General features: G+C 32.7%; 3 protein-coding genes and 1 pseudogene across 4 annotated transcripts in view; 3 read left to right on the top strand and 1 right to left on the bottom strand.

Annotated features, from left to right (window-relative positions):
- The window catches only part of LOC118185218 (cuticle protein 10.9-like), a 5,564-nt pseudogene extending 3,148 nt beyond the window's left edge, over positions 1–2,416 (bottom strand). Inside the window, exon 1 of the transcript XR_015041031.1 lies at positions 2,346–2,416. The product of XR_015041031.1 is annotated as a cuticle protein 10.9-like (transcript). The remainder of the gene's footprint in view (positions 1–2,345) is intronic.
- An 8,120-nt stretch (positions 2,417–10,536) lies between these two features.
- Positions 10,537–19,569, top strand: LOC118185212 (cuticle protein 16.8-like). Its single transcript, XM_035355036.2, has 3 exons — positions 10,537–10,619; positions 13,931–13,984; positions 15,747–19,569. Exons 1-3 carry the CDS (start codon positions 10,608–10,610, stop codon positions 16,131–16,133), a joined length of 453 nt encoding a protein of 150 aa, XP_035210927.1. The 5' UTR covers positions 10,537–10,607; the 3' UTR covers positions 16,134–19,569.
- An 8,290-nt stretch (positions 19,570–27,859) lies between these two features.
- LOC118185217 (cuticle protein 10.9-like) lies at positions 27,860–37,762 on the top strand. The gene is made up of 3 exons (XM_035355041.2): positions 27,860–27,995; positions 31,764–31,826; positions 37,272–37,762. Exons 1-3 carry the CDS (start codon positions 27,984–27,986, stop codon positions 37,656–37,658), a joined length of 462 nt encoding a protein of 153 aa, XP_035210932.1. The 5' UTR covers positions 27,860–27,983; the 3' UTR covers positions 37,659–37,762.
- Positions 37,763–63,615: 25,853 nt separating this feature from the next.
- On the top strand, positions 63,616–71,359 carry LOC118188215 (cuticle protein 16.8-like). The gene is made up of 3 exons (XM_035358595.2): positions 63,616–63,702; positions 68,120–68,182; positions 70,109–71,359. Exons 2-3 carry the CDS (start codon positions 68,120–68,122, stop codon positions 70,601–70,603), a joined length of 558 nt encoding a protein of 185 aa, XP_035214486.1. The 5' UTR covers positions 63,616–63,702; the 3' UTR covers positions 70,604–71,359.
- The last annotated feature ends 730 nt before the right edge of the window (positions 71,360–72,089 follow it).

The following is a 72,089-nucleotide window of genomic DNA, read 5'->3' as shown; positions in this document are numbered from 1 at the left end:
AAAAGTTTTCTAATGATACATTATATAAATGTATACCTGATTTTTACATTTACAGTCTATTTTATTTCTCTGCTTTCATAATCTCATTATGCATATATCCATAACTTTAAGTTATCCATATAAACACCTTTATATTCATCACCTGCGTATCATTAAAATAGAAATTCATGAAAATAGAGATCTATGTCTAAATTTATCGGTTCCTTGGTAGCGTCAATGAAATTTTTTAATTCTGATTTGTTCTTATCGTTACAGAACTAAATATCTTTGTATATATAAGCGGCTAAAGTGTGTGTCGCCGATAGTTTATTGTTGCCACTCGGAAAAATAAGCGCGGAAATTAACGTTTCCGCAGTTTTTAATTAATATCTCAACCGATTAAAGTCATACGAAGATGAGAACGGTATCGATAGATTCGGAGAATTTTTTGGAATCCGAGGATACGCGTCTCGAGTTTCAACTCGGCGTCGTTCCGTAGATATTCGAGAAAAAAGAATTTGGCACGAAGCCAAATTACTCTAATAGGGAAAACCCAAGATAGAAAGTGGAAAATGTAGGGAAAACGTAAGGGAAAATTAGTTTTTAATTAATATCTCGGCTAATTGAAGTCCAAAGAAGACGCGAATGGTCAAAATGATGTGCCACGGACCTGCGGAATCCAACGGTGTGCTTCACTAAGCCCGGGAGCCAGCCGTTTCGGAGGAAATGATGTTAATTCTCCACATATATATACGCGGCTTAAGTGTCTGTTTGTCGCCGATAGTTTATTGGTTGCTTGCGTAACTGTACTAGCCAATGCGGGGAAGTTGCCACTGTACAGGGTTGCCGTTTCAATTGAGACGTAGACAATTTCCTGTAAAACTTGCCTATGCTATGACCATCCATAAGTCTAATTTTCCTTCATTGCACTCTACTTTAAGCAATTAAGCAAGTAGAAGGGGGAAGGCCCGTGGGGCAGTAAGCAAAGGGGCTTCCTCGCCGCCTGCCCTGGGTAATTCAGTTTAAATTAGCAGACACCTTTGCACAAATCATTTTAATTACAATTTATAATATCTAGAACAACGGTCATTTCGTATGACCGCCGGGCTTTCTAGTTTCTTTATATCTGTGCTTTGCTTATGATAGTTTGATACTAAGGGAAATTGTGAATTTTTTCAAATGTGTTTTGAGCTCATCAGCTTAAGCTTATAGGTTTCTAGTCACTAATTATGCAGTAGTTTTGCTTCAAATGAAAAAAGGTACTTACGTAATAAATAAGTTATCATTAAAATTCCAGGAAATCTTTTTTTCGAGGTTCAAAAAGTTTTTAGGGAAGTCTATCTGACTATTTCAGTCCACGATTAGCTATAGACTATTTCAATGTTATGGCTCCTTGATGTTACGGCTCCACCATGAGTATATCATTCACCTGTTGTGGCAATAAGTTTTACAATTCTAGCAAACCAAAAGGTCTTTAATTTATCTTCCAAGCGCCACGCGTATGATCTTGTTCTCAGGTTTACACCATTCCGCAAAATATAAATTATTTAATTTTTCTTTCGGATTTAATCTATCTTGAAAGATTGAGAGGATTAAATACGATTCTTTAAATTTCATTACTTCTTCCTTTTTTATAACATGCGTATTTACTTAATATATATTAAAATACATTATCTTAATCAATAAAAGATGTTTCTAACGACACAGATTATGTAAATGCTACAATATCATTTATATATAAAAATGTGTTGATATTTATTTTGTATTTTGAGCCCTCTTTTTTGAAAAACTATCTCATGAAGTTACTTTATTTGTTTTCATTTCAGTTTTAACAGGAAATGAAACTAACATTCCGATTCGCTTGATTAATTTGAAACTAATTTAGGTTATTTTGGTTTCGTAAACGAAACTAACTAACTTAGCCCCCCCCCAAACAATGAACTAGTTTTCCTAAATAAAAATAATACTTCAGTAATAAATGCAATACTTTAAAAATTAATATCAAATGGAATATACATACATCTTTAAGAAACTATGTCGAGATTAGTTTTATTTATATTTATAACTTTCATTTTTAAAAATACAGAAATATTGTCCTGACATGACAAAACAAGATATTAAGATAATATTTAATCAAATAACTGGTGAATTATCAAGTGCGAATTTAATGTAAAATGTAAAAGTTGAAGAATAGTAAGAACTTCAGTATCTTTGCAATCATGGCTTTAAGACGAAAGTTGAATTTCCTAAGACCTACAACAACTGTTTATTCCTAAAGATCAAATATCTCATCTATCAAGGGGTGGTGCTTCGAAATAATATATACTTAGAGTAATATATACTGATAAAATATACTTCAAAAGTACCTGGTTCAAACAGGAACGATGCAGGAATGTTCTGATAGTCGGCACCTTTGAGAGATTTTAGGTCACTTTCACTACTTTGAAACCTGCTAGAATTGTAAAACTTATTCAAGCAAAAAAAAAAAAAAAAAAAAAAAAAAAAAAGCTAAGAAATTGAATGAAACAAGTTCACATATTTACATACTTTAAATTACTGGTTAAATGAAGCAAGCTCACTGAACCTTATAAACATTCCAATTTGTTTAAATGGTTGTGGTAATGACTTTCGCTATGGTTCATTATTTCCTTTGTATCTTAAGATTCATTATTTAAAAATTTTTAGGATTTTATTTCATTTTTCCAATTTGAATTACGTGGAGTTTTCCCCTAAATGTGAACAATTAACATAAATTATTTAAAACATTATTCGAAACTGAAACTGTCCTAGTCTTAAGTCTTAATTGAGACCGAAATTGAGACTTTCTGAAACTGAGACTCTTAATTAGTTTTAGTCTTAGCCTGTAAACAATTTTAGCATATATCCTTTCAAATTTTAGTTTAAAAAGTGGTTTTGATAATTAAATTAAGAAGTCTATACTTCATTTTAGAGTTCCATCTTTTATCTCATTTTCTTCTCATAAACAACGAAAATACGGGTCTTTAACTGTTGGATTTTAGGTGATCGAAGCTGAAAACAGCTAGTAGCATTTATGATCTGTGAAAGTCCCTTACAATACTTAATAAAATTCCCTTACATTTTATGAAGGTTTTATGAAAGGAAGTAAAAATAAAAATAAAATAAAAAAAGAAATCTGAAAATTTTTAGATTTTCTATTACCCCCCCCCCGAACGGGCTTTTTTTTTAACGTTTTGTGTGTTACCTTTATTTATTAAATATCATGTGCATCGCCCTTAAACCACAAAATTCAATTCAACAGCAAGATCACAAAATAATTTTAAAAAGCATATTTTTAGAATTTCTGATACACAGTCTCGCGCGATGAAGATGAATTTTTATTTTCGCACATTTTTGCCATTGCACGCTTTGAAAAGGTTGAGTTTGTTAGTCAAAAATTCGTTAAAGCTTTACAAAATATGAAATAGATTATAAAACAAATTCCAAAGTCCAAATTTGGGCTTCCAGATGCTCATATTCGGGTGGAAACGTACGTTATTCAAAATTGGATGGCTCTGTATACCCATGTTTTATCACAATACGAGAAACATACATACATTTATGCACATTCTTCATTATTTAATTTCTTTAAATATAATGCAGGGCTCTAACATTTGGTGGCAACAATTTGAAAAGTGATACGCCGTTCTTATTGATTGTACCTAAAATACCAAAACGAAATTAAGAGCCTTTCTGGCTAACGCCGTTGGCAAAAAATTGCAACATGTGCAAAATAAACGTTAAGAACCAGTGCAATGAATACAGTGGTAAACTCCATATGGAATACTTTATATTGGCATAAAAACGGTTAGTAACTACAATGTTTCACAAATATGGATCTGTAAAAACATTTACGATTCTAAAAAAGCTTTTTTAAAAATATTTAAATTATGCCTTTGTGGCGTTAATGGGCTTTACCTTTTTGACAAAATTTGTTTTTAAAATATTCGAAGTTAACGAATTATTCATAGCTGCTATGGATTAGAACTGAAAACACACATAAAGAAAAACATATTTTAAGTTTCTCAAAGGTTTAAAAAACATTAATTCTCCATTCCAAGTAAAGCTCCACGTTTTCTATATTGTGAAATAAATATTACATACTTGAAGATATTTGAAAATTACATCATCAATTACTATTATAGATATCTTCTCGAAGGAAGCATAAAAATTTGAAAATAATTCGATCAAAGGAAATTTATGGTGGATATAAAAGGTACTAATTTCAAGCATTTCGAATTTTATTTTTTGTTATTTAAATTAATCAAGTAGTTACACTCTAATTTTCAAGCAAAGGAACTTTTAAATTAAACTGAAACATGGATAAAACGTATGTTAGAAACTATTTAATTTTGATTTCTTTCGTTAGAACGATGTCCCTGTGTAATTCTAAAATACTTACTGATATTTCTTTAAGTAACTTTATTTATTTAATGACTTAATAAAAGATAGAAAATAAAATAAAATAAAATTTACCGTGTTTTACTTAATCAAATTTTAATTAAAAGTCTTTTAAATATCGGATTTCACAAATTTATTATTTCCAAGAGTATACAAAATTTTTACAGATTCCACGGACTACAGATTTCACAAATTAATACGTTTTTGGTTTGCAAATTTCACGAATTTTGAATCGCTTTGAGATACATTTCCATTTTTATCGTTAAAAGCCTTTCAAATTAGATAAAATTGGATTTTTTAAGCCTGACATAATAACTGAACATTAACTTAAACATTAGAGAGTGCTTCGCTTTCTATCAAGTGGAGAACTCGGAACAACCTGTGTTTTAGCTACATATAACCAGTCATGAGGTAAATTAAACAGTTCTTATTTCATAACATGTCTGACACAGCAGTAAAAAATGAAATTATTTATTCAAGAAATAACTTCAAATACTTTTTAAAGTAATCATATATATATATATATTCAAGTAATAATATAATTTCAAATTAACTTCAATTATTTTCACAATATAACTTCACAATATTTTCACTATATAACTTTCGCAATTATAACTTAAAATTATTTTCACAGATTAGAAGATCCAAAATACCACTACTTTCTAGCTAAACGCAGTCATAATTCAGTCTAATTCTTGCAGTATTTTATGTTAATTGACTAGTTATTATTATTTGACTTTAACCTTTCTTTAGACAGTTCTCAATAGAATGCAAATTAGTTAATGTGTACTTAAGCCAAGGGTTTGAAGCTTTCAGTGTTAGAGCTTCTGGCTGCCTCGCGTTACAGTTACGTACTTACCGCCAGTTCTGATCGGGTAATACATCTTGTCAGCCGACGCTTAAAATGAGTACCGTCAATTATTTTGAGAGAGTTTAAGCAGTCTATTGCATGTGTAGTCTCAGATTATGTTACTTACATTTGAATTTATCTTAATGTTAGTTTAAATAGCCGCAGCAGCGGAAATTCTTCTGTATCACAAAGTAGTGCCTTCTTTTCATTTAAGAGACAGATAAAATGGCTACTTTAACCTTCTTGAGACTTCATCATTTGTTTCAGATTAAAGCGATAACTCGCTTTCCACGCTAAAAGCCAGCAGGAAATTGGATAACAGTTCTGCAACCTTAATGTGTATTCTTAATGTGTATGCTTTGGATTTACCTATTTGGGTTTACCTTCAAGAACACTCAAGTTTTGAAAAAGAATGCAATACGTAAGAATAGTTCCTAAAGCACCCAAAATAAAACTTCTGCCCAAAGGTAAGATTCCCCAAATAGTCAGAAAGGTGTCTTTATTTGCAATATGCAAGAAACGTACATGTGCTGTTACTGTGTTATTCTGAGACTCAGGAATTTTCTGCGCTGTAGAACTCAGACCTTTTGCTTCATCTGATACTCTAGAAGCTGAAACGCCCATGACGATGAATGCCAACAAACTGGATGCAAATACAAGACAAACTGCGGGGACATACGATGTTCTACCGAGAGTACTTGGGTATTGTATCAGACCAAGAGTCATGTAAATAACGGCACCATTATACAGAGTTGCAAAGAAGATCAAAGAGGATAAGTCGTTATCAACTGCAGTTATCGTATCAGTGATACCGATATAGCTCTGTATATAAATATTCAGATTTGTTGCGTTACCTAATTTCATGGATTCTTTAAATTTTACAATAGCACATTTAAGGTAACCACACACAGAACAGTAATACGAAAGAAAAATGTAGACTGGTATGCATTCAAATAATACAGTGTGGATAGTAATGACTATGCCAAGTATGTGGTTATAGATCTCATTTTCCAATTTCATGCCAAAAAGGACCATTGGGAGATTTAGATGATTTTTGTCATGCAAAGCTGCTTTTACAGAGAATACACAGGCAGTTGTAAGCATGAGAGCGGAACAGATTGTAGATATTTCCACCCACCTTTCACGATGCTGCTCTGTCTTGATTTCCATCTGAGAAATATTTTGGAGGATCACTTTCAGCCGAGGGAATTTACAACACAGAATGCATCGATGAATTAATGTTACAACATGTATAAGTAGTGATGCCACTTTCACTATTTCATGATTTCTTGTAATGTTTATTGCCATAGAAATACAAGTTATGGCATGTAATAATGAGATTAAGATGGACAAGCATGTCAGGATGGATTTAAACACTTTGCACATCAAGTTACCATCTTTCGTCTTCGTGATTTCAGTCACAGCACAGATGTTTAAAAACGTAAAAATTATCTTATAATATAATTGTTTACTAATGTCTTTCATTTTTATTTTATCCTTGCCAAATAAAAACAAGTCTTTATCAACTAAAAAGTTGGAATAAAAAAATGCTATAGCAAACCCCACGTTATACGTTGCCTCCGTTGCCTATCTAGCTGAAATCTACGTATCTGTATACAAAATTTTTTAAGATTAACTGCTTAGAAATGTATTCACAGTATTTTATTTTGAAAAAACTTCGATTAACTCTTAACCGGGATCGTGTAGAATAAGTTAGGTTTGTTAGCTATGAACTAAATCGAGGTTTTATCAGTTTAAAATTCTGATAGGTAAACATATATGTTTGTGTTCTCAAATTGCATACCCTTGTTGTTTAATCTGAATATATTTACTTACATGGAAATGATATCATCAACGAAGTCATAATTTCCTGTTTCCAAAGGCTAATGTTAGATAATTCAGGGACGGAAATTAATAGCAAATATTACTCTTTCAAGTAAGGCAACTTTGGAACAAAATTTATGCAAAGAATTAAGTTATAGAGACTTCTAAAGTTATAGATATTACCTTGTTTCAGATTAGACACATTGAAAAATATTAAAACATTTAAGAATTTTTAGCCCAAAGGGCAATTTGCCCTGAAGGACTAGTAATTTCGTTTTCGTATTTTGAGTTGAAAACTATAAACATCGAATTACTTTTTAAATTGTTGCCACCAAATATTATCGCCCTCCATTATATTTAAAGAAATTAAATAATGAAGAATCTGCATGAATGCATGTATATTTCTCGCACTGTAATAAACAACGGTACCTAGAGCCATAAAAATTTGAATAATGTAATCTTTTATAGAATATGGGCATGTGGAAGCCCTAATTTGAATGTGAAATTTGTTTTATTATAGAATTCCTATTTTGTAAAACTTCTGCCCAAAGGTAAGATTCCCTTTGATTCACTGGGTAAGATTCCCAGTGAGCGGGGAAATACAGTTTTATACAGAAAACAAAGGTGAAGCAAAGCGAAAACGAATGTAGCAATGATTTGTTGGGGCAAGAAGTCATTAAACTTAAATAAGCGAAATTTTGAAAGTGTTGGAAAGAGATAAATTTGGCAATTGATATCATTACCTAAATAAGAAAATATTTGTTTATGTGAAAGGGCAATGTTAGCAGATCCATAGTCGAAATTATTTAAATGTTCGATTATGATTAGCAATCAAAAATTTATTGATAGCATCCTTTTCGAACACACGTTTCACGTTCTCTGATGAGAAATTACAGCGCTATTTCAATTTATTTGACTTCAGTTATTAAATTTAAGCATCTATTGAAATTTACAACAATATTAATGCATTGACCTAAAATTAAAAAAAATAATGTAAATCGAATTTTGAAACAATCGCTTCATCACATTCCATTTTCATAGACAAATAATATGCGTTTACTGTCCGGTAAGCAAATGGCGCGGAAATTGAATAAAAAGTTTCAAACAAACAATAATTAAATATCTCAACAGAAACATCTAATCTTCTTACAAAGTTAAATCAAAAGTAAGTGTTAAAACAGTTATAGGTGAGCTACAGTCTAGCAACCGAATTCTATTAACAATGATTCCAAAGCGTGTTGCCAAATCTGGGCAAAGAATAGATATAAATTCGTTTCACAGCGGGATGAGAGGCGTGAAAGTAAGCAAAATGCGAATTTGATAACTTATTTGGAAGTGAGTTAAAAATCTATGAAAAACTTCCAACCATAGTTAAACATCATGAGTGAATATTAAAAATTTATATAATATCTCCTTAGAATTATAGTTCCAGTTGAGGAAAAAGTTTTATGCTTTCGCTAATTAAAAATAAAATGTTTCATACACTATATGTAAAATTTGTGAAAGTATTCAAGAACGAATAAAGAGACTTTGTGATCTGCTGCGGACTAAAGTTTATTTAAATAAAGGAGTTCTAATTTATAAAGATTAATTTGGAGTCAGAAGCCAATAGATTTTTTCATGCCTATTACCAACTTAAATTCAAACTATGGGTTTTGCAGTTTAAATTTCTTTTTTAAATAATTTTACTGTAATTTAAAATTTTAAAAATAAATAAAATCTGAAAGGTTTCAGATTTCATATAACGTCCAAAGGGGCGTTTTTTTAGCAATTTGTGTGTTACCTTTATTTATTAAATATCCTTTTTTAAACCATAAAATTAAGTTTAAGAGCAATATCGCAAAATAATTTTTAAGTGAGCATATCTTTAGAATTTCTGAAACACAATCTCGCGCGTTGGAGATAATTTTTTTCTGTACAACGTTGCAATGGCTCGCTTTGAAATCCTTGAGTTTGGGCATGTGGAAGCCCTAATTTGAATGTGAAATTTATTTTATCATCGAATTCCTATTTTGCAAAACTTCAACGAATTTTTGATTAAAAAAACTAATCGATTTCTAAGCGAGCAATACCAACACTGTTCGAAAACATTTTTGTCTACAAAATATGAAACTGATAATAAAACAAATTCCAAATTTAAAATTTGCGCTTTCAGATGCCCATATTCACAGGAGGATAACGTTAGTCAAAATTTGATGACTCTAGGTACCGTTGTTTTATCGCAATGCGAGAAACATACATACATTTATGAAGATTCTTCATTATTTAATTTCTTCAAATATAATACAGGGTGATAATATTTGGTGGCAACAATCTGAAAACTGAAACAAGGCTTGTAGTGAATCAACGCAAAAATGCCAAAATAAAATGAATAGTCCTTCTAGGCAATTTTCCCCTTCGACTAATTATAGTTTTTGAAATTTAAAACTTTATGTTTCGGTACAAAAGTTTGGAATTCCGTGTTTCATGAAAGTGTTCGTGAAGTATTATATTGATCAATTTTGCATGCGAAGATGAAGGATATTTTGTTTTTAAATAATGAAATCATAAAGAATATTCAATGGTTTGAAATTTTTAAACTACGCGAATTACAGGAAATGTTAGTAACTTTTACGGAATCCTCATTATTTACAATACTGGGACTTTTAAACAAAATTCTAAGTATTATTTATTAAGGCTCATATCGATAACATTCTAGTTAATTTTTATGAATTTATTTTCTGAAACATTTTGAACATTAGCAACTTTGCTATACTATGAACTTGAACTTGCTTTTTAAGAAATTTAAATATGACTTATATGTTTGAGAAAAATATTTGAACGGATACCTGGTCACTACGTTTTTCGAAAACCTGACATATTTTATTTAAAAAGTTCGTTTTGCACATTAAACAATCAAATAAAAAAACCTGGCTTTACTATTCTAAGATAAAGCGCAGTATATTTGATTGAAAACTATGTTACTGTCAATCATAGATAAATATAGTGTGTTTTTTACTCCTCTTTTTCAAAATTTAGAGAATAGACCTTTTTAACTATTATATACATTTTTAACTATATAATAACCTTCTATAATAGAACTCCAACATCAAAATTAAGAAAAGAGACAGTAATAGTATTCGGGGGCAATGCTGTAACAGTCTTTTGTCCAAGTTCACTCAAGTGAAAGGCAGTGAACTCCAAAATCAACTTTAAACTTTTTTTTAACTTCCCCAAACAAGTTCTGTTATATGTAAACAAAGAATGTTTTCCGCCTAAAAACATTTAACACTTTTTTTATTAAACTAATTCGTTGCGATCTTGACTAAATGGTTGACTAAATTTTCTATTTGTTTGCACATAGAACGGGTGTGGTAGTGACCTAAAATTCTTTCTGGTATTGATTTGAAGGTACGCTTATACACGACAATGTCGTACCTTGCAATACCAATGTATTTTCAGAGATATATAAATATGTGCAAAAGCAAACAGTCAATCAAACATAACACAAGGATTGGATTGTTTCCTTTGACTACTTTAGATTCGGATATTCACCATGGTCGCTAAGGTAATACTTTCTTGAGTAATATACAAAATATTAATTTTTTTCGGTGAATTTAAGTATTAAATTTATCGTTAATACTACTAATGCAGTTGACAATATAACTCGTAATTGTAAAATTTATTAAGGAATCTGTCTTAATACCTGGTTCCAAATAAATATAGGAAATCTCTAAACAAAACAATGTAAAAGAATTTTTAATTCTTAATACATATCATTTTCTAAAATAAGATAAAATGTAAAATTTGCATGTGCATAACATAACTGCGAAATTCCAAGATGCCTTGAAACAGTTTTACTGAAGTTCTTTATTTCAGCCCCTGAAACTGAAATTTTTGTTATTAATGAAATTTTAAACAAGAAGTACTTCTTAATTAAAAGTTTTTGAAGAAATTTCAATGGATTAATTTCTGTTTAATTCAGATGGTAATAATAGTGATAAGCAAATCTGCTAAGGAACAGCTTCTAAATTCTTCTTAAGCCCACCAGCGGCCGAGCGGTAAAGCCGCTGAACACTGGTAGTTCGGTCCAGAGGTACGAGTTCCTCGAACGGGTTCTGCATGGGAGTTCCTATGGTTTTCCTCATGTGTATCATGTATAGGAGCCACTTTTCCTTGAAGTTATCCCTCCCTTTCGGCAGATAGCCCTCGAGGCTTTGCCGTAACCACATAAACCAAACCAAACCAAAATGCTTCTTATATCGTAACTACCATACCCAAACAAGTGATTTACATTTTTCGCTTGTAATTTACATGTATTGTACCTTACCTTTAAAATCATTTTTCTGGAAACGCCGGTTTCCTGTATTCTGGTTTTTGGAGTGAAGCAGACCAAATTCCATTTCTGCTCACCTCAATATGTTACCAATCGGAACAGTGGTAGCATTTCAACACACAACTTATCTTGTTTGTCTCACATATCACGATAGCTCATTTTTAACTTTGAATTTAAATAGAAAAAGGCAAAAACTAAGCTGAAATATTTTTCCTGTTGCTTTTTAATACTTCACGTGAATTTAAATTTGCATTTTCCTCAATATAACTATCTGAAAGATTTGTCATAATTTATTGAAGTTCTTTTAACTACAATACGTTTTTGAAAAAGCAACATTCAGCTGACGGTGCATAAATGATTTGCCAATAGTCTTTTGCTATAGAAACTTATAAATTTAGAGAAATATGTAATACCTCTTTGGAAATGATATTTGGAAAACAAATGCACTTGGAAATGAATCGTGATCTGGCATGTTATTGCTGTGTGGAGTTTCTTAACTTTTTCTGATATTTTGAAGTATAAACTGGATTGTTTCTTTGTATAATTTCTTTAGCTCTAGTTTGACTATTTCCATTAGAGCAAACGATAACTATACTCCTTGTTATTACAGTCTGATTATCTTTAATAAAACTAGCAACAATATGAAGTTACTGTGATTCGAACCTCATTAATACTATTACTATGCGTTGAAAAAGTAAAATTACGTATCGACTGCAAGCTAAAGAAATTACCTAAAAAAGCTTATTTAGATATCCAATTGAATTTTCAATTATCTTCCTCTATTTTATTGCTTTCTTTCCCGTTTCTAGACATTTTTTCATTTGATGAATGAATCGCTATAGCTGAAAGCTGATTTTTGCCCAATTATTTTCATATTTAATTTTTAAAACTTAATTATTAAGCAATATCATGCTTTATTGCCATTAATACACACCAGAAACTCATAATAATACTGTTCTAGAGGTATTCTTTTACCAGCCTCCGTAGCTAAGTGGCCCACTAGCGGCTGAGTAGTAAAATCGCTGGACACTGGTAGTTTTCACACCTGGAGCCGCTCAACCGGTATAGTGGTTAGCGTATGCCGAAGCGACTGTGCTTAGCGACTGCCGTGCCGAAGGGCCCGGAGAAGGCATGTATCTTTGTAAATGTATAGTGTTGGTGCGGCATGGAGGCACTCTAAATATGCGGCGAGCCGAAGATCCTCTCGTGTGGTTGGTGGAAGAGGAGAGGGGTAGGAGACCCTCGGACCCATCCCCCCCGGGGTGCTCTCCATCAAAATTGGGGGCGGAGTGAGCTAAATCGCACTGTCACCTGAATGGGGCTCAAGGCTGTTGCCAACGGCAGGCATATTCCAGCGCTCCTTGCCACGAGGAATTTCGTGGGAACTTCGTGGCAACAACAACAACAACACTTCCAACCTGGGCTCGAATTAAGGCGAAACTGCTGGCCATTGGGGGTTTTTGTGTTTTTCCCCATGTCCAACGCGTATGCTAGCTGGTATCCCTTAGAAAGTAATCCACAAAAGCATCCCTCTTCTTAGGCAAATAGCACCATTGTGCTTTGCCATAATTCATTAAACCGTAGATTAAGAGGGTAGGGGGTTTACAGACGTAACTAATATAATGATTAGAAGATCAATGCAATACTCTGAACCTCACTGAAATAAATATATTGCAAAATTGTTCTTATGAATGATAACAACGAGATTATTTAGCATATGCAAAATGCTGTTGAAGTAAATCATGTTTGCAGTTCTGCATCGTTGTTAAAAATGGGTGAATAGCCATTTTGCAAACTTTGTAGAAAGTTGAACTAAATTTTCATTACGTGTTTGAGGTATGTATATAGAAATTAAAAAATACTTTTTTCCTCCTGTAATGAAATTGAGGATTTGGATGAGAATGATGCTATAATCTCAAATTTAATTACTTCGGACATTTACCTTTTACCTGTTAAGGTGAGGAATTATTTTAATTCCTCTTTATTCAATAACTGAAATTTGTAAATGCGTTTGCTTATTAATTTTATTTTAATCCACCTATTTTTAAAATTAATTAATATTATAAAATAAGATAAAGTATGTCTGAGTGCAAATTTTAAGTGTCTCATTGCATTGACAATTATGTAATAGATAAAATCAAGTTCGAAATTTTACCTAACGCTGGTTTTAATAGAGTTATGCTAATGAAGGTTTATTACGTCATTTTATTCAAATTTTGTAACTATTTGGACGGTTATGTGAAACTTCACAATTCGATTATATATGCGAACTTATTAATACTAAAGATAGGATTGAACTTTTGAATAGTATGATATTATAAATTCACTGTTCTAATTGTCTGAGTGTTTTTAATAGGGAAATATTCTGCTAATAAAATACGCTCCTTCGACATTTATAAAAGACTAAAAAATTAAATACCAGAACAAGCTACCCTAGAGTCTAATATCTTTTGTTTTTTAAAGTCGATGTGTTTGATTTTTAATTAAGAGACATAAATAGTTCACTCATATATTAAATATCTTATTATAAACTTTCTTTTCAGTTTCTTCTTATAGCTGCTCTCTGTGGCCTGGTTTTTACAAATCCTCATCATGGTGTAAGTTAAATTAACGTATTTTCTTAAACATTTACCTTCTCTTGGTGTAAAGTTATGTTTCTTGAACAATCTACTTTTGCTTTTTAGGAAAGGTAGATTGTTCAAAATAATCATAGCTAATAAATAGTGACACAATGATAGCTAATAAAACAAAAATAGTGTCCTAAAGAAAATAGTGGTGGCTTATAAATCTAAACAGAATTATTGGAAGTAAAAATATTACATTCAATATGATATTTTTGAGAACCAGGATGATAAATAACATTCTTCTTTGTAGATAAAAAGCAGCCGTGAAAAATATTAAAAGGTCATTGTATTTGAAATACAAAACACACAAAAATTAGATTTGACGTTTCAGTATAAGATCATTCAACTAAAATGCAATTTTTGTTCTTTGTAGCCGGTGGCCGTTCATATTAAAATCGATTTCGATTGCGTTTATTTACTATACCTCGAATTTAAAATGCAGAGTTTCGTATCATGCATTACCATTTCAAGGGTAAAAAATTAATTAAAGGGAGTCTTCCTGCATTTGTTAATTTTAACAAGCTCTGATTAGAATATATGATATTAACTCAAAAATTCAAAATTTAATATTAATCAAAAACTGCATTTAGTATGTGAGAGCTTATTTGTGAAGTTACGTTCCATACTTAATTTTAGATGACTTGTTATGTAAATGTAGAAATTAAAATCCCCGGTTTTGTATTAAAATGAAATTTCAACTAGTCATGATTTGTAAAGTAATGTAATATACGTGTGTGTTGCAACTTTCTTGGCCGATAGTAATCGGCCTCATGGTTAACGCAGCACATCCAACACAGGTTAAAACAAAAATGCATTTAAAAATATCAAATCAAAATTCCCAATATTGTTCTTTTGTCATTTATAAAGTTCATCAAATCCTTTTCAAATCAAAGCTCTTTCCTGCGGCAATAGAATTTCTTTATGCTACCATGTTTTTCCATAACCTGACGCAATAATACGCAGTCTTCAACGAAATGTAGTGCATTTTTTCAGCACTACAAAACTTTCAAAGACATTATCATTATCGTATTTTTAGAAACTTCAAAGTTCAACAAATATTCTTTCCTTTTTCTTAAAATATTCCATTTCTCTTTCCATCAGTCATAATAGAAATTCTTGATTTTACCAATAATAATTCTTTTTGATGCCTGAATATCGAACGCATCCCTAGCGTTACCCATAGCAGCCCTTTTGGCCAGTATGTCGGCTCTCTCATGTAGTTTGTAAAGTGTATTTTACTACTTCGCATGAGATTTTTACTCGAAAACCTACCCGGGTAAACATCATGCAACGCTATAAACTTTCAACTGTTTGCTTCGATAAAATAATTCATCACTTATATAGTGCAAAGTAAAAACTGGTAAATTCAAATTATAAAAAACTTAGGATAATTATAATCTAATTTATAACTGAAAAACAACGCTGAAATTATGCCATAGTAATAAAAATATGCCATAATATTAAGCTGCGGAGCTTAACACTAGTTTTGCCTGCTGATTCATTTAATTAATAATTAATAATTATTTGTGGACTTTATCTAAGCAATTTACTTCAGTGATTCTTCACTAGAAAAGCAGTAGTTAGACGAAAATGGTGGTGAAATAATAGAATTTAAATGCAAGACGAGGTCAGACGAGTCTGACGTTCTCGTAACATGTAACCTTAAGAGAAGGTTTAAAATATCTAAATCAATAAAAATACTTTAAAAACTTATTATTATTTTTTATTGTTTCAGCACCATGATCATCACCACCATCCCCATCCTTATCACTTTGGGTATGACATTAAAGACCATCATGGATCACAGTACAGAAAGGAGCACGGTAACGGCCATGGTCATGTAGAGGGAAGCTATGGATTCACAGACCACAGAGGAGTTCATCGCGAAGTTCACTACGTAGCTGATCATCATGGATTCCGAGCTCATGTCAAAACTAACGAACCAGGAACGGCTAGCCACGATCCCGCTCATGTTCATTTGCACTCTAGTGCTCATCATTATCACCATGACCATCATGGCCATCATCATCATGGTGACCATCATCACGGCCATCATCACCACGGTCATCATCACCATGGACATCATCATCATGGATACCATCATCATGGACATCATCATTAAACAATTACGAAAAAAGATTTCTATAATTACGTTTAAATGAAAACTAGGATTCATAGTTTCATTTTAAATTTTGAGTGCTGTTGTTTAATTGTGTGTTAGAAGTAACAAAATGCGCTTTGGGATACCGTGGGTTTTCTTGTTATTGTGTGAGTTGCTAAATTATTTCGTTTTATCAAAAAGAAATGAATTGCTACTAATTCTTGTCTCTTTTAAATGTTTATGGGATTTTTTAATGTGCTGGGGAATTTTTTGTTCTCCCAAAAATTTGGTTGCGATACAGTAATTGTATCAAGATCAAATAACATTTATTTATGTATGTACATAATTTTTGCGATTTACTCTGGTGTTGCAATTTCAGTTGTCTTCTCAGATACATTCTGTGATTCTGATGTTTAGATGCGAGCACTTTTATGCAGATTATGTAAGGATCAATGTATATTTTTATGCAGCTGACATCTTCTTTACTAATTTATAAATATGTTTTAACTGTGTATTTTCCGTAGTTTAATTCTGTATTGAACTTCTCATTTGAAAAGGGGACATACTTTGCTTTATCTAATTTTCAATTCTTTGATTCATTTAACCTCTTTGGGGTAGGGCATGACTTGAATGGTGAATGCTTTGGTCAACTCCTTTTTGACAACTGTTTTTGAGAAAACTTAATAACATTTGTATTGCTGGTTTCAGTCTGTGATATATTCAATAAATTTTTAAAAATATAAACTGATGCTTTTTCTGTATTTATTTCAAGTAAACTTTATTTACTTTATGAAGTCACTAATATATAACCGCATAAAATCTCAAGCTATAGTTGTATTTATTATTGATGTAAGATTTTCAGTACAATGTGAACATATAAATACCAAGCAAACATAAAATGCTGTAAATCCAAACTTACTTGATTACTAGAGAAGGTATTAACACATATTTACAACGATGTCAAAGACGTTTAATTGATGTTTAAACTGTAAATATATGCTATTTAAATGTTCCATTTGATGGCTTTTTCTTTCTGGATTGTCGTCACGCGTTCCACGATAAATGAGCATTTTGTAAAATTTTGTGACGTATTGCTTTTAATTGCTCTTTTAACTACTTACTAGTGTCTATCAGTTGTAATAAGTAAGCTATTGTCCTATTCTGAAAAATGCCTGGCAGTGGTGTGCACCAGAGGGGGGGGGGAGGGTGCAGTTCTCTAGATAGTTCGTATATGCGGTCTATACCATTTTTGTCAATGACGATGTCGGGGTGCCCCATATACTTGTTACTGTAACTGCGATAAGTAAGCACTTAGAAAAAAAAATTCTTTTCATTTATCCAAAAGCATAATAGCTTATAAAAAAGATATGCCTTTTGACTTTGCAGGAATATATTGAACATGTGTACATACAGTACCTGTAGCACGTTTTCTTTTATATTCAAGGAATGTTACTGTAGCTTCTGAAATATGGTTGCTAGCTTTGTCTTACTGCAAGTTTTACTATTTGAAAGTGGTTGAAATAAGTAAACGGGATTTTATATCCGATATAAAACATTTTTCTGATAGTAGGATGAGATGATTTTACCATTTTTTTAATTTTTATTTCCCACTGTAAGAGTGGTCTGAAACAATCATAAACACATCACAAGAAATTTTTTACCATTTTACAGAAGACTTATAAATACATTTCGTTTTCAATAAAAGCCGCAAGGTATTTTTTATTTATCCACTGCTAGATAGTGCTCACGCAAGTGCTAACAACATTTAATTTGCGCTAACCCATATGCCAAGACAAAAGCCGCTAAAATTTCTCTTTTTCAATTTTTTTTAAGATCCAGATTCTTTTTAATTATTTTGTTTATTGTTGCTATAGCTGTATTTAAAGACTTCATAAATTATTTTTGAATTTTAGGATTTTCTATTATCACCAAACTCACCAGCACTTTAGAAATACTACGTTATTTTTCAGGAATCGTTTGGAGATCAAGAAAAATTAAAATGTGAAGATTTAAACTTAGATTATAGAACAATAAGCAAATTAATTTTTAATTACAGTTTGAGAAAATTAGCCTTTAACTCCAATTAATAATCTTATCAAAGTTATTGCTCACAAAATCCCATTAATCACCTATATTATTACCACCAATGGAATAATCTTTTGTAATCGCATTAATCAATTTCTTCCATACAATTTCTTTTTTTATTTCATATCGAGTCTTATGATTGTTATTAGACCCACATTTTTAAAATGTAAAAAATTGTAGACGTGTACTCTATTTACATAAAATACATATTCTTTAAATGATTTTATTTTAGAATTTCATTTTAAATTGTTCTACAAATCATTGCCATCTACAGCATTGAAACAAAGAATAATTAAATTAAACCATTTTGATGCTTCCTAATGTTTTAAGATACTGAATTAGTATTTTTGATGTTATCAGTTTATAAATTTTGTGAATAAACATTCCAGCAAAGTTAAAAAAAAAAAAAAAAAAAAAATTGGAACTTTGTTTACAACTTTTAGCAGTACCAGTTTCTACACGTGAAGATATCTGGAGAGGAAGCATTTGGATACTTTCAGTAATTTACATTCTAAATATCACAGAGAATATAAAAAAATTGTACAGCTACATTTACCGCTCTGTAAACGCGAACATTTACTACATGACTGTGTCCACGGCACACATATTTGCCTTTTCTAATATAAGATATTGATTAGTATTAAATGCTGTACTTAGATAAATCTTTCAATCAGCACCTGTCCATGTGTAATAAATTTTCTTTGATTACTATGCATATTCTTTCTTCAGAACTATAAACGTTGTGAAAACTTTGTGATTTTATTGAAGCAAAATAAGAATACTCTGATACGATTTTTCGTTTAAGGTAAATAAAAGTATGTTGAAGTATATTTTAATGTTTAAATCTTTCTATATCTCAAATAAAAATTTCCAAATACTTCTGATAATGAGATCGTTTTTGATTTCGTTCGTACGCCACTGCTAAGAGCCGCCACTGACGGGAAAGTGGTTAATGACTCTCACTGCCGTACCGAAGCGCCCGTGTTCAAATCCTGAACAGACCATGGATGTAAAGTGTCTATCTCTTAACAGCAGAAGGTAACAGTGTCCGAATATTAGATTCCATCATAATAAAGTGATCACCGCTTTTGCACTTCGTGGTGGCGAAAGCTTGAAATGGCTGGTGCCCGCCATTAAAACAAAAACTTCTTTGCTCAGGCAAAATAATTTGCAGTTAACAATTTCCAGGTTTTGAATATTTTTCATTACTTTTTGCTAAATTTAGGATATACACAATGTAGACAAAGAAATAGAAAAAAAAAAACATATATTCTTTAGATAATAAGCTTGTAAAAAACACAATAAAATGAATCTATTGATTTAGTGTCGATATGTCTTTATTTAAGCGACTGAAAGAGAAAACTTCAATCATTTTGATCTCTTTCCGATAACAGTTAGCCAACAGAGCGTAAAAACAGAAAAGAAATATCATTAGAAATTCAGCAATACCTTCACTGTTCATCCATGCTTAACGTAGCCACGCAAAGCGGGATTACCTTTCATTTAATACTGAAACGACACATTTTCAACAAATATATTAACTCAGAGTAATTTACTTTTTTTAAATGGAAACCTTCTATAAATTCTTCAAACATTTAGAATGTTTCCATTTCAAGTATTCTTGAAGCAATATTGTAACAGATTCATGCAAGTACACTAAAAATGAGGTGACTGAAAATTTTCTCATTAATTTGGCGATCAAGATAAAGAAAACGGGAATGTAAGAAAATGCTTTGAAGAGATTGAATAAATTTAACTAGAAATTAAATTATTTTATATTATTTTTTATAAAATTTGCAAACATATTTCATCACTTGCGACAAAAAAAAATAAACGCTCATCCTCGTTCATAACGCATAATTGTACGTAAGTGGCTCAAATGAAAACATTGCAAGTGCAATAAAATTCCGAAACATTATACGATTGCTTGGTGATTCGGGAAGACGGGACAGGAATAAATCTACGAGACACCAAGACTTCACCGCATGGCGATACAAACACTGTCCCGTGATGCTACTCATCCAATGAAGCCTCCTACAAAGGCTCCGTGCAAACATTTCAAACACTTTTTATTAATTAGAAAAATTTGTATACTAATATAAAGGATTTTTCAGAATTATTGCTCACAAGTATCTTGCTCTTGTTCTGAAACGGATTTTACAATATTGTTAATTTTGGATTATTTATGATATATCTTCAAAACTGGAATTCGTTTGTTGTTTGTCTAACGCTGTAATGCGCTTGGCATAAGAAGGTAATGCTCTTGGGCATAAGCAGAAATAGAGTTGGGGCGATTATCTTTCTTCGCAAACACAGTTGGTTAAGGAACAAATATTTCTCTCCTAGTCATAATTGGGGAATTGTCCCTGTCCAGGTATTCGACCTGGATATGGATTGGAATATGGAAACATCCAGGTCGTTTGTAGTTTGTTCTAATGCTGTAATGTTCTTGTGTTAGTGGGCATGAGATGAAGAAGAGTTGTGGCGATTATCTTTCTCCGCAAACACAGTCGGTTGAGGAACAGATATTTCTCTCCTGGTAATAAGTGGGGAATTGACCATGTCCAGGTATGATTTGATTTCAAACGGGGTTATTGAGACATCTTTTCCAGTTTACGTCGTTTGATTAGTTCATATGTCCTCCTGCCTAGGTGAGAATTCCATTCGTTCTACGAGATTTGATTCACTTCTGTGCTTCATTTTTAGGTATGACTTAGGCCATTTTAAGTTCATATTTTCGGAATCGAGAGTAGCAGCTGCATCTTTAGCAAGAGAGGTCGGCGTCATCATTTCATTTCGTTTCTTGCGTGTGCTTCCGAAATTTTAATTTGGCTAAGTCTTTGAGAAGATGAGAATTTTTGTGCTACTGGAGAAAGGTGTCTAAAGTTCGCTACTGCATGTATTGAAGAAAGAGAATTTGACTGAATTGCGATCAGATGCATTTGCTAGTACTAATAGAAATTTCTATTGCAGTTTCAATTGCTAAAATTTAGGCTAGAAAAACCTATAACTGTATTTTTTAGACAAAGGCGTCTTTTTCAGGTATTTTTAATTCAATAAGAGAATTATGATCTAAAGAAGTCAATATGATAGTCGAACGCTGAAGAAGCAAGAAACGTCAGTGCAAAGCTAGTCTGAATGTGGCCATGCTCCAAGTTAGAGCAGCGATTTATGATGAATTTTTCGAGTAGTAAAAGCAAAGTGTAGTATGTTCGAGTAGTGAAAGTATGTGTAAGTAATTGAAATATATTTCAGGATGAAAGTGTGGTACAACGATACGTGTGTATATCCGCAGTAAATGTGCGAGTGGTGTAGAAAGATTACAAGTGGGATCGCTTCTGTGGAGGACGCTCCACAACCGGGCTAAGCACACCCGTACTGACGAACAAAAACATAGCGCAATAAACGAGTTTGTGAAGGAAAATATGTGTATTATAGAGAAGGAAATAGCCAACAGTTTGAATATAAGCGTTCGTGCTGCGATTCAATAAAATAGGGACGAAATGGATGCCTAATCAGTTGACTGCTGAATCGACAGACCATCGCTTAACCTATGAAGAACTTTTACATTGTTTCCAGACCCAAAGCGTTGGATTTCCCGAAAGAATTGTTACAGGAAAGATGAAACCTGGGTGCATTATCACCAATTTGTGAAAGAATCGCATGTTTTAATACATATATGTGTGTTTAATGTTAAGCTCTTCAGCCAACACTTTAAAGTACATTTAAGATTTTGCTTAGTACATTAGAAAAGTGTTGGCGTGTAGGGAGTCTTGTGAGGTCTAGTATGTCACATTTAACAATGTTAGATGTTGTGTAGCGGTAGTTGTGTTCGAGGTAACAGAACATAAGTAGCCTAAGTACATTTCAGAAAAATTTATGGATAGCTCGGGAGAAACAGAAGTTTAAGTATGAATGAAAGTGTATGAGGGCCAAGTGAGGAAATAAAGGAGTAATTGTAAGGAAGACGGAAATCTTTGTAAAATCCAGTACTAATGTTGTTTCCTTCCAGATATGGAAGGACCAAGAGTAAAAGCAGCACAATAACTTATGGATTAAAAGAAGAAGTTGATGTTTGTCGAGAAACAGATGAAAATTGTAAAATTTTGTAAAATTTTATAGTTTAATCTAGCTTTATATTTGCTGTAAAGTTGGTCCCAAGAACAGAAGTTTAAAGTGAATCTGGTTAATGAAAGACTTAGAAGTGTATAGTTTAACGTTAGAAAGTTTTTAGACTTTAAAGTCTTAAACAAGGTAGTTTAAAGACCGTTTGGCTTTCGACTATTTAAAGTCTGGTCGGGAGTTATGTAAGGATTATGTTAATTTCATTAACAGTTAACTTTTGAGTTAAACTTCCTTTCCTATCACTTCTTAATTTCAACTTACCACTTCCTTTCCTATCACTTCTTAATTTCAACTTACCACATCCTTTCCTATCACTTCTTAATTTCAACTTACCACTTTCGGCCAGAACGTAGTTTTAGAATCACGTCGGAATGCTAATGAGCAAGAGCGGTATTTAACCGCGAAGTTCTACTGTCTTAGTGAGAGAGATTTCAGATATTCTGGCTACCTTCTTAGGCTACCCTCTCGTAAGCTATTATTACGCTCGTGGTATTTTAGCCCTTGATAGCTTCGCAGTCAATTAACATTAAGGGGCCAACTCGGTTAGAATAGATAGCTTCGGCTGTATCTCTTTAGTTAAGATTAGTTTAATTTGATTCTTAGTATCTTAAGTTTAAGCCCAAGTGTCGGCTTTATTGTACAACTCCAAGACGGAGTTCTGTTAAATATTATTTGAATAATAAAGGGTCTTGTAACCCTTTCGAAGTTAACTTTTTGTCTCACGAACTCAAGCGATTATTCGCTTACTAGTTTTTAAGATTCTTCACTTTTAACTGTAACTTAAAATTACACAGTAGAGAATCCTACAACCGCACCACATAAAACACTAAATGACTCGAAAGAGGAGTTCATCTCTAAACTCATCTCGGAAGAGGAGTTCATCTCTGAACTCACACAATAAAATATTTACGTTGTCAAGTGAATCAAGATGCGCAACAAAAGTTCTATGATTGATACAAAGCACGGTATCCTGACCTTCAGAACTCCTGTTTTAATAAAGAATATAAATGGTGGGTATTTGTGGTACCTTGTAATGTCATATATTACAAACTAACTGCGATGTTGCCAATGCCAGAGTTCGGACCATTTGAATATATTCTATCGTGGATACCCTGTATGTACTCTATGCTCGGTAGGGGTCAATGATAAGGAAAAGGTGACAGGATGTTTCTAGATTCTGTCCCAATTGTAAATATGAGAATCAAAATCAAATCGTCAAAGTAACTCACAAAAGTTCTTATGCAGAAGCTGAATGAATAATAGTAGAATTCAGTCGCAACAGAATCAATTCTAAGTCATTAAAAATACTAAATAAATATTTCTCAAATAGACATTTTTATATAGAAAGAAGCACCTCCTGGACACATATGACAAAATCTTTCCTCGAATGGAAAAAAAGAAACAAAAATTACTAAAACAGTACGGAACAAAATAAGAAAAAAATCTAGCAGAAACACCAAGAAATTAGATTGTCAGTGTACTCAAACATCAGTTCGAAAGGTACAGATTCAGCGATAGGACGGACTGAAATTCCTGATGCATTTCCATTCATCTCTAACAAAAATGCAGCACATATGAATTAATTAGTCAAACCGGCTCCTATAATCTCTTGGATGTATTGTCACGGTTTCAACTAATGTCTTGTTCACATAAAAGACTTAATCAAAGTGCACCGTTATCTGCTTTGCAACTCAGGAAATGCCAATGAAATCTCAACAAAAACTAAAATTCAGAGTTTTATAGGGGAAAAGATAAGCTCTGAAGTGAGTGTGTTAATGATGCGAGGTCTCCTTACCTCACTTGGCTGTCCTTCAAAAGTTTTTCCTCTTTCAACCTTTCTTATATGAATCTGTACATATACGGATACGAAAGCTGATTTCAGTCCATTTCATACATTTGATTTCTAACTAACACATTAAGCAGCAGAATTTACTTAGTTTAATAGATGAACTGTCTGTTCTCCTTATATTTATGGATGCTTTCAGGCCACAGTCCTCTTTAGATAAGTAAAGATGAAAACTCACACAATAATCAAATCGACCGAATGATAAATGAGCATTATCTTTGCCTCTTTAATAACGGAAGGCCAACTTTACTTCTACCAACCTAGAACTGCATTTCACAAAATAAATTTCAACATCTGTTCATCTTTTCTGCTTCCACTTTGCAAATGAAGTTCGAAATGAGTTGAATAACAGCTATCTTCCGATTTTTGTTACTTTTGCAGATAAGGTGACAGTGTGACAGTTCCCATTTGTGGACTTCTCCGTCCCATACTGGATAAAGCAGATTGGAAGCTTTCCTTCTTCTACACACAATTTTCTCCTTTCTCTTTTTCTTCTCAAAACTGAATGAAGAAATGGTGAACAATATGCTTTCATAAAATACAGTGTAAATTTTAACCTAGGTTATTATTCAGGCAGTTAGTCATTTTCATCAACAAGATTACAAGAAGTATCTTAAACCGTGGTGGGAAAGACAGTGCCAAGTCTATAAAAGAAAGCTTATATGTTGGAGGAGAGATTTCTGTTATCCACCTTTGTCTTGTTTTATAACTTTAAATGCACGAAATATACTACTTTAGAGTCAGAGGCACTCATAGATATCCTATGCGTTAAACTATTTTTGTGTCTACCCCAGACAAAACGACGATAGGAAATCGTAAGGAAAGCAACTGGAATGTATAAAAATCACTCCCTTCTATTTTGGAAAAAAATGCTGAATGATTAGCATCACAGAAAAGACTGTAAATAAAATAGATGAGAATTTTGCTTGAGCTACTGCTCTTCTTAGAAAGTTCCTATCGTGTTCAAATATCCCATTTCGGAGCCTAATAATTGGGATTTTGCATATCTGAATTATAAATAAATCAATGAAAAATAAATAGCTCTTGATCAAATATTGAAGCAATTAGCTATGATATGATAAGGCATTTTTCCTTAAGTCGCTAAATGACTTTCTTACCCTTTTCATTAAAGTGTGGAAAGAAAATGCTTTTTCCAGTACTTGGAAGAAAGCAAACATTGTTCCAAATCTCTAAGCCCGGCAGAGACCCATAAGCTACCTCAAACTGCCGGCCAATCGCACTTACGAATTGCATTTGTAAACTATTTGAAAAAACTGGTAAATTACCGCCTGTATCGCGTGTATATAATATTGAGAAAAATAGTTTAATGTTTGCATATCAGAGTGGTTTTTGCAAGGGTAAACAATTTTAAGTAACATGCTTCTTTTAGAATTCTTCGCGAAATAAAATCATTTACTTTCCCTAACTTTGATATGGATAAAGCGTTAGACAAAACCTGCTCATGTAGCATTATACGAGATTTTCATAATAATGGCTTCCTCGAAAGATGCTTCCTCTCAAGTTTATTCAGATTGTTTTGAAAGCTAGAACTTTATAAGTGAGGATTGGTTCTACTTTGTCAAGTTTTCTTTCAAAAACGTGTGCTTCAAGAAGTATTCTAAATGAAATTCTATATGGCCTAAAAATAAAATCTGTTTTAAAGTAATCACTTCTGCTGTTTTAGGTACGCTGTGTGTTGATGAACTGATGCTGACGAAGCTGTCAAGGTTTGGATATTTCAAGTATGTGCCCAAAGTATACATTTCAATTTTACGTCAATGAGCCACCCAGACTGTACAGTAGTTAGGGAAACCGGCTGCGATACCAAAGGGCCCGGGTTCGAGTCCCGAAAAAGGCACGGTTGTAACTATCCGTCTCATTTCGTAGGAAGTAAAGCTGGCCCACTTAAGAGGCTCCATAATAAAGTGACCACCCCTTCTGGCCTTAGTAGTGGCCAAGCCGAAGACGGCTGAAGGCCTTGCTTAAAGATTTGGGCATATTTTGGCGTTCTAAAAGCACCTAATCTCTTTACATGCTATTGAATGCCAACAGGCTAGATTTCGTCATTCCCACGTGCAGTTTCATTAAATTGCCTTCAGAACTAAAAAATTATGTTCGGGGGCATTTTCAAGTCTTCGATGCAATTGAATTTAAGTGAACGTCTGACTTCTAGCACGGTTTCGGTAAGTTCAGTAGATTCAGATCAGTAGATTTAGGTTGCTCGACCCGGCTAATATTTAAAGTTTCGAGTAAGAGCACTAGTATCGTAACAAACTAATTTGTTGTATATTCCAACTAGTAGCTCTAAATCAAGAAAAATTAAATTTTGTGTTTTATTATTTTGAATTAACTCGCTAGTAGGGAGAAAATAAATATTAAAACTTACGTATCATCCCGTCGACCGCTGGCGGAAATTTCAGCAACGGTCCCCGATCGTTACTGCGGACTGCTAATTGTTTTGATTACTAAAGGACATGGTCATCCATAATTGGCGCTGAATCGTGCTACTTTCCCGGTCGACTGAATAATACTTAAGTACCCTAATATTTGTGCATGTCTTGTTTTCACAACCAGTTTAAATGAAAATCAATAACTTGCTATCACAATCAAGGTAACTTTTAGGGATGACTGGTTGGTAAAAGTAATTAATTAGCTAGAAAGCCACCCTACAGCTATCATAGCTCAACATAATTTTATAAATGCCTTCCAAGTTATAAATCACTCTAAATAAAAATATTACCATAAATTTCTGTCAACAGATTAAAGTATTTATCCCTAATGAAAATACATTTCCTAAAATGAAATACATAAATTTCATTGCAGGTCAGAACTAACGGGGAAACGTTTGGAATCAGTTTTCACGATAGATAACCTGAATGTTCAACTTGAAGTCAATAATTTATTATGAAAGTAAAAATTACATTCAAATTGTTAATAAATAAGTTTTTTATCGGTAAACCATTCATTCAAATAATTGCACTTTATAAATTATTTTGAATTTTGCCAGTAAAGGGTGTGTGAAAACCATTCTGCTTTAAAAGTACAGACACATAAGCACAAAGAGAAAGAAAAAATTTTCTACCTCTGATGTAAGCAAACAGCAATTAAATGCTCGATGTAGTGATATTTTCGTCATAATTCCAACAATAATTTCTCTCATTAAATAAATTTTATATAACCATTATATCATCCAATTATATCGTTATAATAACAGGACATTAGTTCTCCACTTTCAAACGCATGTCCCGCTCCATTCGTTTATTGCCATGAACAAAGTGCTCAAGATTTCTTTTAGACAAAATAATTTTCCCGGACGAGAGAAAGAAAGCGTTGAAAGACAAGCATTGTTTCAGATTAAGGGGTAGAAAACAACTTCTAAATAGTATAATGAACATTTTACTTCCTTCTTCAAACCAAAAGTCTACTTTTCTTTTTACATTCCGCTTTGATGTCAAATTGTACCATTATAGTTTTTAAGTAAATCCCTAAATCGCCAAATAATTGCGTTAATTCGTTTAGAATGAGGTATGCATATTTTGTTTTATTCATTAAATGTGTTTAACTGGTTAAAACTCGTAGAATAGCTCTTGAAGAGTTGCCTGAAGGTAAACAAATACGCCGTGACGAACAGGTGTTTGTGTAAATGGTTTATTAAATAAAATAACGGTGTCGTACCTGGAGACACCTTAGAAATTTTCATTATTTAAATCGAATTCTACGGCGCAGAGTCATAAAAGTTAATTCAACCGTTTGGATTACTACGATACAGAACTCAGCTGAGTTTTATTGTTTGTTCAAGTGATTTAGTTGAAAACATGTTATCGAAGGTAAGTGATAGTTCTAAATCGTAATAAAATCAAGGCATTTCAAATCAAAATTTCCAAGTTCGTCGTTATAATTTTTATTTACAGCGTTAAAGAGACTATGCAGATGCTCAAGAATTTTCAAATTATTATGTTGGTTCAAGTGATTATCGCAAATCGTTTTAGACAAGTGTCGAAAGAGATAATACATATCATCAATGCATAGTATTAGAAAATTTTATAATAAAAGCTTTCTCGACAGTAAAACAATAAATTTCTTTATCAGGGCATAACTATTCATCGGAGTATAGAGGAAACATTACATTAGTTTTTCAGTTACAAAGTATACGCTGGTATTCCATGCTAATTCTCCAGGACTACAGAACAGATGAAAATTCCAAAATCTTTAAAATGCGGAGCTGTATTTTAACTTGCTATTCATTTTGATGCTCAAAAATCGTAAATAATTTTTTCATAGCTCACGAATGCATACCTCAGGATTATTTTACATTAATATCACAATTCATTATTTTAAATAACTTTTAAATAATGAACGAAAGCTAAAGTAATAAAAAAGTGAAATAATAAATATTTTTTGTTTGATGTCCAATAACTAATAATGCAACACTTTTAAGTATTCAGTATTATTTTGAAAATAATAGTTTAATTCATTACAGTGGAATAATAATAATATTATCATTAAAATATATTTACACAGCTTATTATAGATGAGGCCACATATTATTGAGAATTTTAGCGTTAGAATTAAATAAATGAATAATTTTTATTTATGCAGTATTTGGTATTAAATATTAAGTTGATTGGCCCAAACGTACAATTTTCCCCATCAGAATTTATATTCTTTGAAGAAATGATCACCCTCTCCGTTTTATTCTTCTCTAAGTAAAGTTTAATAAGCGATAAATTCAGAATATAAGTATAACAATATACTCAAAATTGAATTGCCTGAAAATAAAACTCATTAAATCTTAGAAGGAATCCGAATCTAATGCCAGGCCAGACAGCAACATAAACAACAGGACGAAGATCAGAATCTAACAAGTTCCGTCTGTTTCTTTCATTACTTAGGCATTCGATTTCTTGCTCTAAAACCACACAGTGAGACACACTTCAGTCAACATTACAAGTACAATGATAAATGGCCTAGCAGGAATTCCTATGTTATTGTCTAATTTATCAGGTACCTAATGAAAAGTAAATCTGAAATGCTTGAAAATTAATATTAAACTTATTGGTACGTTTACTTAACCAGTTGAAGATAGATGCAGATAAATTATAGTAAGATGTATTCAAATGCAAGTGGACAACTAGAACGTAAAACATAAAATAATCCAAATTTTAACACGAATCTACTAACATAAAATACACAAAAATGCTTGAAATCTGCTATCAATTTTTATGTTTATTTACGTTCGTTTCACAGAATTTGAAAAATAAAGCGCAAACTTTCTTTTAATTAAGAGAAAAATAACATTTTTCAAATGACGATCATAGGAGCTTCACAAGCATACGCTTTCTTTAGATGAAACTCCTAATGAAATCTGAAATTACTGATGAAAATACAAATTTAGAGAATTTTTCGTGACTTATTTTAAAGTATGATATATCAATGCCTGAATTTGGATACCAATATTTAATAACATTATTGCAAATATTTTTCGCTTCGAATTTATATTGTCCGTTCAGCCTTTCTGCTTTATTGGATATTACCCGTTTCTAGTAATATGGATTAAAAATTATATAGATATAAAATTGTGATCAATAACTTTATATAATTATTAGAATGCTATATAAATATAAATTATATTCTCTGCTCCCTCTCCGAATATAAGCAGAGTAAATCTGTCGTACACATCACTCTGTTATCTCTAGAATTATCTCTAGAAATACTGCTTAGAATATAAACATTGGTATTGTAATCATCCCTCAAAAATGACATCTTCCACACAAGAAGAAAATCATTTGGAGCAGCTGGTTGTATTTTTGCTGAGGTTTCATTACACCTGAAAGAAATTTGATAGTTTGCTGAATTTTTCTAAAAGGAAATACTGCTTAGAATATAAACATTGGTATTGTAATCTTCCCTCAAAAATGACATCTTCCACACAAGAAGAAAATCATTTGGAGCAGCTGGTTGTATTTTTGCTGAGGTTTCATTACACCTGAAAGAAATTTGATAGTTTGCTGAATGTAATCTTCCCTCAAAAATGACATCTTCCACACAAGAAGAAAATCATTTGGAGCAGCTGGTTGTATTTTTGCTGAGGTTTCATTACACCTGAAAGAAATTTGATAGTTTGCTGAATTTTTCTAAAAGGAAATACTGCTTAGAATATAAACATTGGTATTGTAATCTTCCCTCAAAAATGACATCTTCCACACAAGAAGAAAATCATTTGGAGCAGCTGGTTGTATTTTTGCCGAGATTTCATTACACCTGAAAGAAATTTGATAGTTTGCTGAATTTTTCTGAAAGTAAAACTGAAAGTTACAATAATCGTTTTTTTTTCTCTATTTTTCTTCCTTATATATATATATATATATATATTATATGAATTACTATTACCATACTTAATTTTAGTTCTTTTTATTATTCTTAATACTTGGTATTTGCCCTTTTCTATTATTCTTAAGAATGTATGAGAGTACGAATACATGCAGAGGAAACTGTGGACTCATTTGGCACTCAATGTAATATTAATTATTATTACGGAAATTAGTTCAAAACGGTTTTAAGTCTTAGATGATCCAGAGGAAGGAAACATGTATTTGGAAGTCGTTAATCGCTCAGTTAAACATTGTAAAAAAAATGTTGACAAAAGAAAACCATAAAATTAATCTCTCTTGTTTACTGCTTCAAACAGAACTTGTCAAGGGACTAGTTAAGTTTAAAACACTCGTCCCTTGACAAGTTCTGTTTGAAGCAGTAAACAAGAGAGATTAATTTTATGGTTTTCTTCTGTCAACATTTTTTTGCAATGTTTCATGTGTACTTTTCACTGCTGCTTTGATGAATTTTCATATTAATTTTAATACACCTTTAAGTGGTTTCGGTTCATGTTTACCGTACAATATGCTTACTAATAATTACTTCAGTATACCTTTTCCTTAGATAGGATAATAAGGTTTGCCACTAGAGTTGTCAGATTATCAAAAATCCATTCTTAAGCTACATGAAAGAGTTACTTCTTTATAAGAGTACATAATAAATAATGTTAGAAGCATTAGAAGCAGCGTTTATAAATTAATAATGGTATAAATCTTAATAATCATCAGTTTCACAAATTGCGAGTTAAATAAATTAGAAGTGTTAAAGATAAGAAATTATATAAGAAGTATGTTTGTTGGTTTTAAATGAAGCATAGATAAATCTAACATTTCTAAGAATTGGTAACTTATAAGGGCGCGTCGACGTTCAGTTAAAGATTGCAGAATTGCAAATTCGTAAAGTCACGTGGTCTTTCATAGTTGAATTAGGCCGCCATGAAAGTTAGCTATTTCTCGATTATTCTCACATTTAAGATTTATTTCATAGATAAACAGGCAAATGAAATTTAGCATGGAAGTATGATACATGATGACACGTCTAAATCTCCAACAAATTATTCACAGCCACTGAAAAGATAAAGAGAATATATATTTTTTTTTACTTTTGTGTGATTTTAGAATAAATAAATTTTCAAAATTCCATCCAGATAGTAGCCTCACCCTTTATTATGAAACCCAATGATAAAAATTACCCTTACTCATGACCGCATTATTGCTTTTCAGATATGGATTGTATGCGCTTTGCTGTCGATAGCTTTTGCAAGTTATTACGAAGAACACAATGAGGTAAGTTCCGCTCCGTTTCCACAGTTCAATGATAAAATGTGTTAAATAATAACATAAATGTGCTACATAAAAGAATAAGTTTACGCAACATAGATGAACGAATTTATGACGAAAACTGAAAATTGAAACTACAAAATGCCACAAAGTAAGGACTCGATAGTTTGGTAATTATTTTCCCTTTCGTTTAAAATGAAAGCTACTTTTTTCCCCGAATGTGAACTTATTTTCTAAAATTCATTATTAAATGAAATGTAGCTCGAATTTTTTTTAATTGAAGAAAGTTTAAAAGCACATGATATTCTCCGCTATTCAAATAATGCAATAAGAAAATGAATTACTCCACTTTCCCAGTTTATGTCAGATTTTTTCTTATATTTGTTATCTAATGGCGAGAATTTCTCGAAACTAGAACATATTTAAGCAATAGGCATACAAAATAAACTCACAGGAATTCATCTTACAGTATTTTATATTGAAATTTTGTGAAATATTTTAAGATTAATTTTAAACAAATTATAGTAGTTTAATTTATTTTGAACCTTTTTTAGTTAAAAAACATTTTCCCGTATTCAAGTAATTTCTATGCAAATTGCGTGACTTAGAATTTCTCAAAATGTATTGCTTTTGTCCGTTTGGGAAATCCTCGTGGTAAAATAAAAATATTTTTCAACTAATATAAAACACTTGAAACTTTCAAGTCCTCAACAAGAAAACATTTTCTGTTGTGGATTATTTTTAACTTAAAGAAGCTTAAGGAAGGCAACCGAGTCAAGTTCTTTCAGATATCAGAGCATTTCTTTGAATTTAACTCCGGTCTCATAGCACACTTGTAGAGAAATTAGGTATTGTTTTAAAGCAGGAAAGATGAAAAATGAGCAACGCCCTGGCCGGGAACCGAACCACGGACCTCTGGAATATGCGCCCAGCGTGCACACCACCAAGGCACGTTAAGAAGGCGGGAGAAATACCTTATATACTCCTCCTTTTAAAGGGCGACTGCGGTTTAGGAGACTCAATCGCCAAATCCTGGGTGTGGAGAATCATCATTCACCACCCTTTTAGTTGGGGCGCCACTTGTACAGACATTAGGTTATTTCGAAGCAGGAGTGATGAAAAATGAGCAACGGCTTCCCCGGGAATCGAACCACAGACCTCTGAAATACGCCGCCAGCGTACAGATCACTACACCACGAAGGCAACTAATATTCCATAGAGGAATATTAATAATATTCCAAGTAATAATATTCCATAGAGGATATTATTCCTTGGATAATATTATGGAAGGATATAAAACTCCTTTTTAAATTCAAAAGAGCTTGTTTCAGTTCAGTTACGAAACAGTGTTTTTAATCTTGTAAGGATTATGTTAATTTCTTTAACAGTTAAATTATGAGTTAAAGTTCCTTTCCTGTCTTCCTGAATTTCAACTTACAACTTCCGGCCAGAACGTAGTTTTAGAAACGCGTTTTGATGCAAATCGGGGAGAAGTATTTAGAGCGAAGTTCTACTGTCTTCGTCAGAGAGAACCAGTGATTCTGGCTAGCACTCTCTTTTAAGCTATTATTACGCTTGGCCGTACTTTAGGCCCTTGGTAACTTCGCCGTTATTCAGCTTTAAGGGGCAACTCGGTTACAATCTTGATTGCTTCGGCTATACCTTTTAGTTAAGATTAGTTAAATTTAGTTCTTAGTTTCCTAAGTTCAAATCCGAGTAGCGGCTTTTTTTTAAAACTCCAAGACGGAGTTTTGTTAAACTTTATTGGAATAATAAAGGGTAGTTTCACCCTTCTTACGGGTTGTCTCTATATCACGAACTTAAGCGATTAGTCGCTTACCAGCTCTTAATATTCTTCAATTTAAAAGTACACAATACAGAATCTTACAATCTAAATAAGATACAGTTCTTTGCTTTCAAAAATGAAAATTTTAGTTCAGTTTGGATTTTGTTAAGCAAGTAAGCTAATTTAAGAAAACTCATATTTTTAGATTGTGAGACCAGATTTGTACATATATTGCATTTATTGTTTTTTAAGTTTGTATTTTATATTTCCAGAAAAAAATCACCTTATGCTACATTTTAAAATTGCATGTCTATTTAATATATTCCATAACTCACGAAAAGAAGCATCAATTACAATCATGCATCCCTTTTTATTCTGAAACAAAAGGCTGTAACGCCTCTCAGGTCACATTGCTTAACTTTGAAGTTTCATTCAGTAACACTGTGAACTCACACCATGTAACCTTATAATTTAGCACAATATAGTAGACTTACCTAGCTACTTGTCAATGAATTATGTACATGCTCCCTTGTAGTGAAACACAACAATTTACGCATTTTATTATGTAATATAATCGAAGTATACTCATATTGTTCGTCCATGACTGATTTCTTATAAGAATTTAAAGTGACAACTGGATCCATTTTCAGGAGAAACAGTCATCCTTAATCATGCGGTATCATGTGTGGATGTGAAAGCAGTGATCATGTGTGAATGTGAAAACTTACTATCTATTTACTAGTTAAGACATTTTTCATTAAATAAGAATGTCTCATTAAAAGAAGAAGTAGAAAATTTTAAAGTTATATTTAAAAAAAAAGAGAATAAGGTAAAAAATAGAATAAGCTGCATGCTGAAGTTATATATGAAGAAGCCACGAGGACAAGAAGAAGATGAAATTAATGAAAAGGGAAATGAGAATTTAAGAAGAAATAATTCATAACGATGAATTTCATATTTGTCCTATATATGAAGAATGAAGGGAACATAATGGAAGCTACAGGAAGAAAAGAAGCAGCTGCTGAGTAGAAGTTTAAAGAATTCAGATATAGATGAAGAAATTTTATAGCATAAGGAAAACTAAAGATTTAGGGAAAAAGGGGTAGAATTCAAGAGGATATAGCTTATAATGAAGGACTACTTAATTGTTTATGGAAAGGCAGAAGAAGGAGGCTTCAAAGAAAAAAGATATAGACGGAAAAGGTATTAAATTACAAATAAAGGTTTTAAAAAAGAAAAAGGAAAATATTCTGTAGAAGATGGAAAGAATATGTTAACAAGTAATTCATAAAGATGGATTTCTTATTCACTATATTAAGTAAAAAAGATGGAGGAATCATTTGGGTTTAAATCCTCCCGCCTCTTCTACTGAAATTTGTTTTTAAAGTATTACTTGATACTTTTACGTTTTGCCGGCGCAGGCGATAAACTCGCCAATAATGGTACAACTGATGCCTAACAAAATATCCTCGATGGTAACCTTTAACGCCTCATTTTCAAAACAAGTCGCAGCCATTTCTTACCAGATTCATTGTTTCTTTTAATATTGGCACACAGTTACGTAGAATTTTTACCAGATAGTTCAATTTTATGTCCTAAGGCCATTCGCGGTAATTAAGTCAATTAGGATGCAATCACACCGCTCACCCGTACGCGAAAATATAGAAAAGACAAAGAAAGGGTTAAATTCATCAATTCTAATTGAGAATGCCCTAGCGAAGTAAAGCATTGCGGTTTTACATAATTTCTGAGTAAGCTATTCGTACGAATTGAAATAATTCTTGCATTCCAAATTAAGATTTAACTTGAAATTAATGTAGATAATTACTAAGAGAATTAGATTTTTATAGCGTAGTTTGCGTGAGATGAAATCACTTGGGGTCACGTGATATGAACCGGCGAATCAGGATGCTGAATCATGAAAGCATAGTAAATTCTTAAATTAATGTCTTTTTACAAATTTATTGTCTTTATTTATTGACTTTTTTAGAAAATTTTAAAGGATATTAAAATGTTTATGCCTTCAAAATACAAATTTTTAGAACTAAAATTTTTTTTATGTGTATACTGTATGTTGTCGTCAATAAAGTCTGCTTGGCGAGATTTGCGGCGGCGAAACGGAAAAATACCTATTACTTTTTTATTCTCATATTTTATTTCAATAAAGATGATGCATTTTAGAAAACAAAATAAAATGCTTTTCTTTTCTCAAACAAAACATTTTGATAAAATTAAACAATTGAATTATTTGTCTAAGCAAGTAGCTGATATTTATTTACACTAAAATAAAATACTGGACTAGTATTTTATTTACATTCCGCTAAAAACTAAACTACATAAATCCCTGACTAAAATCATAAAATAAATCCCTGACTAAAATGTTTCTTATTTATTAAACGACTTAAAATTAAACAACGGAATTTTTATTAGAGCAAAACAAAAAGTATTTCAGTACGACTAAAATAAATGAAGATATTGTAATTGATTGAGGATCTTAAATTAGAAAAAATATGAATAATAACAACGTGGCGAATACTCTTAAAATTATAATCTTTTAAGTTATTTCCATCGTCATTTATAAGGCGACATACTTGCTAACCATTGTACACCAATTTATATGTCCCTCATGAATGTTTTTAAGATATGCTGGGCCTTTTATGCTGCTTAAATCAATGCCAAAACTTAAAAAACAATGAAGTACAAACTTCAGAATACAGTCTAGCATGTGGATAAAGAGTCTTTTCAAAAATTCAAAAGATTAAAATGTTTTCAAAAAATGAATCAGACAAACAATTCTCTAAGAGTTAAGTAATATGTACCATTAGATGCAGCTTTCACTAATTACAACAAAGCTTCAAATTTTCATAAAAATTATCGCTTAGGTATATTATAAATTAAATATATTTTAATTATATCAGTTAGATACATTATTAAAAATGAAAATACATTTTAAAATATTGAGTAACAACTGAATTTAAACTTTCCGTAAATCTGAACTTTCAGTGAGCCTGAAAGATAAGTTATTGGTCTTATGCTTTATTAAATGATAGCACTATTAATGCGCGACGGCGCATAAAAATAAGCTAGAGTTTATGTGTAATGCAATGGCAGTGCATAGTTTATAAATCGTCTTAAATGTTATAGATAAAATAAAGATCGTATGCTTTGAAGAATGGCAACATTTTGAGAATTAACTGTGCATGAGAGTGCATTAAAGAAAAATTAAAACTTTTACCTTTTGTGCACTGGTAGCACATTGCATAAAAATTTCTGCATTCGTCAACTAATAACAAACTGACTATTAAAAGATAGATTAAAGAGGATCTTATGCTTTACCGAAATTCAACACTCTGAAAACCAGCTATTTGAGAAAGAAAGGGGAAAATAGATTAAAAGGCTTACTTTTGGACGTTTTCAACACTAACCAAGGTTCATGGTGATAGTGATGCTTCTATTTATTTTCTTCCATCACTTTGGGAGATTTTATATTAAGTTACCCCAAAATAAAACTCATCGTTCGATGAACTCTTGAACAAATATAAAAGGAAAGAATACTTCATCATACTTTCGTTCGAATTAATGATTGCACATTTCTCTTTAAATAAACTTGCACGTATTAATTGCTAAGTTTTAAAGCAGCTACACTAGGTATCTTTCTTTTTTAGCTCCACGAGCCGAAACCATATCACTTTGGATATGAAGCCAAAGGAAAACATGGTTCTCACTACCATAAAGAGGCAGGAGATGGCCACGGTACCGTTCATGGAAGTTATGGCTACACTGATGAGAAGGGAGTCTACCGAGAAGTGATATATGTAGCTGACCATAAAGGTTTCAGAGCTGAGGTGAAAACCAACGAACCAGGAACGACAAATCAGAATCCTGCACATGTTCGACTTGACTCTTCGTCTCATCATGACTCAGACCAAGAATGGCAGGGATATCACCAAGAACAAAGTCGTATCGATTATGCTCATCAAAACCAGCAACAGCCCACAAATTATGCTCATTATTTTCAAAGGAGGGAAGGTGAGCATGGTGGACATGAGTGATCGAATTTCGCCTAATAATCATCGTCTTGTCATGTAAATGATTTGTAAATTTCGCTGTGATATACTATTTATAAGCAAATAAAATATTCAAATTTGAAAGTGTATGAGATGTTTTGAGTTTTTTCAGTTGTATCAAGAGTGTTCTTCCCTTTCCATGAAATGGAAAGGGAAGAACACTCTTGATACAACTAATGGATTTCTAAAAGGGATTTCTAAAAGGGATTTCTAAAAGGGATTTCTAAAAGGGATCTTCCCTTTCCATGAAATGGAAAGGGAAGAACACTCTTGATACAACTAATGGATTTCTAAAAGGGATTTCTAAAAGGGATTTCTAAAAGGGATTTCTAAAAGGGATCTTCCCTTTCCATGAAATGGAAAGGGAAGAACACTCTTGATACAACTAATGGATTTCTAAAAGGGATTTCTAAAAGGGATTTCTAAAAGGGATCTTCCCTTTCCATGAAATGGAAAGGGAAGAACACTCTTGATACAACTAATGGATTTCTAAAAGGGATAAATGCACTGAAAGGAAATAAAATTATTCTTAAATTAATTCTCATAATATTCACATTATACACTTACTGCCTACTGCTATTAAAGATGGACGGCAGTGGATTGAACCTAAATTCTTAATGAACCTAAGAGTAGCAGGGTGTTACAAAGATTTTTTTAAATTCTAGATGTTTCCAAATCAAATTACTATTCTATATTTCTAAACTATTCTTTACTTTTTGGAGAGACAGTAATTCAAACAACTAAGTTAAGATTATAAATCCAACTACTGAATAAACACACGAATATAATGCAACAAAGCTTATCACATGCACAAATTTTCAAATTTGAAACATTATGAATAAAAAGCTGTAAGTTGAAGTCTTGCGCGTATAACTTGATTTTAAACTTACCTTTTTTTTCTTAGAAATACGTCCATTGCATAGCCGGCAACTACAAGCTAAAAGATAAAGAACACAGAATAGGTAACCATAATAAAGGACCGTGTTCAAGGATACTAAAGTTGCAGTTAATTGCATTACCAACACGTAAATCTCATTTATGTATTAATCAAATCTTTATTATTTAAGAACACGTCTGCACAGGGTAGATGTGGTAAACAAAAGGGGAATAAAGAGCAATCAGCTATTAGAAAAATAATAAAGCTTTACATACTAGTAATGCACAGCACTAGATTTCCGGCAGAATTGGCTGTTTTAATGACAATTAGCAAGATTACGCCCTGGTTGTTATATGACAAACCAGCTACCAAAAATGTATAAACTAGCATTTTGTAGCAAATTTTAGCATGTCCAACTAAGAAACATGACAATTAGCAAGATTACGCCCTGGTTGTTATATGACAAACCAGCTACCAAAAATGTATAAACTAGCATTTTGTAGCAAATTTTAGCATGTCCAACTAAGAAACAAATTTTAAAGAAAATGTTAACAATATTTTACTTATAAGAGACTTTTTCACAAGGCATACTCATATGCATTATTAAGAGAATTTTCAAATTATGTCCCTTTTTACGGAAAGTATTGAGCCAAAGGTACTAATTATGCAAGTATTCAGAGTCGCATATATAAGCGTACATGGTCATGTCTGCGGAGCAGTGATTGCGAATGGGATATAAAGGGTTTTGGGGGTAATTCTGTGCACGTACGCCTGTGCACGTACTCCTGTGCACGTTCACAACATTAACTGTGTTTCTTGCAAGAGTTGGATAAATTTTGTAATTTATAAGGTAAACTGAGTATGGATGCCACGAACGTATAGATGACGGAATGAGATGGAGAACTAACGGTAGACTGGAAACAGGCCAATCATAATCGCAGGTGGGCTTACACAGCTCGATGTAATGCCCAATCTCGTATGCAAGTTGTGGAAAGTTTTAGGATACTGGATCAGTATCGAGAAGATCTAGATAAGATCCACAACGACGACTGAGGAACATTATATGGCATTTTTAGAGTGACGATACAGGACTGCTACAGCTTCTCAGCTCTCGCTTGAGCTGATGCTGCCTCTGGAGTCCGCGTTTTATGGTCTACAGTTGCCACAAGGCTTCGTGAAATAGAGTTATATGTCAGAAGCTCAGATGTTGGCTTCCTGCGCACTAGAGCCGAAAAAGCATGTTTAGCATGGTGCAAACAACATGCGCCTTGGACCAGACTTCAGTAGAGCATCGTGCTTTAGTGTTGCTTTTTACAGATGAGTCGAGATTCAGGCTGACAACTAATTCTTATCGTATCTGTATCTGAAAAACGCCTGAAAATGATACTATGTCTCATTCATCAGGGAACAGGATCATTAAGGTGGTGGAAATGTAATGGTTTAGGAAGCATCCTGTTAGATGGCCGCACATCCATAAATGTGTTTGATAAAGGCTTCCTTACTGCTACGAGGTATATAGAGGAGACGTTAGAGCCCTATGTTCCACTTTGTAGAGCCGCAGTGGGTTTTGGACTCCTTTTACGATTCCTCTTGTACGACAACGCTCGTCTACATAGCGCTCATTTGGTAGGCGATTACCTTGAAATTTACAATATTTGGAGCATGGATTAGACCATCAGATCTCCTGACCTTAATCTTATAGAGGATATCGCGGACACTCTTGGTAGAGAGAGCAATTTCATTCCGCTGTCCTTGTTCAAGAATCATCTCGGATTTGCAAAATGCCTCACTGATAAAGTGGGATCTATTGCCACAGTGACTCCTCAGCTGCCTCCTGACCAATATACCGTCACGCTGCGCAACCTATCTCTTTGTGAAAGGGGACCACACCCCATATTAGACTCATTTTCAGTTCGATATCACTACATGGGTTTTGGACATGCCTGCACTATGATCGTGAGTGATAATCACAGGCACATAAAATGACTTTCGAAAGGTACATCTGCTTCTCTGTTAAAAATATACACTGGTGTGCAAAAATTATGGACGAAGTCGAAAAATTAGCATATCAGCTGAACGAAGAGGCAGAGCGGACAGAAAGACCAATCAGGAGATTAAGTAAGGTGATGTACGGTAGCACATGCGCAGATATGCAGGTAGACGTAATGGGGGAGTGTCTGAGTAGTATAAAGTATGTTGTCGGTGTAAGATCAGTATTTCTGGCAAAGAGATGGCACGCCGTATAGCAGTTAAAATCACACCGAGTTGCTGCCTCAGCGAGAAATGGCGAATAATCAATCTTTTAGACGACATCTGGATGCTTTTACCCGAGGTCGAATCATTGGGAAGTTGGAGGAAGGCCGCAGTGTGACAAGTGTGGCTGCAGAGTTCGGAATTGCTCACAGCATCGTTTCACGACTTTGGAGACAATTTAAAACTACAGGAACAGCTATCCGGGGGTTTAGTAGTGGTCGTCCACGAGGAATCACACCCGCAGATGACCGGTATATTGCCTTACAGGCCAGAAGAAACAGGCGGCAGACAGCGGGAGAAATCGCTAGACACACGACACAGGCGACTGGACGACCGATATCGCGTTTTATTGTGGCCAGAAGACTGCACGATGGTGGTCTGTTTGCACGACGCCCTGTACGGTGTGTACCTCTAACGCCTGCCCATCGGAGAAGGCGTTCTCTGTGGTGCCGGGTACACCGGAATTGGAGAGACAATGAATGGGGACGAGTACTCTTTACAGATGAGAGCAGATTAAGCCTGAGCAGCGATTCTCATCGCATACTCATCTGGAGAGAGCGGGGAAGCTGCAATCATCCCTCGAACATCATTGAAAGGGACAGGTATGGAGGTGGCGGTGTTCTCGTTTGGGGAGTGTGGTGTTGCTGGCCGTGATCGTATTAAGGTAATTATACTAAGAGTATCAAATGCGAATTAATTCCGCGTAAAAGTTAAACTAAAATTTTAGTTAGTACATTGCGTGATCTTTAATACTAAGAATAAAATGACTTACCCAATAGTGCATGCATGAGCCGAATCTCTCTTTCAAATATACATTTATTAAATCACAAAAACACACATCTCTTGATTAGCCTAGATAAATCACAAAAACACACTTTTCTTGATTAGCCTATATAAATCACAAAAATACACTTTTCTTGATTAGCCTACATTCGATATGTTATAAGAAAAAAAAAAAAACACATTCATGAATGCACTTCGGCGTGTCCTTTTTTCGTTAGTCCTACGGGACTGTCACAGCGTTCATTTTTACGGTATATTGCAATTCCTAATCTTGCTGCATCAAAGGCACATTACTTATCAGCATCTTGCAAGAAGCTTAATTAATATGCAGTGCAATTACTCGTGATAGAAGAGATCGAATTTCTGGCAGATAGGCTTGAAATTGGCGCACATGGTCGTCACTTCGAAACATCCAATTGTCAGGATTATACACGTTGAGTCACAGCACAAGAGCAATTTTTACCTCGCAGCCTAATCAGTAAAGTTTACCTGATTTCTTATATTCTTCTTACAAGAACATATTTTCTCCTCCATCCTTGAAAATGGACATCAAATCGAGTACCGTGGACGATGGCGAGAGCTGTATGTGTGTGTGTGTGTGTGGCCCGAAGGCCCACACACTCGTTAACACGACGACAGGGAGAAAGAGAAAGACAAAACCAGTCCTTCCAGTTTTTATCCACTGCGATGCACGTGGCAGGCGCGATAACGATTTAAGAATCGATACAGCCACCGTGTTCACTGTGAGAATTCTGTGTTCTCACATTCCCTCCAGCCGAAGAAAAAAAAATTTTGTCCGAACGCTGGACAAATGCAATCCCTCTCTGCTGGATACACTTGAACTTTCGTCAGCATCACATACACATTTCACACCAATCTTTATATCACTTGCAAAGGCACTGCACTTTATCATTTCTTTGGCACTATATAAACATTTCACATTACACGCACACAGTTGAGCTCTCGTATGCACTATACACACATAATTCACATTAATTTTTCACATTGCTTGGAAAAAAAAACACAGCACTTTAAATACTTTGTGATACACATTTTTTTACATTCTTAAATTAGTATTATTCTTTTACGTACTCATGCATGTCTACTCTTACCTAAAATATCTCCACAGATGTGATTCCATAAAAGAAATTTTGACATATATAATTTATAACTCACATGTGATAAAATCAATTTATCAACTACTAATAATATTGCATTATCAATTTGATGTTACTCCTCTTAACCATTGTTTACATTATCTCATTCTTTACATTTTAGAATCACATGCACTATTTCATTACTTAGCTACTTTTATCATTTGATCATATTCATTTCACATATATATTTCATATATAAATGTGTCATGACATTGTTACAAGCTACATTTGTATTAGATCCACTACTAAATTACATACAGTGGATAGACAAAAATATGGAAACACCTTGTGAAATGCATGTTTGAAAAGAAAGATTGATTTTAATGAAATATGTAGGTGGCGCTGGCGTTTTTGACTACTGACGCCACCTATACAACTTCGTAAATGTGCTAAACAGTTCAGTTGTTGTCGGAGTACTGTTATGTAAGGTTGTCATTGCATTATGTCAGAGTTAACAGACTTCGAAAGTGGGCAAATTGTTGGAGCACGTATGGTAGGTGCTTCCGTAAGCAAGGTAGCCGAGGTGTTTAGTGTTTGAACAGGTACTGTATCGAAGATTTATTCCGCATATTTGAAAAGCGGAAAAACATCATCTGCTAGATCACAGCGCGGACGAAAGTGTGCCCCGAGTGATCGTGACAGACGATCATTAAGGGCAATTGTGACGAAAAATAAGAAGACCACAGCTGCAAAAGTAACTGCTGAAATGAATGTTGTGTTACCGAACCCTGTGAGTACCAAAACAATTAGAAGGGAGCTTCATAAACAGGGAATTGCTGGCCGTGCTGCAATTGAGAAGCCACTCATCAGTGATGCTAATGCCCGTAACAGGAAAAGGTGGTATTTAAGTCATAAAGCCTGGACTATAGAGCAGTGGAAGCGAGTAATATGGTCTGACGGGTCTTCTTTCACATTGTTTCCCACTTCTGGCCGAGTTTACGTCTGTAGAACGCCATCTCAAGCCTATAATATAGACTGCTTGTTGCCAAGAGTGAAACATGGCGGGGGTTCTGTTATGGTTTGGGCAGCCATATCGTGGTTCTCTGCTAGCCCCGTGATAACTGTGTCAGGGCACATGACTGTCAAGACTTATGTGAACATTTTGGCCGATCAAGTTCATCCCATGGTACAAACTTTGTTCCCCGATGGTGATGGTGTCTTCCAAGACGACAAAGCCCCTGTTCACACAGTTCACATTGTCCAGGACTGGTTTTCTGAGCACGAGGATGAGTTGTCCCATCTCCCCTGGCCACAACAGTCACCAGACCTGAATATTATCGAACCTTTGTGGTCTACATTGGAACGGAAAGTGCGTTCTCGTTATCCACCGCCAATATCGTTATCTGAACTTGCCACCGTTTTGCAGGAAGAATGGTATAATATTCCCTTGGGAAACATACAGGAACTGTATTTATCCATTCCGAGAGGACTGCAAGCTGTTTTGAATGCCAACGAGTTTCCTACACCATATTAAGCAAAGAAACATGTTTTTTTAAAGGTGTTTCCACATTTTTGTCCAACCCCTGTACCTTCAATTTGATTCAGCAGTAAGACAAGGAGATTAGCACCACACTCTTTCTTTCTTTTTTAATCTGCTACCTAATAATCAATGAGACCCTGCATAATACAATTCAATTCTTCTGGTATATGGACCAGCCAACTCTACCAAAAATCGTGCAATTAGCGCTTTATTACACTAAATTGACCCATACCACACATGATCATCATTCATTATCTAGCTTGTACACCTGCTACATTCTTATCATAATCACAACTTCTTTACACTTTTTTTTTTTTTTTTGATTTGCTGATTTATACTTGTGTTACACTCCTAATCCTCATTTTGTGTTGAATCTATTCTTGAAGGCTTTTGTAAAAACAATTTACTTACGTGAACTTTAGTGGTTTTATTCTCTAATTGTATTATATAATTATCATTTCGTAGCTTTTTAATGATCTCATATGGCCCCTTGTATTTTGGATGTAGCACCCTTCGATCAGTAAATTCCTGCATAAAAACGTTATCCCCTGATTTCAATTCTGGAATTTTTCTCCCTTTCAAATATTTTTTTGCACAATTAAAGTATTCATCCTCATTTAATTTTACTTGTTGCTTATCTCTTCTCAATTGTGCCTTTAGTCTTTTGGAATATGCCTGGAAATCTTCTGCTAATTTAAGAGGATCATTGCTATCTATGGGAGTATTTAATGTTCTACCAAAAAATAATTCTGATGGTGAAAATTGAGTTACAGAATGTTTAGCATTATTATAATACAGTTTGAACATCAGTACTTTTTGTGGCCATTCAAATATTTTGTTTGATATTGCTGCAATTGATTCTTTCATTACCCTGTGAACTCTTTCAATAAACCCATTGGACTGTGGATAATAAATTGAACTTTTTCTGTGTTCTATTTTAAGCGATTTTAAAAATTGATTAAATTCTGTGGAACAAAAATAGGAACCGTTGTCTGATGACAAAATTTTTGGAATGCCAAATCTGGCAAAATAATCATTTAAAGATTTTATGATGGATTGAGAAGTGCAGTTGTTTAACGGAACTGTTTCCAAATATCTAGAATAATGATCAATGATACTGAGTACATAAAACCTATTATCTATGGATCTTGGTAGTTTACCAACTATGTCTATAGCTATCATTTCTCCAGGAGCAAGATCTTTCTTAGGAATTAGACGTGGCAGAGTGTTATGAGGTCTCGACTTATTTTGTAAGCAATCTGAACAATTTTCTACAAAACTTTTCGTATCACTGTACATACCTTTCCAATAATACTTTGCCTTTACAAACTCATATGTCTTTTGAATACCAAAGTGAGGCGCATGAACTGTCTGTAATACATCTTTAATTAATGCCTTAGGAATTAGAATTTTATTCTGGATACTTCTGTCTTTCTTTCTAATATTTACAGGTTTTAATTTTATCATTACTACATCTGTATGACTATCAATAAAATATTGTTCTACACTTTCTTTGTGGTTATCCTGTAATTTTTTAATAATTGATTTTATGTCTGTATCACTTTGATGTTTACTAATTATGTTTTGAATAGACAAATTATCATTGGTCCTAAATATATTTACATTGTTTACCACTACATCCTCTGAAACTCTTGACAAGTAATCTGCTGGGTTTTTTAAACCAGGAATATGCTCCATCGTGTATTGAAATTCCTGTAAATATAACAACCAGCGTGCTACAATATCTGGCTGTTTGTCAAGACTAATATGGAAAGTCAGAGGTTTAGCATCCGTTAATATTATAAATTTTTTCCCATACAGATGTTCGTGAAATTGCTTTACTGATCTGAAGATTGCATAAAGTTCTCTCCTAATTGAAGGATATCTAGCCTCAGCAGGTGTTAAAATTTTTGAGTAAAATTGTACTGGGAAAAACTTATCATCATTTTTTTTGCATTAATATGCCACAAATGGCTGATCTAGAAGCATCAGTTACTAAATATAAAGGTTTATCATTTTCTATGTTTTTTATTGTGGGTTTTTCTAAAAGTAATTCTTGTATTTTATCTAATGCATTTTGGCATCTCTCGTTCCACACGAATGGTATATTCTTTCTTGTTAAATTTACTATTGGCTTGACAATTTCTGCATAATTAAAAATTAAGTGTCGAAACCTCTTTCACATTTCTTGGCCTAGGAAATTTGGCTACTTTCTGAATATTCTCCTCTGAAGGAGCAAAACCATTCTTATTAACCGCAAAACCTAAATACGTAATCTCTTGTTTACATAACTGCAATTTGGCTGGGTCTAGCGTTAAATTAAATTTTTTTAACTTGTCAAACACCTTTTGTAAAATAATTACTAGTTCATTTATACTGTTAGCTGCAACAATTATGTCGTCTAGAAAATATTGTAAATTTGGACCCTGCAATTCACCTAAACATTTTGATATTAGAGTATGGAAATAAGCAGATGAATTTTTTGCACCAAAAGGTAACCGAGTTGGTTGAAAATTGCCAAGTTCCGTGCAAAAGGCTAATTTTTCTTTATCTTTCTGATCTAACTTTATCTGAAAAAATGCTGACTTAAGATCTAGATTTACACAATAATAACTTTTACCTGCTATATTATGCAAAATATCTGAAATCTTAGGTAGACATATTTGATATGATTCAGTTATGCAATTTAGCAATCAATAATCTACTGCCATTCTAAATTTTAATTTGCTAGGATCAGTATTAGGTGGTGCTTTCTTTTTGACAAAAATTACTGGAAAATTGTAACTCGATGTCGATGGCTCTATAATACTTGCTTCTAACAATTTGGCTATCTCCTCTTGGGCATATTTTTTAGCAATGCGAGGAATAGTGTATGGTCTAGTTTGAAATGGAAAGTTATGTAATAAATTAAATTGTGGCACGACAGCATTAGTCTCACCCAGAGTGGTGTAAGATTTTGAAAACACAGCTGAATTTCTCATGAGCATTTCAATCATCTTATTTTTTTGTTCTGCTTCTAAATGACTTGAATCAAAATCATCTGGGCTTAATTCCTCCTTTCTTAATTTTTTAATTTCTTTTAAAGTTATATGGTTAATCTGCAAATTTTGTTGCTCTCTAGGTTTTTCAAATTATTTTTCTTCGACTTTATATACCTTACCAATCTTTTCACCCTTTCTTAGAATAATTATGGAATTCGAATTGTTTTCAATTATGGCGAATATATATTGCCTGTCACTTATCTCATGAATTGAATCAGTCACACCTATCTTGCCCACTTTTCGCCTGTCTGGTGAGAACATTATTTGCTTTTCTTTCTGCATATTAATTGGAATGCTTAACTTTACTATCTCTGCTGTATTTGGCGCAATTCTGATATTGAATACTACTCTTACAATACCCGACTCCTCTGGTCTACTATTCTTGTCTACCTTTTTTGCATTAATGTTAGTGCAATTTTTTCTTTTGTCCAAAAGATCAAAATATGTGTTATCAATGATTAACTGACTTTTATCTGCATCTATAAGTATCTTATTTTTTTGAATGAAATCATACCCTAAAATCATTTGATAATTTGTGTTCCAATTATGTTGTGTAACAAAAAATTGGTTGGCAAGCCATTTATTTCCTAAACGAAATTTTAAGTTTACAGCAGATAAATATGGGATGGTGGCATTATTTAGCGTATGTATTCTTACAGATCTGCTTAAGTAATGAATCTTTGTATAATTTTTTATTACTTGCAAGGTGTCTGGCTGTATTAAGCTTAAATTTGCACCTGTATCGAGTAATGCTTCTACCACAAAGTCGCCAAATTTGATTTCTATTACTGGTAATTCTGTGATACTATTAGTCTGGCAAGAAGCTACCAATTTTTGTTCATTACTTTCTTTAATTTTGTGTCGGAATCTTTCATGTGTATTTGGCCTATTTGAGTTCCTTATTTTCTTAATTTTGTCTTGTTTCTCCCAAATTTTTTTATGAGCACTTGAGTAATACTTTGTGTATCTGGGAGATCTGCAAGTACCCTTCATTAGTTTAAATTATTTCTACGAGTATTGTATCTTTTGTATTGTGGCCTATTTCTATTACTGTTCTGTGGTCTATTACCTCGCGTGAAAGCATACTGACTATTATATCTATTCCTTCTATTGATAAAGTTACCCCTATAAAAATTTCTTCTGTGTTTGTTTCTAGCCTGTCTATAATATTGAAAATTATTGTTTGAAGGAAAATAAGGACACTCTGTAGTCCAATGATTCTGTTGGCAAATATGACAAGATTCTCTATTATTACTACTTTGTGTAGCATTATTTTCTAGTGTAGTTACATTGTTTACACTACCATTAGGTAAAATTTCATTAAATTTTTTTGACAAATCCTCAATGGCTCTATTACTTTGCATTTGTTGCATAATTAATGTATTTAATTCAGGTGAAAAATCATGTGTCTGTGAGCTATTACCAGAATCCTCCAATGCTTTTTCTATGTTCTTTGCCTGTTTAACAGCAGTAGCAAAATCAACAGGTCCTAGTTTTTTAACCTCCAGTCTTAAATCTGGTCTGAGAGCTTCTAAGAATTTTGAAAGCATTGCTTTCTGAGTGAGGTTGTGTACCTTTTCACTCGAACTAGGATAGCACCCAAAATATTTTGTGGCATAAGTATTCACTTTTTCCGCTAAGTCCTCAACTGACTGATCTGGGGTCTGTCTAATTGAGTTAAAGTTATTTTGAATTGTGTCAAATGACTGAGATTTTGCAAATTTTTTACTTAGTAATGCTTTTAAATCATCAAATGACATATCTTTACACGATTCATTATCAATTACAAATTTTAATGCTTTACCCCTCAATTGAATTTTTAACACCAAACTTTTTCTGTTCTCATTCCAGTTCTCTAAATTTGCCATTTGGCATAACTGATCTAGAAAAAATGTTATATTTTCGTCATGCTCCCCTGAAAAAGTAGGCAGAGCAGTAGCCAGACTCATGTTCATTACATTATTTTTCTTAGCCATTCTAAATCAATTTACTATCCTTTAGTACCACTATAAATTACTATTATTATTACTCCTAATATATAGTACATTCATAAATACACTTTTGTAACTTATCGAAATTTTTTCACATGGATACAAGTTATTACATACTCATTACCACACAATATGATATACATTCAGGAATAATTTCTTAAATACTGACCAATTTTTAATTGATATTACCATTTTCACATATCTATTTTTTATCATTAAATTATTTCACATTAGCAGAAAACATAGTCTTTTTTTTTTTTTTTTTTTACATATGCAATTTTTAACTTAATCTTTCTTAATGATTCATATCAGATAATCACAAAATTTAAAATTTTATCCAATCATTACTAATATTCACCTATTTGATATCAGACATAATCACAAAATTCAAAATATTTAAGCAATTATCAATAGTATTCATACTGGAATCACATGTGTAGTTATATTTTTAGGCATAAGCATAAAATGGTTCTCTACCTGAAATCAAACAGTTAAAACTTAATTTTTTTTTTTTTTTGTCATGGCACCATAAAGTGGTGCCTTTATTATTATTATCTTGGTCACGGCACCATAAATGTGGTGTTGCTGGCCGTGATCGTATTAAGGTAGTCGTACAGACCTTCACATCTTCGACGCAGATTCAGTCAACGGGACCCGTTATTGTAACGAGATTCTTTTTCTATATGTGCGTCTTTTTAGAGGCGCTATGGGTCCGCAGTTCCTTTTCATGGACGACAATGCACCATGTCATCGCACAGTAGCTGCCGAACAGCTCTTAGAGAGTGAGGATATTGAACGTATGGATTGGCCGGCACGATCTCCGGATCTCAATCCCATCGAGCATGTATGGGATTTTCTAGGCAGACGCTTGGCAGCTCGTACCTTACCACCAGTAACGATTCCGAAGCTTCGATTGGCGCTGCAAGACGAATGGGCAGCAATGCCTCAACAACTCATTGACACCATCATTCTCAGCATGGGCAGACGCTGTGAAACCTGCCTAGTAGTCATGGGAGATCATATCCCCTATTAAAGACCGGATGTTTCTTGCTGGACACCTATCACAGGGATGTTTCGGCCTTCAGTCGCATTGCGCTCCATGCTACGTTTTCAATAAAGCTTCTTTTTATCCCTCTGATTTCTCTTTTAGTAAGTGTTGCTTACATTACTCATGTCCTTACGTATTGGGGATCTTACGGTATTAAATGTGTTGATTTGGAAAGCTTTTGTACAAAGTTATATTGAAAAAACCGTCTCGTCCTTAATTTTTGCACACCAGTGTATATTCATACCAAATTTCATTGAAAGCTATCTTTTAGTTTTTTCAGAAATTTGGCATAATATGCAAATTTCTTAATTTTTCAAACGACTGAATTATAGAGTTAATTATGGTAAACTGACTTCAGTGGTACTCACAAGGAAATCTATCGAAGGTTCCGAGGAAAATCTTCACGAAACTCGAGAATGACCAAGCATATAAACAAAGCAACAAGGGCAAAATGTGATATTTTATCCCTAAGAGCAAGCATCATAAGATGGCGAGCGCTCTCGCAATATATGCAACCATAGAATGGCAAATGTATTCTGAATGTGAGATTTGACATATTTTCTAATCAACGATTTCCATTTTAAGAGGCTTCTCGAAATTGATGAACATATGCTGGCGAAATGGTGCCACTTTGGGTTTTGCCTCATCACCTGTCTCAATAACCATAACATATTTTCACATTTTATTTGTCAGTGTAGTCTATTTGCATTTCTCCCCCCTCTTTTGATCTTATTTTCCCTTTTGAACTCCCGTATAAAACTTTTCTAGCATACGTAGAAACAATATCACTTGACAGTGTAAGAAGAAACTTTTTCAACGCTTCTGCATAAACATCATCACTAATATTTGACCACAATATTATGACTACGAGCCGTTTGGCTAATTGTGCAGCACACTTATTACCCTACGACATCACTTTTATTAATTGCACATACCCGTACTCTTTTTCCCTATATATACATAGAGTGCCCGTGCTCTTTTTCCCTATATATAAAGAGAAGTTATTATCACAAGGTACTCATGCCACCTGCCCGAAAAATTACAGAATAATCTTATAACTCAGAGATCCATTGCGTTCACCAGTCTGTGATAATAAATACTACGGGCTCCAGCGCCACGTTATACTTTCTGTTCTGAGGATGTGGTTGACTGGGAAGTCGCTGATTTTGAACCTTTTATTCCGTTCGCATACTTGAACTTGAAACAAAACTTGCAAAGTAATATACACTGAAGTGCCATTGAATTAGTGATAGAAATGGCTATGCAAATATCGTAGCGCTACGCCGCATTTATCCTCACATGGGGGCGTTGTGGTAACTGCATACATACTAGTACTATGGTTGTTGTTAATCAGTTGTTTCAATTGCCAGTATAGATAAAACCTCTGATTTAGACACCTTCGACCGCGAACAGATAATAGGCACTCGATGTAAAGTTCGACAGTGTCAAGAATATACCGAGAATACACATATGATCGGGGGGGGAATTAGCGGTGGAGCAAATTGTAAAGGACAATTAGCGTTGAACGAACGTGATGTGAGACTGCAGCGGTATTGTAGGTAGCCAGCGAAGCCAAACATTAGTTCAAATTACCACCCAGTTGAATCAGGACGCTATTCATACAATCAGTAAACGGATTGTACAACGCTCACTTTACAATATGGTTTTCGGGAGCAGCCATCGAGCTGCACGTCTTGCCTGGGCAAGAAAACACAGAGAATAGACTGGAAATGAGTAGCATGGAGTAATGAATCTCGATTCCGACTACTTTAAACCGAAGGGAGGCTGAGAATATGGCGTCGGGCTCATGACGCGATGGATCCTGCATGATACGTTGGAACTGTACAAGACTAATTTTTCGTAACTAATTTGCAGTTTTATCGATTAGCAGTATTAATAAACCGATACAAACCTTATTTCAGAATAGCGCTTTTACATACTTAAGAAATCTGATCAGGGTTAATCCATTATGCAAATTTTCAGTCATGATACTCGTTAGTTTTCAACTTTAAGATGACAAACTTCAGAGAAAACAAAAATGGTTTGGAACATTGGGCAGCTATCTTAAACACAGTTCTTTGCGAACTCTTACTGGATAAAATAATCATTATTCTCATTTCTTATCGCAGTAATTACATTTTTTTTTTTTTTTTTCCAGGAAGCGAAAATTTTTTTTATCAATGAAAGGAATTCTGTCGGTTGAGATAATGTGGTCTGAGTATTCTTTCAAGCACAATCAAAATGTAACAGACATTACATTAATTCACATTAATGACTAAAATATATTTTTCAGCCCTGAATATTTTGATGTCATGCTCTAACAATGTTCCAGAACAAACAGTTTTAACGGAGGAATCTATTTTTTATGAAGTAACGCAGATGAACTTCAAGTAATGGTCCGATATAAATGTTAAATAGATTTTTTTTTCTTTTTTTGACAAACCCAGTCAATTCAAACCAGGAACTTCCTATTTATCAAAGAGATGTCTCCACCTAGAACTGCCAACTTACTTCCATTCAGCTATGTAATGATTTTAATACCTTACAAAAGTCTCAGATTTACTTCATTGCCCACTTTTAATTTTCAAAATAGTATAATGTTTCTGGAAGTAAGATGATATTTTCAGTAAATTGGCTGCTAAATGTATATGCGTTTAGTAATTCCATTTAAATTCTTGTTTTCACGTATTTAAAAATATTCCCAAATAATACGTAATGTATGCACTGCGGGAAAAAAAATGGAACAGCTCTATATCTCCCGTTCTAATGGGCCGATTGACGAAATACAAATTGCTTTCTTCATGTCTCGAAAGCGCGACTTAGGATATATATTAGATTTATATATATCTCTATTCTAACATAGTTATTTTGACACGAAATCGGACTTTTTTTGAAATAACATACCATTTTTTTTTCCATATTTCGATTCTACGACTCAAATTATGCCCAAATATGAAATTTTGTAAAATTTGGTGCGAAATTTACAAATTTATGTTGGCGCTTTTTTTTCCGCTTGCGCCAAGAATAGTTCACTTGGCGAACTTCTTAATATATGGTAACCTACTTTCCTTTCCCGTGAGAGGAAAAAAATCACAACGCTCTTTCTTTCAAATAATGTTCTTTATATTATATTTTTGTGTTATTATTTTAAATATTTTTTTTTTCTTTTTCGAATTTTATTTTAATTGTGTAAGTTGCATGGTTTCTTTCGAATGGCTGTTTTAAAAATTTCTATTTACCTATTCGAACTGCGTAGTTTAAATAAAAGATGCATCGTTTATTTTTTTTTTTTTCAAATAGTTTTCTTAATAATTTTTTTTTGGTCATAGTTGTTATTTTAGGTAATTTTTAAATTTTTAGACTTAATTGTTTGTGTTGCACTGTCTCTTCAGATAATCACTTTAAAATTTCTATTTATTCATTCGAACTGAGCATTTCAAATATATTTATTAATATAAATTTTCCAGGATTTGATTTTATGTATTTGAATTGCAGTTCTTTCGGAAGAAACCTATGTGTCTCAGACTACGGTGCATCTGAAAACTGAATATATTAAAAGTGTGTGATTATGGCAAAGCCTCGAGGGTTATCTGCCTAAGGGGAGGGATGCCTTCATGGAGGACTTTCTAAGGGAAACTGGCTCGTATACACGTTACACATGGGGAAAACCACGAAAACGCCCATGCAGCCAGCCCGTTCGCGGGATTCGAACCTCGGACCGAACTACCAGTGTTCAGCGACTTTACCGCTCGGCCGCTGGTGGGCCTTATATATATTAAAAGAGAAAATACAGTAAAGCACAGTTAACACGCCTTTCAGTGTTCCGTTCAGAAAAGTTATATAAATGAGAAAGATATATAACCGATATTTTAACTTAGGATGACTTACATATATGGATTTAAATAGCTTTAACATTGTTCTCATTGCTTCACACAGTTTTATCATCCTACATTTAGTTTCTTAAAATGTTATTCATGTTTTAATCAAATATTTTATTTTTGAAATCGCAAGAATCAAATATCATAAGATTAAAATTTATACATTTAAAAAAATACTAAATTTTGTGCAAAAATTTGTTTTTTTCTTCTTAATAGCTTGCTCTTTTTCTTCAGGCATTCTGCAAATATATTAAAAAGCATCCAACTTTTCGAAATATCTTGGCATTTCTGACATTCATTTTAAATAAAGTTCTCGCCTTCCATTTCATAAAGGCCCACAAACGGCTCAGCGTTTGTGGGTCTTTATGATTTTTTTTTTTTTTTTTTTTTTTTGAAGAAAATCGCCTCGATGTGCATTGGCTGTTGTCTAGGTGCACCTAAGTATCAAATTTCATAGCCCTGGGCCCTATTAGCTAGCGCGCAGCACGAACGAAAGACACGCCCAGACAGACTCTTTCTTTTATAATATTTAGAGATTATTTTGATCTTATGGCTAATGATTATGCTGCAGTTCTTCAGATGAATATGCAAAATAATATACTGCTTCTTTGATCATCATTCACTCCTTTAAATTATTCACCCCTCGTAGGTCTTAGAACTTTATTCATAATTCTACTCATAACTTTGCTTTTCTAGAATAAAAGAAAGAAAATATTTTTCAATTGCATGTAACAAAAAGGGTATTTCTAAATAACTAAAATTAAATTAAGGCTTTATTTGCATCGACAATAAGTAATGGCATAAATTACTCGCTTACCACCGTCATATGTAGACTAAGGAGACACAAGATATTATATGTATGCGTAATAAATTAACAACGATATATAATACTTAATATGATTGAAAATTAACATCGCAGTGTAAATTTTTGTACTCTAGATAACAGTAACATTTTGTACTCTAGATAACAGTACTATAGATAACAGTACTATAGATAACAGTAACAGTAACAGGGTAACATCCCTCAGTATAATGTATCAGCATACGCAAGCTCGTAAAGATGAAGTGAGTATATTTAGTCAAGAAAACATTTTATCACACCATCTACAAAGTATTGTAATCGTTCATATCAAGAAGGAATAAAAACTATAAGCCAAGAATTTGTTACATTTGCCGACGGCCTGGTCACATCGCGAAGGACTGCTATTACAGAAACAAGAATCCAAAAAGTGAGTTATCCAAAGGTAACAAGGAAAGAATGAAGTTACAACCTACAAGTGTGAACGTTTCATCTCGTTCTGATGAAAGAGAAAATGATTTTGCTCTTCAACTTACGCGTGGAAAAATGATGAATGTGATAAAATTTGGTTGCTGGTTAGTGGTGCAACCGGACACATGGCAAAAGACTTCTTTTGGTTTCAGAATATTACACCAGAGGTGAGGGAAATTTACCAGGCAGGTAAACACTCAAAAATATATTCAGAAGGTATTGGTACTGTTAAAGCAAAAGCTATAAATACAAAGAATTCTAGTTTTATTAATTTAACTATTAGTAATGTTAGTTACATTCCTGATTTAAGAAATAACTTATTGTCACTCACTGCCTTAATGGATAAAGGATGTAAAATTGAATCAAGGAATAATTCTGTATTAGTTTTTAGTAGGTCTAATGAATTACTTTTTAAAGCATTTAAGAATAATGGTAGGCATGAAGTTAATTTAGAACCATATTATAATTCTGAATCTTGCATTGTTAATGATTGTACTGGTAATAATTATGAACTTTGGCATAGTAGATTGTGCCATTTAAATCCAAAATATATGCTTAAAATGAAAGAATACATTGATATTAACGATGTAAGTGATTTTAAGTGTGAAACTTGTGACATAACTAAACGAGAAAAAGTCATCCAAATATTGACATTAATCAGAGTTCAGAAATTTTAGAATTAATTCATTCGGATCTATGTGGCCCTGTTCAAACTGAATCAATTGGTGGGTCTAAATATTTTATGATCTTAGTGGATGATTTTTCTGGAATGTATTTTACTTATTTTCTTAAAAGTAAAAGTGAAGTGTTTGACGCATTTTGTAAATTTAAAGCTAAGTATGAAAATTTAACTGGTAAAAGAATTAAACGTTTGAGAACAGACAATGGTTTAGAATTTGTAAATCAACAATTAGATAATTATCTTGCTAATTCAGGTATTTTTCATGAAAAAACAATTCCATATAACAGTGAGAGTAATGGAAAAGCTGAACGAGCAAACAGAGTTCTTTTAGAAAGAGCTAGGACATTACTACATGAGAGTGAGCTTCCGGTAAAATTCTGGGCAGAAGCAATTAATTTTAGTACTCAAGTATCAAATTTAACACCCCGGAAAGGAAAAGAAAAAATTCCTTTAGAAATTTGGACTGGTAAAAAACCCATATTAAACTATCTAAAAAGGTTTGGATGTGTGGCATACTTTCACATTCCGAAAGTAATGCGAAACAAATTTGACATACCAGGGAAAAGAGGGATAATGTTAGGATATGCTAGAGAAAGAAAAGGATATCGTATTTATGATATAGCAAGTAACAAAATAATTGAAGAACGATCAGTTAAATTTAACGAATCTTTAAAGGGTAGTAATTATATGGGAAAAAATAAAACCTTAGAAACTTGGGATATTGAAGAATTAGAAAGAAAGGGAAACGAATTAGAATTGGTTGCTACGGAAAATACCCAAGCAAGCGAATATGATGACTCATCGAATTTCGAAATCGCCGACATAAGCCGTTGTAGCGGGGGTGATGACAGGGGGAATGAAGTCCAAACATCTGATAGCTATGAAAAAAGTAATAAATATGGAAATGAAATACTATTAAGACGATCCGAGAGGCTCAAATCAAAACAACTAGCATCAAGTATAATCAGTAATGTTCCGAATGATTTTTCAGAAGCAAAACAAAGTGCGAATTGGTATGACTGGAAATCCGCAATGGAAAATGAATTAGATTCATTACATAAACACGAAGTGTGGGAAATAGTAGAGAGGCCTGAAAAAACAAAATTAGTAAAACGTAAGTGGGTGTATACTTTGAAGGAAGGAGACTCTGGGGAAGTAAAATATAAAGCGCGATTAGTGGGTTTAATCAAATAAAAAATAAGGATTATACCGAATCATATTCACCAGTAGTTAACATTGAATGTTGTAGATTATTGCTTGCACTTTCAGCTAAATTAAACTTGACTGTTAAATTTTATGATGTAAAAACAGCGTACTTGCACAGTGACTTAAACGAGGATGTGTATATAACTCCTCCACCTGGTTATGAAAAACTGATTGGAGAAGGTAAAGTATGTAAATTGAAGAAAAGTATTTATGGGTTGCCTCAATCCGATAGAAATTGGTATATGAAAACAAAAAATGAATTAGAAAAACTTGGGCTGGTACAGTTAGCATCTGATAATTGTATATTCATTTATAATGATTCCAAAAACATTTTTATATTGTGTTTGTATGTTGATGATTTAGCTGTATTCTGTAATAATAAAGAAATGCTTGAAAATATTGTTTCTAAAATAAAAAATGTATTTGAGTTACGTGAAAATACTAATTCAAAATTTTTAGGAATGCAAATAGAAAAACTTGAAAATGATATATGTTTGTCTCAAACAGAATATATTGAACCTTTATTGACTAAACACAATCTGGAAAATTGTAAAGCAGTGAAAACGCCAATCGTTAAAGGGGCAGATAAAGGTTTTTCATGTACAAATGAAAAAATTGATGCAATTTTGTATCAGGAATTAATTGGGGAACTTTTATATTTAGCGAATAGAACGCGTCCTGATATATCATTTGTAACAACTTATTTGTCACAATTTAATCATGTACCAGAAAAAAGGCATTATCTTTTGGCTAAAAGGGTATTAAGGTATTTAAAAGGTACAAAAAATAAAAAAACTTTTCTATAGCAATGATTTTGGAGTTTTAAATGCATATGCTGATGCTAGCTGGGGAAATGCAGAAAATGGTAAGTCATTTTCTGGTGGTACTATTTTACTAGGTGATTCATTGATTTCTTGGAAATGTCGTAAGCAGAGAAGTGTTAGTCTGTCTACTTGTGAAGCAGAATTATTTTCTATTTCTGAAATTTGTAAGGATATTATTTGGACTGTAAATTTATTATCAGAATTAAAATGTAAACAATTTTTGAATGCTGCAGTGGTCTTGAATACAGACAGTCAAGCTGCCATCCAGTGGATCAACTGTGCAAGATCTACGAAATCCAGACACATGAACTTACGTTTCCATTTTATGAAGGACTTAACAAAGGACAATGTTATTAAGTTGAAATATTCACAAACTGATAATATGATTGCAGATTTTCTTACTAAGAGTGTCAATGAAGAAAAATTAATGTATACATTGAAAGTAATTTCCTTAATTTCTTAATGTAATGTGTTATATATTGTTTGTATTTCATTTTTGTATTGAAAAATGTTGCTCGCAGGAGGGGCGTGTTGGGTAGAGGCGAGCGAACGTTTTTCTTATGCGCATGAGTATTAATTATGATGGCGCAGCTGTCTCTTCTACCGACACATCCGTCATTCGAGCTTCGAGCGTATGGAGATGGTGAGATGTTACTTGCCGTGTGATGGTCAATACGATTTCCTGTGTGATCCTTTTATTCATTATACGTGTAAATAAAGTGTGTTGTCCTAAATCGATGCCTTCTTTGCTCTAAATATTGGCCTCTGAACAACAATTTTAACAGAAAAAAAAATCTGATGTGTACACTACATGACTTCCTTGTATTAGAATATTAAATTATACGCATTTTTTCTTGCATTTCATTTAAACTTATTGGATTGAATTAAATCTACTTCGCTGACAGCGCATAAACCACAATAGAATAAATGCATTCTTTAAATGTCACTCTAGTATTTGTTTACCACAGCGACACTCTGGCACTAGATTCACTTAACAGTATTAATAATTATATAACAGTTAACTTATATAATAATTAAAGTTAACTAAGTTAACTGTTACATAATCCAATAATTATATAACAGTTAACGCATATATTTCGTTCATATTATAACTCAATTAATTATATCATTTAAAGAATAGAATTATCTAATCGTTGCCACATGTTCTTTGCATTTTAACAGAAAAAAAAAATACTTTACATTTTAACAGAAAAACAAAATCTGATGTGTACACCACATGACTTCCTTGTATTGGAATATTAAATTATACGCATTTTTTCTTGCATTTCATTTAAACTTATTGGATTGAATTAAATCTACTTCGCTGACAGCGCATAAACCACAATAGAATAAATGCATTCTTTAAATGTCACTCTAGTATTTGTTTACCATAGCGACACTCTGGCGCTAGATTCACTTAACAGTATTAATAATTATATAACAGTTAACTTATATAATAATTAAAGTTAACTAAGTTAACTGTTATATAATCCAATAATTATATAACAGTTAACGCATATATTTCGTTCATATTATAACTCATAATGCACAAAATTTATATCATTTAAAGAATAGAATTATCTAATCGTTGCCACATGTTCTATTCAAATACTATAATAAAGCTAGAATGATGTATAAAAGAAATTAAGCAAACAAAACAAAAAAGAAACAGTTTTTCACAGACGATTGAGTATTTCTCATTTAATTAATTCAGTTCTCACTTCGCGAGAAGGCAAAAATACATAGAAACTCAAAATATCTATATTAAAAATTACGAAGTAAATCTCAAACACTTATTTCCTCGAAAAAATTCCAGAAAGAATTAAGCATGATTTAATTGGCAATAATAAATGAATGCATTATCTTTATTGTTGCGAAGCTAAGTTTCTCTAGATTGGCAACAAATCCACTAGTCTCGTGTTTCAAATGTAAACATCAATGGCCGCCATTAAAAAAAGACTTAGCGGCAATTAAACAAATTTAAAATTGCTGATAAATCTAAAAATATTGCACACATATTTACTAAAGGCATAAAATCCTTAACCGGAAGATAAAAATAACATAATTCAATCATTTTTAAAGCAAAAAATATACAATTTACAAACATATAAGAGTAAAGAAACTGAGATCAATGAGCCGGGTAACAGAGTGGATATATATATAAATATATTTATATACGTTTGGTGCGGCAGATTGTGCACATCTACATGTTATAGCAGTCCTATATACAAAATTTCAACGTTCTGAGGCTACTCGTTTATGAATTATGCGAGATACGTACGTACGCACGTACGTACATACGTACGTACAGACGCCACGAAAAATTCTCTTTAGAATTAATTTTAAAGCAGTTTTATAATTTTTTTGAAGAAAAAGAGTATTTTATTCTGTCCTTACGTACAGATATCACGCAAAAACAGCGCGTTAAATTGCATTCGATAGCGGTCAAAATGGATATTTTCGTTGAAATATGCTGCCTGAAACTTTTCGCGATTACAATACTTCCTTTTTACTTCTTACAAGGAAGTAAAAAGAAAAAAGATTTACCACTAACAGATAGAAAAATCAAAAATTGAAAATAAAATAAAATAAATATAAAACTGAAAGGTTTCAGATTTTAAATTACGTCCAAAGGGGCGCTTTTTTAACGTTTTGTGTGTTACCTTTGTTTATTAAATATCATGTTCTTCGCACTTAAATTCAATTCAACAGCAATATCGCAAAAATAGTTTTAAAATGAGCATATCTTTAGAATTTCCGATACAGACTCACGCGCTGGATACAAAAATGTTTTTTTTTCCGTACTGTGTTGCCATTGCTCGCTTTGAAATAGTTTAGGTTATGAATAAAAAATTCGTTGGAAGTGTTACAAAATCTAAAATCGATAATAAAACAAATTTCAAATTCATATTAGGGCTTCCACATGGCCATATTATATGGAAGATCACATTATTCAAATTTTGATGGCTCTAGGTACCGTTGTTTTATCACAATGCAAGAAACACAGATACATTTACGCAGATTCTTCATTATTTAATTTCTTTAAATATAAGACAGGGAGGTAATGTATGGTGGCAACGATTTGAAAAGTGATACAGCCTGTTAAAGTTTTCAACGCAAAATGCCAAAACGAAATTAATAGTTCTTCAGAGAAAATTGCCCCTTTGGACTAATAAACAAGAAAAAGACTACAAAAAAAATTAAGGAAGAAAATTTCAACCTTTTAAATATTTTCGTTCAAATTTATGGTCTAAGATAATAAACCTCGGTGTCGGAATGTTTTTGTTGGAACGAAAAGCTGAAAAAGGAAATAAGTTGTGAAACGGAGTTTTGAAGTTATGAAGTTCTGTAACAAGTTGTGAAGAGAATATCAAGATAAAATATTTTTAAGTTTACAAGAATAGTTTGAATAGAATTTAGAGGTGGTCGAAAAGATAGATCTAATTGATACTTCTGAGAATAGAAATACTACATGTAGTTTTAGTTTATGTCGCACTTTGCAATTGCAATTACTGAGCTCATATTAAGTGCATAAAAGAGTGAGCTGCTACAAAATATATTACCTTTCTATATAAGAAGATGCAATTATTAAGTGAGAAGAAACAGTTATTTTAAGAGATGTATTTTAGGAAAAATATCAGTTTAGTTTTCTTTTAAAAGTAAGATCGTATGTTTAACAACAGTTTTAGAAGTGCGTCTTAAGAATAACGCATAGCTCTTTTCACAGGATAACTCTAACAAATCTAAAACAGATTAATAGTCGTGCATCATTTCATAGTATGTAGTAGTAAAAACATAACAAGTATAGCATATTACTAAACCTAATATAGCAAGACCTTCAGCTTTTCCTTAACAAGACAACAACGATGCGCAGTTGAAGAAACTCCAAGCTAAATTATTATCAAGCTAGAATACTTATATGGACGTAAAGCAGAAATTTTTTTTTAACTTCAAGGCGTACAAAGCTGCAATATTATAAGTCCCTGTATCAAAATAAACAAAATCTAAAAGATTTTTAGGTTTTGCATAACACCCACAGAGGTTTATTTTTTCCATTTCCCCACACTCACGTTTGGAGAGCTTTTGGGCTATTTTTCCTTTAGGCTAAAAATATTTAAAAACAGCGTACCTTTAGAATTTCCGATGGGCATCTTTCCGGTAGACGCTGGAGATAAAAATATTTTTTCCGTACCGTGTTGCCATTGCTCGCTTAGAAAACTTTGAGTTTGTTAATCAAAATTTCTTTAATGTTTTACAATACATAAAATGAACAATAAAACAAATTCATAATTCTATCTTCCAAGTTCCCACATTCTGGTGGAAGATTACGTTATTCAGAATTTGATGGCTCTAGGTACCGTTGTTTATTTCCAACGAAAGACATATACATACATTCATGCAGATTATTCTTTCATGCAAATTATTCATTCATGCAGATCATTCTTTTGTAGAGACATTAGGCTATTCCGAAGCCGAAGATGAAAAATGAGCAACGTCTTGACCGGGATTCGAACCACGGGCCTCTCGATTATGAGCCGAGCGTGCTGACCACCATGCTACGAAGGCATGTTAAGAAGGCGGGAGAAATACCTTATATACTCCTCATTTTAAAGGACGACTGGGGATAAGGGGACCCAATCGACAAATCTTGGGAGTGGAGAATCATCATCCACCACCCTTTTAGTTCGAGCGCCACTGTAGAGACTTCGGGTTATTTCGAAGTCGGAGAGATTAAAAATGAGCAACGCTTTCGCTGGGACTCGAACCACGGGCCTGTCAAAGGTGCCCAGCAGGCTGACCACTACCCTACGAAGGCATGCTAAGAAGGCTGGAGAAATAAACTTAATTTCTTTAAATATAATACAGGACGATAAAATTTGGTGGTAACAATTTAGAAAGTGATACGCCGTTTATAATGAAGAGATGTAAAATGCGTTTCGACACTAATAGTCCTTTGGGGTAAAAAGCCATTATGGGTAAATATTAAAAACCCTTGAAGTCTCAATATCTTGTGGATATAATTGGTATTCTTTCTGTGCTGTTCTTTAATAGTCTGGCATTGAACTTATGTAGCTGCAGGATTACGAGATAAGCTTACCTATTTCAGAATTAAAGAACATTAAAATCTATTTCGGAACAAATCTTTTTCTATCACAACTAAACACGTGATTCCTTTTCTCTAGGAACACGAAAATAGGATCATATTTGAATATGCAGTAGTATTCAGGTTATAATTCACGCACGAAAAGTGGAAATTAACATAATCCTATTCTAAACCTTACAATTCGACGATTAGGGAAGTTATGTCTTGTTGCTAGGTATGTTAATCTGAGATTTAGCCGCAGGGTGGGTCACAGGGGAAAACAGTGTCAAGATTGTGACCCAACGACAAGGGAAAGTTCTACAAATTGTTGCATCACATCCTTTGATTTCAAATGATTTTTGAAGTTGTATATAAAGGCGAAATTGCAACTTTGACATCAAATCCAAATTGTAGTTGAAATCGAAGTTGAATAAGAGAAGGGGGAAAAAACTGAAAGTGAGTAATGCCTTTTTAAATGTTTCCAACAGAAAACTATTTTTTCATTCATTTTAAAAATATGTGTTGAGAAGATATAGCTAACCTTTTATTATAGTTACAAATATTGCAGGGTGATTTCGTGAAGGATTCGTGAGAAATAATAATATTAAAGCATAGAAGTGAAGAAGTGAAAATTAATTTTTATTTGTTAATAAATAATTTTTTTATGTTTATTTAAAAGCAACTTTATTTCATTTTTATTGAGTTTGTAAATTTTTTATAATAAGAATTTACATGAAATTTGCCTGACTTAATACAACGGAAGTGCATAAAGATGTTTCAAATCATAGAGTGCATTCTAAATAAAACCTTTGTTTGACCAGGTTTTTTGAATCTACTCAGAGTTTCATTTATATTGCATTTATTAGATAGATTCATAAAATTATTCACTTCAACCTTTATTTTGATAAACCTTCGTGCATTAACGTTATCTAAATAATTAAAAAAACTAAGAGAACAAATATTTTCAATGCAAAAATAATACGCACAAAGGGAGTATGAAACTCTGTATCTGATAAAAACAAACAGCAACTTGAATACTTTTATTCAACTTTTTATTAGATCAAAAATATTTACTTATGTTATTATTATTATTATTATTATTACTATTATTAGTCCAAAGGGACTTGAGTCCCGAAGGACTATTGCTTTCGTTTTGGCATTTTGCGTCGGACTCATAAATGTCGGTTCACTTTTCAAACTGTTGCCACAAAATGTTAGAGTCCTGCATTATATTTGAAGAAATTAAATAATGAAAAATCTGCATAAATGTATGTATATTTCTCGTATTGTGATAAAACAACGGTACATAGAACAATCGAATTTTGAATGACGTAATCCTACTACGAATATGGGCATCTGGAATCCCAAATTTGAAATTTGGAATTTGTTTTATTATCGATTTCATATTTTGTAAAATTTTAACGAATTTTTGAGTAACAAACTCAACTATTTAAAAGCGAGCAATGGCAACGTTGTGCAGAAAAAACATTTATATCTCCAGCGCGTGAGTCTCTGTATCGGAAATTCTAAAGATATGCTCGTTTTAAAACTATTTTGCGATATTGCTGTTGCACTGGATCTTATGGTTTAAGTGCGAATAATAATAAATGTACATGATATTTAATAAAGAAAGGTAACACACAAAATGTTAAAAAACGCCCCTTTGGACGTAATTTAAAATCTGAAACATTTCAGATTTTTAGTCCAAAGGGATTTGAATCCCGAAGGACTATTAGTTTCGTTTTGGCATTTTGCGTCGGACTCATAAATGTCGGTTCACTTTTCAAACTGTTGCCACAAAATGTTAGAGTCCTGCATTATATTTGAAGAAATTAAATAATGAAAAATCTGCATAAATGTAAGTATATTTCTCGTATTGTGATAAAACAACGGTACATAGAGTCATCGAATTTTGAATAACGTAATCCTCCAACGAATATGAGCATGTGGAAGACCAAATTTGAAATTTGAAATTTGTTTTATGATCGATTTCCTATTTTTTTAAAACTTTGACGAATTTTCGATTAACAAACTCAAGGATTTCAAAGCGAGCAATGGCAACGTTGTGCAGAAAAAACATTTTTATCTCCAGCGCGTGAGTCTCTGTATCGGAAATTCTAAAGATATGCTCGTTTTAAAACTATTTTGCGATATTGCTGTTGCACTGGATCTTATGGTTTAAGTGCGAGGAACATGATATTTAATAAAGAAAGGTAACACACAAAATGTTAAAAAACGCCGCTTTGGACGTAATTTAAAATCTGAAACATTTCAGATTTTTTTTTTTTTTTTTTTTTTAACTTTTTATTTGGCTTCTTACTAATTTTATTCCTATTCTTACTTATGAATGCTGCTGTAGCAATAATAGTCATTATTACTAATATTATTACTATTATATAAAGTGTTTAAACATATAATCATTTCGTGATTAATTATTTACTGAATATATTTATTTCGTTAAAAATATTGTTAATTCTAATAAATAATTTAAATCTTGATTTCTGTCAAAATATTCAAAATCCTTGTATAATTAAGGTTATTTGGAACTGAAATGTTTCACAAATCATGAACTATGTATATAAGTTTTTTTCATTTTAATATTAAAATAGCACGTTTGCGACATTATCAAGATTCTAACACAGTTGGCCCCTTAACGCTAAATAACGGCGAAGCTATCGAGGGCCTAAAGTACATGTACATGGCCTAAAGTAATGGTTTGCGACAGTGGTTTGTGAATCATGTGAGGCTCTTGGGTCCTTAAGTATGGCTTGTGTTACACGAAACAGTAGTTTTAGTTTTATAATACAATTATAATTAGACATGTATTGGAAGTATAAATCGTGCTTTGAAATACATTCTAGCAAATAATACTTCCGTTTTGAAAGTGACATTCAGCGCGGAGTGATTGTAAGAAAATTTCCAAAATGTATGCCAAGAGCTAGTGTTAGAGTTACAAGTAAAAAGTGAATAATGACAAGCACTTCAGTGATGTCACTCCTCAAACATCACTAGGACTATGCATAATTCCAACTTCTTCAAAAAAGCTCAAAACGTAGCTGATGACTAAGTTCACATTCCAACTTCTTCAAGAAAGCTCAAAACGTAGCTGATGATTGAGTTCACATTCCAACTTCTTCAAGAAAGCTCAAAACGTAGCTGATGATTGAGTTCACATTCCAACTTCTTCAAGAAAGCTCAAAACGTAGCTGATGATTGAGTTCACATTCCAACTTCTTCAAAAAAGCTCAAAATGTAGCTGATGATTGAGTTCACATTCCAACTTCTTCAAGAAAGTTCAAAACGTAGCTGATCATTGAGTTCACATTTAAAAGTTAGGTTTCGTTATTTGGATATGGCAAAGCACACGAGATCTATTTGTTTGAGAGAATTCATGCCTTCATAGAGGACTTTCTAAGTGAAACTGGCTCGTGTTCATAAAACACAAGGGGAAAATGCCCATGGGACTAGTCCGTTTTCCCAGATTCGAATCCGGATCGACCTACCAGTATTCAGAGATCTTAACCGCTCGGCAAGTCATCTAAAGAAATAGTATATGATTTAAAGCTGAGATATATCTCTGCATCTTAATCCTAACCTTCGAGAAAAATAAACTACCTTTTTGGGCAGAAATCTAGTAAGTGGACAATTTATTTGAAAATAATTTTTTTTTTTGTCGAATTGCAATTTTTGTACTCTACGCCCAATTTCGTCACACATGTTTCATTCTTCTCTTTGATAAGAGCAACATGTCACCCAGTCGCTTATAATTTGTATATCAAAGAAGCATACTTTCCTGGCGATAGAGTAAAAGCAAAAGAATTAAAAGATTTATTTGTTTATGTTAACAAATAGCTTTATTAATTAAAAAGAAAGAAATTCTTTTATTTATGTTTTTAAAACTATTTAGTGATATAAATATCTACCCAACAGCTTATATATTTCTGAATTTTATCACATGGTTACTCGTATCAGGAAATTTGGTCATCCTGCTGATTTTACATTCTTATTCTTAATATCTCCCAAAACCGCCATCGTATTATTATCAATATGCTTAAAGTAAACTCAACATGTTAAATAAAGCATTTCTTAAAGTAAATGGAAAGAGCACGAGTTATACCTACTTGTCTACAATTTCGTTTAAAATAAATATTGGTTAACATACTTCAGAATGTTTATCATTTATTTTAATTGTAAGGATTATGTTAATTTATCTAACAGTTAATTTTGAGTTAAAGTTACTTTCCTATCCTTTCTTAATTTCAAGCTTACAACTTCCTTCCAATTTTATTAGAATCGCATTTGAATGCAAATGAGTAGAAGTATTTAACTGCGAAGTTCCACTGACTTCGTGAGAGAGAACCAGTGATTCTGATTAGCGCGCATTTGCCTTTTTAGGCTACTCTCTCTTAAGCTATTATTACGCTCGGTGTACTTTAGGCCCTCGATAGCTTCGCCGTTATTTAGCGTTAAGGGGCCAACTCTGTTAGAATCTTGATAACTTCGGCTATATCTTTTTAGTTAAGATTAGTTAGGTTTTAGTTCTTAGTTTTCTGAGTTCTAGCCCGAGTGAAGGCTTTATTGTAAAGCTCCAAGACGGAGTTCTGGGAAATTAATTTCGAATAATAAAAGGTATTTAACCCACCCCGAAGTTTATTTTCTGTCTGACGAACTCAAGCGATTATTCGCTTACCAGTTCTTAAGATTCTTCAACTTTAACTTAACACAGGTTAGAATCTTACATAATAAGAAGCACAAAAAAGTGAAATATATGCAAATTCGTGTTCTTAAGCAATTAATTTTAGAAAGACAAATGAAGTGCAGCTGTTATTGTTACTGACTGCAGTTAATTACATATACCTAAATATCTTTTTAGATGTTTGTGTTACCACTCATAGCCTGCTTTGTTCTAGTGCAAGGATCTGTCATCATCCAAGAGGTAAGAAGCCCTTTGAATAATGCTATTTTAAGTGCTAAATTCTCCAAGCATCTATTATTTACATAGATCCATTTTTCAACGAATGCACTAGTTTGAAATAAATAATGTAAAATCTTAAAAATTTCAAATACAGTTGCAATTTCTTAGCATTCTGAAGGTTTTGAAGCTCAGTGGCCAAACAAATAACGTCTCGTAATTAATTTTGATTTTTTTGTGAAGTTATGCAAATAATGCTAACCTGTATCATACCTAGCTTAGAAATTTCAAATAAAATATATTTCTTAAAATTTACTACTTCCGAAATATAATGTATTCAAATCACATTTGAAAGACAATATTAGATTTATGAAACAGAGTTTTACTTAACCTTTTTCAAAATATCTTTATAAATTTCAACAATTCATTATTTTCTAAAATTAATTATTTGTAACTTAAAAATTCAAGAGAATTTAATATATGATTCCTATCCCTTATTAGAACTATTCTTCGCGTTTGCGTAAACGTTAACGCATTTTATTTGCAGTCGTTTAAACATATACCAAATTGTGACCAATTTTGAACTTACCAGGTGCCTCCAATTTATTCTACAACATTTAACGAATTCAATAAATCAGTTTATTAAACATTATTAGATGCATAATGAATTTAGTACACTTACAGTTTAGTTATATTTATATTTGCTATTTATCTAATGTTGATCATCATCTGAATATTATTGCACAGCAAATTTATAACTACTTAAAATAACGCGTGTTTAAATATATTTCAAGAAATTCATTTGTGGGGTAAAACGCTTAAATGCAACATGTCCAATTATTATCCAGTATTATATTTGTTTGCAAAGAATAAATTTGTCTACTTTTTCCTTTGCGTAATATTTTTATTTATACGTAGTTATTCCGAGGAATCATTAGCCCAAAGGGGTTTTGTCCCAGAGGGACTATTGTTTTCGTTTTGCGATTTTGCGTCGAATCACTCTGAATGTCCGTTTCACTTTTCAAACTGTTGCCACCAAATATTAACGTCCTGTATTATATTTGAAGAAATTAAATAATGAAGAATCTGCATAAATGTATATATGTTTCTCGCATTGTGATAAAACAACGGTACCTAGAGCTATCCAATTTTGAATGACGTAATCCTACTGCGAATATGGACATCTGAAAATCCAAATTTGAATGCAAACAGACTCAAGCATTTCAAAGCCAGCAATAGCAACGCTGTACAGAAAAACATTTTTATCTCCAAAGCGCTGTATCGGACAGTCGGTTCGGTTTCCAACCCGATAAGTCGATTTCCTGGATCCAGTGGATTTTCCAGTATTGGAAATTCTAAAGATATGATTAATTTAAAACTATTCTGCGATATTGCTCTTGAACTAAAATTTTATGGTTTAAATGCGAAGAACATAATATTTAATAAATAAAGGTAACACACAAAATGTTAAAAAAAACGCCCCCTTGGGCATAATAGAAAATCTGAAAGCTTTCAGATTATTTTTTTATTTTTATTTTTATTTTTTATTTATTTATTTTTGTATCATAGGAATTTTATCAGCACTTTCATCTTTAATTTTTTAATCACTCGCACAACAATACAGAGGATTCGCACAACAAGCTGCCTGTTGAGTATTTTAAAAAAATCTATTTGGCGCTTGACATGTGTATTTTCAGCATTAATGTTTTACTCTCTTTGCATATTTAAATTTGTTTTAATATTTCACTGAAATGCATTTCCTTTTCTTTTCGAGTGGAGAATGTGTATATTGTTAATAACATTTAAATGGGTTTTATGTTTCGCTTTTATGTCCTTTTTTCATAAGCTTTTTGAAACTTAAAGTCTTTTCCATTTCCATCAATAAGCTGAATTAATTTTCATCTGTAAACTGATCTAATATTTCTGAATTTCAAATATTTTTACTTGCAGGTACACCAGCCTCAGCCTTACAAATTCGGATACACGATCAAAGACAAAAGTAGCCAGCAGTATAGGGAAGAATCTGGTAATGGAGTAGGTGTAGTCCAAGGAAGCTATGGTTTCACAGATCATCGAGGTATCCAACGACAAGTCAACTACGTGGCAGACAAAGCAGGATTCAGAGCCCAAGTCAAGACTAATGAGCCTGGAACAGCAAGTCAAAATTCCGCTGCAGTCCAAATGATATCCAGTAATGACGTTCATTCTTACCTCAGCGGTTCTAGAGCTCCAGTCCTTGTCCAAGCCGTTCCAGTACTGAGTTTGGGCTATCCAAACGGTGGCATATCAGGTGGAATGTACGGTTATAACAATGGGCTTCAGGGTGGTTTAGGATACAGCGGCCTTCTGGGAGCGGGTTATGGAGGAGTTGTAAATTTTGGTGCAAATCTAATTGGAGGTTCCATCAGAGGGTACGACAGCCGCTTTAATCAGCATTTAAACTAAAAATATAATTGCATTAGAAGTCTAGATTGTTGAACGTGTAGTTTGAAAATATGTACATATGTCACTTTGAAGGTCTTTTCTTAGACTTGTCGTGTGAATTTTTGTATAAAGTCGCCATTTCCGAAATCTTCTTAATTTATACCTTTTCAGACCTCGAAGCAAATAAACACTGTTGACTACTTACTACTTCTGACTGAATCTTCAGCTTTCTAGGTATAGGGTTTTTGGGGAAACAAAGTTGGTATTTTCCTTTCGGTATGATTAGCGAATTGACAAAATTATTTCTTTCTCCTTTCAAGTTGTCTGGACTTTTCTAATCTGAGGAAATTTAAATCCTGGGTAATTTATTATTCGTTGCTTTATACTTCAGTTTTGTCGGTATTTACATTCTTATCCTTATTAGTATATCTATGGTTACTACTTTCTTTTCGGCATGAGTAATGATCGACTGCTTTCTGGGGGCATTTCTGAAATTGCCTAGGTTGAGTAAAATCACATTTAGTGGTATTTCCAAAGTACACTGCGGTATTTTTAGTTTTCTCATTCCTCTGCTATTTCTGCATTAAATTACCCGAATAGAAAATTTGCTTTGTGATTCTATAGAAGTTCTGGAAGGTGTTCTCAAGCTTTATTTATTGCCTGTCTAATGCTCATTTCTGTGATAACTATTGTGAAGCGATGTATGACACTAAATGTATTATTTTTAATTATGTGTATTTTGGGATTTTAATAAAAGGACCTGAAATTACTATAAAATATTTCATTTTTTTCAGCAATAAACAATTCATAAAAAACGCAAATACAAATTATTGTACAATTCCTTTATTTCAAACAATATACACAGCTGTTGGTCAAAACAAATATGGAACAATGAGCGACCGCTAAGTAGAATTCAATAAATTAGTGTTATTTGCAAAGTATCTACAATAGAAACCTGGTTGAGATCGAAATTATTTTTTTTTAAACAGCATGACATTTTAGGTGCAATAAAGATTTAGGAACCTATTGTACACTGCCCTCCAAAAGTAAAGGAACATCATGTTTTTTGTGTCTAATTTCAGAATGAAGCAGCATAGATACATAAATTCAAAGGACATCTTCACTAAACAGTTCTTCAAAGGATGAGACATAGAATGTTTCTTAAGTTCAATACAAATATGAATAAAAAAAAATAAAAAAAAAATTGCACTCTTGGCAGAGAAAGTCAATCTTGGAGAAACAGTGCACCACACTTTTTTTTTTTTTTTTTTTTTAGAAAAAACGTGGTGGTAACATTGCAAAAATGGATTTTAATAAGGAAAATGTCCACCACTGACTGCAATACATTTTCGGCAGCGATGTAAATATCATACTCCACTCTTCAAATAAGATGAATACCTAAGTTTCAGAAAATAACTTTTCTTTAATGTACTAATTCTGAAATCTTTATTTACAGAATTTCTTCATCCATTCACAGGATATTCTTTCTTCATATTTCTTGAATCGA

Source organism: Stegodyphus dumicola, chromosome 5 (assembly GCF_044657685.1).
Source record: "Stegodyphus dumicola isolate Sdum_Otavi_A_Nest chromosome 5, ASM4465768v1".
Taxonomy (NCBI): Eukaryota; Metazoa; Arthropoda; class Arachnida; order Araneae; family Eresidae; genus Stegodyphus; species Stegodyphus dumicola.
Note: the sequence above shows the minus strand (reverse complement) of the source record. Positions and strands in the feature narration are given on the sequence as shown.

Excerpts from the sequence above, each read along its gene's own strand:
- LOC118185212 (XM_035355036.2), top strand. Across the intron at positions 13,985-15,746 it reads TTACAAATCCTCATCATGGT|CACCATGATCATCACCACCA; the intron begins GTAAGTTAAATT and ends TTATTGTTTCAG.
- LOC118185217 (XM_035355041.2), top strand. Across the intron at positions 31,827-37,271 it reads ATTACGAAGAACACAATGAG|CTCCACGAGCCGAAACCATA; the intron begins GTAAGTTCCGCT and ends TTTCTTTTTTAG.
- LOC118188215 (XM_035358595.2), top strand. The coding sequence starts at position 68,120 with ATGTTTGTGTTACCACTCATAGCCTGCTTTGTTCTAGTGCAAGGATCT. Across the intron at positions 68,183-70,108 it reads GATCTGTCATCATCCAAGAG|GTACACCAGCCTCAGCCTTA; the intron begins GTAAGAAGCCCT and ends TTTTACTTGCAG.